Source organism: Rhinatrema bivittatum, chromosome 1, assembly GCF_901001135.1.
Source record: "Rhinatrema bivittatum chromosome 1, aRhiBiv1.1, whole genome shotgun sequence".
Classification (NCBI taxonomy): domain Eukaryota; kingdom Metazoa; phylum Chordata; class Amphibia; order Gymnophiona; family Rhinatrematidae; genus Rhinatrema; species Rhinatrema bivittatum.
Window position 1 is genome coordinate 482,626,638 of NC_042615.1, and position 72,089 is coordinate 482,698,726.

Consider the following 72,089-nt stretch of genomic DNA (forward strand, 5'->3'; position numbering starts at 1 on the left):
GCCATCAATCCCAGGACCTGCGGGTAAGACCACATTATTTGGCAAATAGTCTATCTGAAGGCCTGAAATTGAGTAACTAACTTCTGAATGCGACTCTCCGGCAGAAACACTCTGACCTGCTATGTATTGAATTGCACACCGAGATACTCTAGCATCTGAGATGGCTACAAACTGCTCCTGGCCAAGTTCACCACCCAGCCTAGCTCCTGAAGCAAGGAGACCACCTTGCAAGATACCAAGCGACTTTATTCTGCACTTTTGGCCTGAATCAATCCGCCATCATTGGGGCCTTGTTTTGCGGCCTAATGCCACTCCTGTGCGAGCCTCTTTGCGGCGTGGATGCTGCCTTCGCTGTCCGAGGTCCTGCCCCTTCCTAGGTACCTCTTCTCTTTATTTAAAGGGCCTGCGCTGGGCAGGGCTCTGAGACTCCTCTTGATGACATTCCTAAGCAACTCTTTCCTCAGCCCTATAAAGAGAGCCTCCCTTCAGTCTCTCGTCGCCTTTGCAAGGAGTTGGTTAACTCCTGGAGTTCCCTTGGTTCCAGCTCTTCGTTCGAGGAGTCTTCTCTGCCTCACCTTGCTTCTTCAAGGCACTCCATTCTTCATGGGAATTCCCTTGTCTTCATCTCTGGTTCCTGATCCTTTGTCTTCACTTTGTTCCATGCCCTGGTCTCTCGTCGGATCCCGTGTCTTCGTTCGTCTCGTCTTCAAGATGTTCCTGTCTTCAGATGCTCCTCCCTCCGAATACGATGCTCCTGCTCTAGAGGTACCTGAGGATCCTTGCTCCTTGTCGCAGACATCCCAGATGCCCTTTTCTCCAGAGGTCCCCGTCGTCTAGTGGTTCCGATGTCCTGATGATTCAGTGTACCAGAAGTCCTTCATTGCTGTCCTGATCCTGATGTTTCCTTCGTCAGCTCTTCACCCAGCTTCCAGGTTCCTTTCGTCCCCTCTTCACCGTGCAGCGCAACTCTCCGATGGACCCTTGCTTTTAATGTTCCTGAATCCAAGCTCCGAGTCTAGTATCCTGTCCCCTGTCATCGGAGTCCTTGTCTGCTTCCGTCCATGCCTAGACTCTGCCAGAACCTGGTCCGCTTCAGCGTGGTCCACGAACAGCCATGGGCGGCTATGTAGGGCGCACTTCAGTGCAGGCCTCTCCTGAATCTTCATCATGTCCTGACTTCAACTTCCACTTCTTCGCCTGGAGTCTGCTTTGCATTCAACGTGGTCCGCGACCAGCTGTGGCGGCTGTGTAGGGCGCGCTGCGATGAAGCTCTCATCCAGTACTTTCGCCCAAGTCCTGAATCCTTGCCTGAAACCTTCATGTAACCTGAATCCTTGTCCGTGTCTTCTGAGTAACCAGAGTCTTCGTCTGAGTCCTTTAAGTAACCTGTATGCCTATCTGAGCATCCTGCATCTCCATCCTCATCTGAATATCCAGCATCCTTGTCCACATCTGAGCATCCTGTATCTCCATCCATGTTTGAGTATCCTGAACCTTCGTCCATGTCTGAATCCTTGCCCGAGTTCCAAGTTTCCTCATCTCGTCCCAGTCTCCAAGCTCCTTGTCTTGTTCCTGTTCCAGTACCATCATTTGTCGTCGACCTCTGTCCATCCCATCGCATCTGCCGTTCCCTAGCGGCAGGTTCGAAAGGGCTATTGAGTGGCCGGAGGGCTACCCCAGAGACCAGCATTGCATTGTTGGGTCTCTTCTGGTGCAATGGGTTCGGCAGGGGTCAGGCTCCCTGGTCTTCTGCCTGTCCGCCCATGCTTGAACATGTCTTGCCGCTGTGCTTCCCTGGAGTCCTCTGGGGTCGTGCCGTGGTCTAGGCACACTAAATCTCCTCGGAATCGGGATCGCTTCCCAGCGCTCCCCCAACACCCCCAGGGTGGGTCCACTCGCCCTTCCTCTCCTTCACATTACAGTAATTTTGAAATGCAAAAACAGGAAGGTATTTGCACATCTAAAGGCTTAAATATTAACATTTTCTAAACACAGGGACTTCAGCCACCATTTTTAGTTCCTACTTTTGCAGTATAAAATCTGCTTTCTCTGAAATGTGCTTCTCTTCCTTTTCTGAGAGAAAGTGAATATTTGAATCAGGTGGTGACTTACTGCAAACCTAATTTCAGGCTTTGTACGTTCTTTACCCATTATAAGGTATGTGCAGAGATTTCGAAATGAGAACCCCAAGTGTTCTTTACCTTCCCCGTTCCTTCAACTATGAATAAAATTGTGCACATTGTGCAACAGAGTGTGTACTTTTACCTTTCCTGTCCCTGTTCACTATGGATAAAAGTGTGCACATTGTGAGAGTGTGTACTTTACCTTCCCTGTTCCTTTCACTCAGGCCAATTTAATAAACTCCGTGGGCGAGGCGAGTGCCCGCTCTCTCGACGCGCACCCAGGCACCTCTCCTGGGCGCATGATTCTTTATTTAAATTAGGAACCGCGCTAATAAGGAGGCGCTAGGTCTGACAGCCGATGCTTAATTTTGCCGGCGTCGGTTGTCGAACCCACTGACAGCCACGGGTTCGGAAAACGGACGCTGGCAAAATTGAGTGTCTGTTTTCCAACCCGTGGGCAGATTTTTTTTTTTTTTTAAAGAAGTATTTTAATTTAAATTTTTGGGGCCTCCGACTTAATATCGCTATGATAGTAAGTCGGAGGGTGTACAGAAAAGCAGTTTTTTCTGCTTTTCTGTACACTTGCCCGGTGCCGGCCAAAATTAACTCCTGCCTTTGGCAGACGTTAATTTCTAAGAGTAAAATGTGTGGCTTGGCCGCACATTTTACTTTCTGTATTTCGGGTGACTAACTAATAGGTTCATCAACATGCATTTACATGTGATGAGCGCTATTAGTTTCGGGGGGGGGGGGGGGGGTTGGCCAGCGTGTTTTCCACATGCTATTTCCCCTTACAGTATTACGGGTAATAATAGCGCGTCAAAAACGTGCGGTCCAACAGGAGCTAAACGGTACGCTCAGCCGAGCACACCGTTCTGTATCGGGCTGACTGTGAATAAAAGTGTGAACATTGTGAAAAAGAGTGTACTTTACCTTTCCTGTCCCTGTTCACTATGGATAAAAGTGTGCACAGTGTGAAAAAGAGTGTGTACTTTACCTTCCCTGCCCATTTTCACTATGGATAAAAATGTGCTCTTCTATTGGTCAGAAGCTGTGGGAGGGAGCAGAGGCAGCTGAGAGAGCACTTCTGTCACACTACTTATTTTCAAAGTACACAGTGCTGTACAGATATGTATTTTTATTCATTTAAAACATTTCTATACCACCAGCCCACTCATTACAAAACATTCAAGGCAGTGTAACAAAGATTAAAATAATAACTGCTAGCAGTGTTGTACAATACACCTATAAGAGACAGCCCCTGCTCCATGGAGCTTACATTCTAGTCAAGACAAGCAGATATGAAAAACAAGAGTCTATGGGAAGTGGATTTATTGTAGAGAATTGCTTAGGATTTAAAAACAGCTTCTAACAGAGGAGTTTTTAGACTCCATTGAATATGAACAGAGAGGGAACTGAGGCAGCGACGTCAGGAAGTCTAGTCCAGATGTAGTGGGCAGCCAGATGGAGAGCATGGAGTCGGACGTTAGTGATGGAGGAGAAGGTGATAGATAAGAGCAGAGGCATACTAAGGCGGGGGGAGGGGGAAGAGGGGCAGTCCACCCCAGGTGGCAACAGGGCGAGGGGTGCCATTGCTGCCAGCAGGAAGGTCCTGCGGCAGCACAAAACAGTGACGTGGCGGGGGAAGACCCCCACCAGCAAAAGCAAGGACTTGCAGTGGCAGAGGCCAGCGGCGCTGCCAGCATTTCCTGGAGCTGGTGCGATGGCAAAGAACAGGTCCAGCATTGCCGCCAGCAGCTCCGGGAGCCAGCGGCAGAAGAAGGGAGAGCCTGGCCCTGTGAGAGTAAGTGCCAGTTTATAAGGGGGCGGGGGGTATGGGGCTGTGTGTGTATGAGGGTGTATGTGTATAAGGGTGTGTGATTGTGGTGTGAGTGTTTAAGGGTGTGTGTGTGTATAAGGGTGTGTGATTTTGGTGTGTGTGGGTATGAGGGTGTGAGGGTGTGGCGGTGGGCGGGTGGTGTATAAGGGTGTGTGTGTTTGTGCAAGAGAAGGTATGTGTGTGTATGAGAGGATGCCTGTGTATGACAGTGAGTATATAGAAGAGTGAATGTGTGTATGCCTGTGGGTGCATATGTGTGAGATGGTGCCTGTGTGCAGGGGTGGGGGTGAGAGAGAGAGGAAGCATGTGTGTGTGTGCATGGGTGAGACAGGAAGCGTGTATGTGAGAGAGAAATGGAAGAAACGTGTGTGTCTGTGTCTCTTTCACACACACACACACACTCAAGCTCCCTCTGTCTCTCACCAAGCATGTATGTGTGTGAGACAGAGGGAACATATTTTGTTTGTGTCTCTGTGTGTATGTGTGTTTCCCTGGTTCACACACACACACACACACACACACACATATAGGTTTGGAGAGTGGGAGATTTTAATTATTGGGTGTTATTTGATGTGTCTGATGTTTTGAAATATTTTATTGATGTTTAGGAAATTTTAAAATGATATATTAGGGGGATGCCAAAGAAGTATCCACCCAGGTGCCAAATACTCTAGGTACGCCTCTAGATAAGAACGACTTTTTCCAAGGAATGGAGTTCAGAAGGAAGAGTGGAGGGGGAGAGAAGAGAAGCTGGTTGTCAAGCTGGTGGCCACTGCAGTGCAAACACACTGGTATTGGTGTTTCAGTATAGGTTTATTACTAACAGGTCGATACAGTAAAGTGTGCTCCGTCGGAGCGCACTGTCAGCCTGCTCTGGACGCGTGTTTTCCCTTACCCCTTATTCAGTAAGGGGAGGAAAACACGCGGCCCACCCACGGCACCTAATAGCGCCCTCAACATGCAAATGCATGTTGATGGCTCTATTAGGTATGCGCGCGGGATCCAGTAAGTAAAATGTGCAGCCAAGCCGCACATTTTACTCTAAGAAATTAGCGCCGACCCAAAGGTCGGCGCTAATTTCTTCCGGCGCCAGGAAAGTGCACAGAAGAGCAGTAAAAACTGCTTTCCGACTTAATATCATGGCGATATTAAGTCGGAGGTCCCCAAAAGTAAAAAAAAGTAAAAAAAAAAAAAAAAAAAATTTGAATTCAGCCCGCGGCTGTCGGGCCGAAAACCGGACGCTCAATTTTGCAGGCGTCCGGTTTCCGAGCCCGTGGCTGTCAGCGGGCTCTAGAACCGACGCCGGCAAAATTGAGCGTCGGCTGTCAAACCCGCTGACAGCCGCCGCTCCAGGCCAAAAGGAGGCGCTAGGGATGCGCTAGTGTCCCTAGCGCCTCCTTTTCCTCGTTTGCACCGCGTCGCCTCATTTAAATACTGGATCGCTCGCACCGGCGAAGGGCCGGTGCGTGCGCCGGGAGAGCGGGCGTTCGTCCGCTCTCCCGCGGTTTTACAGTATCGATCCGTAACAAGGGTAATGACAGAACATCATTTCCTGTCTTATGCACTGCAGGTATCTCATCGTTTGGGGTAAAGCTTATATCTAGTACATGATTTCGGTCCCTTGTCATTTCACAGCAGTTTCTATTCATAGGCTGCACGGACACAGTTGAAGACAAGCCTTCTACTCGGAAACCTAACAGACATCACAGTATATACCACAAATGCGGAGTAAACACCACACACATACAGATAAATATCAAACCAAAGAAATGTGCGGCACATAAGTATCACCGTTCAATACATATATCTACAGCTTTATTAGTTTTTAGGCCAGCAGGAGAGATATTTGTTTTGCAATGTACACTTATTATTATAAAGAGCCCCTTCTTATAATAATAATAATAAAAATAATAATAATAATGCTGTAGATATATGTAGTGAACGGTCATACTTATGTGCCACACATTTCTTTGGTTTGATAGACAGCCCCGTATAACATTAATGCACATCAGGGGAAGAGCTCATGGATCTTTCTCTGGGATCCCAAGCCTTCTTTTTTGGCCTCCTAAATACTGGGAACCTCATCCCTTTTGAATCTCCCAAGGACCCTCAGGGGGTGGGCCTTTCTGTGCTTTGAGGCTAACTTTCTCTGAGCCAGTCCATGATTAACACCCTGGCCCTGGACCGTTCCAGGCCAGCCAAAACACTTTTTATCCTGACAGAAGAGTGAGTGCATTAATAGGCGAGAAGGAGAAAGCCTGAACTGTCCGCAGAATCCACCACATACCCGGGGCATCGCGGTCGGTCATTCTTAGGGAGGACTGCTTTGAAAGCCTGTCTGAGAGCTGCCTCCCTTCGCACAGATAAAAAAAATCATGGCCGGTTCCATCACTCACACACTTTTCTTACCCGGATTGTGAGGTGCTGTTGCCAGGAGTACATCTGTATCTGAAGAAGAAAAACACTACACATAGATTTGATTTTAGAAATGAGGCAGGTTGTTTTATCCCCATTTTACGGCCCTCAGAAGAAGCAGGCGCCAATGTACCCAAGCACCTTGTGGACAATTTCCAAAAGGGAAACCACATCTGGAGTTTCCCTTTATAAACTACCCATACAGCATGAGGGTTAAAAGTTCTCACGGACATCTACAGCGATGAGGCCTCCCCACAAATATTTAACCAGATCTGAAAAATCTCCTCCCAGGCTCTCCATGTAACAGCCCTGGACCCCCGTGCTCTCACTCCCAGCTTGGAACTGGGCGGATCCTCAGAGCCGCTTTAGGAAGATAAGGAGAGAAGAAAGGCCTCAGGATGTCGGCGAAGGCTTGGGTGAAGGTGTACAGGTGAGATTTATTATCTGCATTGTAAAATGAAACTTCTCCTGCCTCACAGTCCAGGAGAATCCCCACTGCCCGGGGGCTCTCGTTCAGGGGGAGCTCGGTCGGCGGGGAGGTGAGGGCCCAGTATCCACTTCCATACCACAGACACACTGCCCAGTATCCCTCCTCAGGGTGACAGTGAGATCCCCCCCTTCCTCCTCACAGAGTCTCTGCACACCCCCAACTCCCAAAAAAACCCATCCCCCACTTCCACCTCCACCTCCCAGTAATGTCTCCCCGAGATGAAGCCCTCACACCCCAGCACACAGTGGTAAGAATCAAATCTCCAGGGGCTGAAGGGCAGGAGCTGTGTTTTGTAGAAAGTGCCGAGCACCTCCGTGAAGGTGAGGGTGTCTTCCGGCCTGACACTTTTCCGATCCTCAGACAGGAGGAGCAGGGGATGAGCAGTTTCAGGATCCAGAGTCACGTCCACTGCAGGGAGGAGATACATTAATGAACATCAAATAGCGCCTCACCCACCCATTCCTAATCCTCATTGGCTGGTTCCTGAGTCACATACTTAAACGTATGAGAGGTGCGCTGTTATTGGCTGTCAGTCGCTGTAAAGGCTCAGCTATACCAGCGACCCTATTTGCCAGCTGGTCTTCAGTGCTTCCCATTGGACGATTCCATTCACACCATTACCGAATAAGCTATTGAAAGTTTCTAATTGGTTAATTCACTCCCAGGCTTCCCAAAACACACGACCCTATTGGCCCCGTGCCTTCACTAATATTCTGGTTTCAGCTTTGCAGGGACCATTTTCCATCCAGAGGGTGGAAGGACATGTTTGTATGAGGAGAATCTTTTAACATATTCAACTGTTCACATTTATATTTCCTTTCCACTGAAACCCCCAGCTACACAATACGAATAAAGAAAGTTCCATATTAATCAAATAATTCCCAGATGGACCTGAGTTTCATCCACAGCTCACAGCTACTGCATTTACTTACTGCATAGTGACCATAGAATAGAAAGCTCAGGATGTGTTCCTCGTTCTAGTACTTGTGTAATCACGCAATCAATAGCTATCATTAAACTTCAGTCTCTTGCTCTGAGACAGCTGCAATAGGAAGAACAAATCTTGCAATACGACACCAATAAAGGCAGGTCCAATAGTTACTGTAACAGGCCAGTTCTGTGTGTCAGGCATTACATGTGCCCCTGTGGCAGGAAGTGCAGAAACTGGGCTGGACAGCAGGATGGAGCAGTGCCGGTGCTAGGTGTCTGGGCTGAGAAGCTGCACCGGCCACGCAGGCGGGAAGGAGGTGCAGACAGTAGGAAGCAGTGGTGACAGTGAAAGAGCAAGTGACAGCGGAGCATTGAAGGCTATGGGGACAGCGGTTTCCTGGCTGGAAGGGAAAAAGATTGGGAATACCAGAGAGGGGAGGGGGCCTGGAATTGGGGAGGGGAAAGAGGAGGAGAGGGGTTTAGGGCAGTGATAGAAATGTAGGGAATGGCTAAAGGCTGTAGGGGAAGCAGATTCAAAACTGGAATGGGGAACGAGAGAGTGCTGGGGATGCAGAGGGGAAGCGGGGAGGAGAGGGTTTCAGATGGGAGAGGGCTGAGGATGCAGTGAAGTAGGGGAGGAGAGGGTTAACCTGGAAAGAGGGAATGGAACATCTCTTTATATTGGTGTAATATGCAGACCTCCATCACAGACAGAGGAGATGGAATAGATTTAATGGAGAATACTCACAAGATTGCTATGAAAGGGAAGGTGCTGCTGCTAGGAGATTTTAATCTTCTGATTGTTGATTGGGACACCCCAACTGCAGTATCTTCTAGAAACAGGGAGATCCTGGATCCTCTGCAAGGAAAACTGTTCTGAAAACTGGTAGGGGAACCCACACGGGAGAGGACGATACTGGACCTGATGCTTACCAACAGGGACAGTATCTCTGATGTTGTAGTGGATGATCACCTGGCAACCAGTGACCGCTGGATGGGGCGGTTCAATATTAGGATGCAAGAGATGAAGGTTCATTCACAGGCGAGGGTCCTAGACTTCAGGAAAACTAACTTTTTCAAAATGGGGGGGAGTACTTCGAGGAGTCGTTAGCTGGATGGGAAAATCTATGGGAAGTAGAAGGACAGTGGGCAAAACTAAAAGGAGACATAATAAGGGCGAAATAATCTTTTTGTGAGGAACGTAAATAAAGGGAAGAAGAAAAAGCATTATGGTTTTCTAAAGAATAGTTGAAAGGGTAATGGAAAAAAGGTTAGCATTCATAAACTGTAATAGATGGCAGAAGAAGACAGGCGACAATTTCTGGAAAAATTAAGAGAAGCTGGGAAAGCAGTCAGGAATGAGAAAATTCAAATAAAAGAAAAATTAGCAAATAACATAAAACGGGGGGGGGGGGGGGGGGGGACAAGACTTTTTTTTAGATATGTTAGTGATAGAAAGAAGTGCAAAAATGGCCTTGTGAGACTCAGAGGTGAAGTGGAGGAATATGTAGAGGCTGATGAGGAAAAAGCAAAATTGCTTAACAAATATTTCTGTTCAGTGTTCACTGTGGAAGGGCCTGGAGCAGGACCACATAAAACAAACACAAATTAGTTTGGAAGCGAGGTAACCCTCAATCGATTTTCAGAACAGTGTGTTCGTGAGGAGCTAACTAAACTTAAAGTAGATAAGGCAATGGGGCCAGATGGGGTACATCCGCGGATACTAGGGGACCTTAGAGATGTCCTGGCAGCTCCGCTGGCTGACCTTTTCAATGCTTCTTTAGAGTCTGGAGTAGCTCCGGTGGACTGGAAAAGGGCGGATGTTGTTCCTATTCATAAAAGGGGAAGGAGGAGGCTGGGAACTACAGGCCAGTTAGTCTGACCTCTGTGGTGAGTAAACTAAAGGAATCGCTGCTAAAACAGAGGATAGTGCAATTTTTGGAATCCAATGGATTGCAAGATGCAAGGAAGAATAGTTTTACCAGAGATAAATCTTGTCAGACGAGTCTGATCAATTTCTTTGATTGGGTGACCAGAGAGTTGGATCCAGGGAGAGTGCGAGACGTAGTGTACTTGGATTTCAGCAAGGCCTTTGGCACAGGGTTCCACACAGAAGTCTTATAAATAAATTGTGCTCCCTTGGTATGGATCCTAGAGTGACTGACTGGGTTAGAAACGGCTGAGTGGGAGGCAACAAAGGGTAGTAGTAAATGGAGTTTTCTCTGAGGAGGGGGGTGTTATTAGCAGTGTGCCTAAGGGATCAGTCCTTGGACTGGTTCTTTTCAACATGTTTGTGAGCTACATAAATAACAGAAAGGTTGTCTGGAAAGGTTTGATTTTTTTTGCCAATGATACCAAAATCCGTAACAGGCTGGACAGTCAGGAAGGAGTGGAAAACATAAGGAAGGATCTAGCAAAAGCTCGAGGACTGGTCTAAGGTCTTGCAGCTAAGCTTTAATGCTAAAAATGACAGAGTAATGCATTTAGGATACAAAATCCAAGGGAAAGGTACAGTATTGGAGATGAAATTCTTCTAAGCACAAAGGAAGAGTGGGATCTGGGGGTAATTGTATCTGTTGATCTTAAGGTGGCCAAACAGGTGGATAAAGCAAAGATTAAAGCCAGAAAAATGCTTGGTTGCATAGGGAGAGGATTAGTCAGCAGAAAAAGGGAGGTGATATTGCACCAATATCGGTCACAGGTGAGATCTCACTTGGAAAACTGTGTACACTTCTGGAGGCCTCACTATCAAAAGGATGTAAATAGGATGGAGTCAGTCCAGAGGGTGGCTACTAAAATGGTCAATGTTCTAAAGCTAAACATGAAAGATGAGATAGGAGAGATATGATAGAGACATTCAAATATGTCAAAGGTTCCCATGCACAGGAGGGGAGCCTTCTTCAATGGAAAGAAGGCTCTAGAATGAGAGGTCATCAGATGAGGGTGAAAGGGGGTAGATTCAGGAGTAATCTTAGGAAATATAGCTTTACAGACAGGGTGGTGGATGAGTGGCACAGCCTCCCAGTAGAAGTGGTGGATTCAAGAAAGCATGGGATAAATACAGGGAATCTCTAAGGAACTGATGAGAATTGTAATGCTAAATTAATTGGACAGATGGGCAGATTGGATGGGCCATGTGGTCTTTTTTTGCCATCATGTTTCCATGGGGAAGGGGTGAGGGAAAGGGAATGGAGGGGTGCTGACAGCAACAGCAATGGAGAAAGTGCCAGTGGCGTGCTGATGGTTGTAGAGTTAGCAGCTTCACAGCTGAGAAGAGAAAGGAAGATGGCTGGGGAAAGAGTAGAAAAGATACTGCTGAGATTGGGAGGGGAAGAGAAGGAGAAGGGTTAGGCCTGGGGGGGGAGTGGGAGAAAGAGGATAAGGATACTGCTGGCTTTTAAGGGAGGAAAATCCTGGGGTTACTTATGGCCAAAAGGGGCAGCTGCCCTGACCCTACATAGCAGGGGACTCATTGCATGGGCACATGCAGGACTCTGCTCCGTGACTCTATTGGCCAGTGCCCTGAATCTCAGGAAAAGAGAACAGCCCCCTGCTTCCTCTTCCAGCCCCTATACTCCCAGGAAGCTTGCAGGGAACAGGAAGAGAAGAGTGAGACTGGAGGAGACACTGCAGAGAAAAGAAGAGCCACTCTGCTCCCTAATCCAGCACATCCCTTCATTTAGGGACAGGAAAGCAAAGTGATCCTGGAGCAGACAATGCAAAGCAATGAAGGTGGCCAACATTTCCATGCACTATAACTGGACACCTTACTAAACTTGGGACTTTAGGACCGGTGGGGGGTGGAGTGGGGACAGACTACTGTCAGTTGTCTATCCACTCATCACTTGCTTTCAAGCACTCTCTCTATATATACTTTGTTTTATAAAATATTATTATTTCAACAATCATCATAAACACATCAAACACAGCCTCGCTCATGTAGTTTTGCTCTCCATCACAACTAAAGCCTCTCTAATGCATTTACACATCCAGCTCCATACTCCCCAATAAAAACACAACCTCCTCTTTCATACAGGTTGACACACTCCCAAAGGCACAACCTCTTCTCATTCACCCACACACTCCCAAACACACAGCTTCTTCTCTCAGACACATGCACGCTCCCAACACACAGCCATCTCTCTCAGACAGATACACCCACACTCTCAAATACACAGCTTCCTCTTTCATACACACTCCCAATCACACAGCCATTTCTCTCAGACAGATACACCCACACTTTCAAATACTCAGTCTCCTCTCTCATACACACATACACACTCCCAAACACACAGCCTCCTCTCTCAGACAGACACATGCACTCTCCCAAACACACAGCCATCTTTTTCAGTCATACATGCACTCCTAAACACTGTAGGCCCAATATTCAAAGCTGGCCGTGTAAGTAACTTAACTGGTTAGAACTTATCCGGCAAAGTTACGATGTATATTCAGCAGCAAGGCGAAGCCGCTGAATATACGCATATATGTGCGCACTTCGCGAGATGTCTTCTCAGCTAAGTTTAGACTTGCTCTTTGGGAGCATCTAAATTATGACATACACATATATATACAACTCTGAATATCAGTAGTTAGGCGTATAAATTGTACATCTAACTCGCTCTGTCCCCAATCCGCCAATACATGCCCACTTTTTTTGTGCATATATTTTAGGCATATAAAGGACTTGTATGGCTAAGTGGCGGCCGCTGAACATGGGCGTATATTAAGTGGCTGTTACCCGCATAAGGTCCACTTATTCGGCTAAATAGTGTTAAATGCACTTTGAATAGTGGACCCAGTGTCTCCTCTCTCAGACACACACTCATCCCTTATAAACATAGGGGCGGATTTTAAAAGCCCTGCTCGCGTAAATCCGCCTGGATTTATGCGAGCAGGGCCTTGCGCGCCGGCGCGCCTATTTTCCATAGGCCTGCCGGCGCGCGCAGTTCCTGGTGTCTGCTTCCATCCATGCCTAAGACTTTACCGGAGTTCGCTTCACCATCAGCGTGGTCTGCGACCAGCCACAAGTGGCTGTGTAGGGCACGCGGCGATGCAGCACTCACTCAGTACTTTCTCCATAATCCTGAACCTTGCCTGAAACCTCCAAGCAACCGAATTCTTGTCTGAGTTCCAAGCATCCTTGTCTCGTCTGAAGTTGCAAGTTCCAGTACCATCGCCTGTCCATCCTGTCGCATCTGCCATTCCCAAGCGGCAGTTCCGAAAGGACTATCGAGTGGCCGGAGAGCTACCCCAGAGACCAACATTGCGTTGTTGGGTCTCTTTGATGCATTCAGGTTCGGCAGAGGTCAGGGCTCCTGGTGTTCAGCCTGTCCGCCCGTGCTTCTACACTTCTCGCCTGCCTCGGCGCTTCCTGGAGCCCCTCTGTGGTCGCGCTGTGGTCCAAGGGCACACTAAGCTCCCCGGAATTGGGACCGCTCCCCAGCGCTCCAGTAACAAAGAGGAAGCATCCTTGTTCTTCCCAGCCAGGCAGTTCAGAGATTACATTCAACTAGTGCAGTATGGATTTCTTTTAATTTATATATTTAGGAATTTCTCAATTCTTTTGGTGCCATTTGCCCTGGAAAATCAGAGGTGACACATTCATCAGATATGATTTCTGAAACGTGTGTGTGTGTGTGTGTATATGTTTGTGTATACTGAAGCACACACATATATGTGATGGAGCAAAGGTAGGAACTCAGTGCTGGGCCCAGAGCCATATGGGGCACTGCTGACCCCTCCTGGACCTTCTAAGATGTTTTGGTAAAGACCAGCAGGGGTTGAAGAGGTTGTGCAGGATGGGGCAAGCTTTGGTGAAGGCAGGACCAGTGGAAGCAGTAGGTGGACTTGTGTTGTGGCCTAGAGTGCCTCGGGCATGGGGGCGGCAGCAGCATGGCCTCTCCTTTTTCCTGCTTCCGCTGCCTGGATGAAGGCGAGGTTATGCTGCTGCTGTCATAATCAGGAGGGGAAAACAGCATGGGCCAGATGCTGGCAGAAGCAGAAGCAGCAGTGGCCCTGGGCCCGCATGGCACTCAGGAGCAAGAAGAGGAGCAGCGAGGTCGTGTGGAGGGAAGAAACGGGAGAAGCAGTAGTGGCCCCCCAGACCCTGGAAGAAACAGGAGAAGCAGAGGTACTGGCCTCTGATCCGCTCACGCACAGGAACAACAAGAGGAGCAGTGGGGCAATGTGGATGACAGGAAGAGAAGTAATGTCAGCCATGGGCTTCAGGAGCAGGAGGCAGAGCAGCATCAGCTCCTGTGGCCCAAAGGATGAGGAAGAGCAGCAGAGGACTGAAGGAAGAGGCTGCTGCCTCCACTTGTGCTTTGACGGGGAGAGGTACAACTGACCGAGAGTGTGTGTGTGTGTGTGTGTGAGAGAGAGAGAGAGCGAGAATGCCAGCCTGTATGTGCATGTGCGGGAGCTACATGTCTAAGAGCCTCCCTCCTCTCCCCCAGTGAATCCATGACAATCTCAGGGCATCTGGAAATCAAACGTTCCCAGGTATGGAGAACAGGGGATTTTTAAATCCTTTTTAGTTTTAATTATTGGAGGGTATTTGATATGTCTGCTGTTTTGAAATGTTTTTTTTAATTATTTGGATGTTAAACTATTCATCAGCTGCTTTTGAAATACTTATTCCTTTTATGAATATGGTTTTACTACTATTGATTTACATTTCTCGATTTTATTGTTTGTTATTTTATGAGGAATGGTAATGTTTTTTCCATTGTCGCACTGCATACAGAGTCTGGCCTGTTACCGTTACCAGCGCCTTACAGTTTGAGCATCTCTCTTCTAAGCTACAGTCTTTGCATTGGTTGCCAATCAATTGATAGTTCCAATTTAATATTGTCAGTTTAGTCTTCAAGATCTAACCTGGTGAAGGCCCAAATCATTTACATTCTACCCTCAGCATTCTACCCTTGGAAAGTCTTTGCTTAGTGTATCCTCCATCAAGATGTTCCACCTGGCTGAGACACGGGCAAGAGCCTTTGCTGTTTTGTGACTGTGTAGTAATAACCTAGTACAAGTTTTTGGATCAGCGGACTATAAATTCTTGTTAAATAAATATGTAAATAATTAAATGGCTGATCAGCAAGTCTCATTAATAGACTGGATTATTTTGTATAATTAGTTATATTAGAGTCAGTTACCTGCATATCTACCACGATCCATCCACCAAGCTGTATTAATACAAAGACAAATATTGATCATATGTCAAAGAAAAGAAATAAATACAGTACTATGAAGAAATATGTTTATCAAATTGTGAATAAAACTTACCAAATCCTGCAGGAAGGGATTTTTTTTTATAGAGAAGAAAACGTAACAAATATAAAAATGTTAGAGATTCCAGTTTATAAAATGTTCATTGGAGAACTCAAGACATTTCCTGTATTATAAAGTAAGAACTTGGTATTTTTAATTAGCTAGAACAGAATCATAAATAGATATTTACAAATATTATAATTCTCTGTTTTTATGTTCAAAAGAAAATATGCAAGCTGTACCTCAATGTATATCACAAGCAATAATACCACAGGTGCAAAAGATAGGACTATGTAACATCAAACTAAATTATGTCATTAAATTATTGTGATGCTCTTATTTGGTCAGCTAAGAGTAATGGTATCAAAACAATACAGGTGGCAATAATTTTAATCTACAATCTCTTGTCTGCAATGGGCTCCAGAAAGTATTATACAGGAGCACCCCAAATTTTTAACATTTACCACTTCTCCATGTTGCTTTTTCCAAAACATTTTGTATGTAAATCATAATGTAAACCACACAGTGCTTCATGAAAAAATAAATGAGTACTTAGCACCATCATTCAACATTAAAAAAATATATATATCATTGTTTTCATCTCTAAAAAGATGAAAAGATGCTCTGCTGAACTATCCCAACATAGGCCGGTGTTTTGGCATGTACTGCCTTCACCAGGGGAAACATTTGCATAATAATTCTGTTGCCTGGACCCTCCTTCTCAAAAAATGGCAGAGCACCTGTGGCCTTGCTGTTTTTATGTTCATCAGGCATATTAAAAAAAAACCCAAAAAAAACCCAAACAGACAAATTCAGGTTGTCTTCTTATCATTATTTGTCAGATAATTCAGACTTGTCAGTGATCCTTCTTTGGGTTTTTACTATTTCCTGTAACCTGAGGTTATATTTTGTTGCCTTTTCTAAGGCTGATGCTGATGATGCAATCAGGATAAAATTGGTGGGATCTTGGAGGACAATTATGAAAATGATTTCCAAGGGTAAAAAGCATTAATTGTGCCCCATCAATGAGGCTGAAGGTGCAAGTGCTGAGTGGAGAGGTTGCCAGAGGATGTTACAGGTGCAGCAAGTGGAAGTAACTCCTAAGGGCAGGGTGGGGAGAGTTAAAGATTGAATGGAGGTAGGCCTGGGGGGAGGTGTTACAGGTGCACACAGCAAGTGGAGGCATTCCCGGGAGAGGTTAAAGGTGCACACGGTGAATGGAGCATTCCTGGGGCAGGGGAGGAAAAGTACACAGGTAGAAGTATTTCCAAATATTCACACACATTTTTCCAGCACAATCTCCCCACATTTGAAGCAGGTGTTAGTGACCATGCAATCTTTCACTTTCAGTACTGGTGCAAAGCTGGTAGGTAAAAAGTGCATGTGGGCATTAGATCAATGTGGGCAGTTTCATTATTGCCCCTTAAGTGTAAGAATCGCTCCCGCAGCTCCCTTGGGATATTTTCTACAACTCTCTACATTTCTATATTTTCTTTGTTTATTTATAATTAAAAGCAAATCCCTTCATTTTATATATTACAAAGAGTGGAACACTTTACATGACATTTATTATTTCCATAAGAATATAAGAAGTGCCCTACTGGATCAGACCAAAGTCCTTCGAACCCAGCATCCTGTCTCCGACAGTGGTCAGTCCAGGTCACAAGTACTTGTCAGATCCCCAATAGTTGCTCCATTTCTTGTATCTCAGTCCCAGGGATAAGTGCTGGCTTTCCCAAGTCTACCTGGCTAATAACTGTTTATGGACTTTTCCTTCAGGAACTCATCCAATCCTCTTTTGAACCCCACTGTGTTAGTAGTGTCATGGAGGGTCCCTTGATCCTAGTGTTTCTTGAAAAAGTAAATAACCATTCTCTGTCTGCCCACTGCAGCCCCCCCTGATTTTATAAATCTCAATCATATCCCCTGCAGTCGTTTTGTTCTGCCAGAAGTTTGTCTATAGAATATACTGAGAAAACTCAGAGATTTAGGATTTGAATGTTTTGCATGGCAAGTTTTGCAATTTGAAATTTAGGAAAATGTAAGAAAAAGTGACAGATTAACAAATAAGAGACCAGGGAAGAAGGGAGAGTAGGAAGTCATGAGCACAAATAGAAGAAGAGAGGAGAAATCTCTCATCTATGCATGGAGACTGTAGATTTGTATCTGATAAGCTTCATATTCTGACTGCTTAAGATTTACTACAAACAGATAAACCGAAAGTAAAAGAGAAAGATTCTTCTTTACCTCCAAAGCTTGTGATCAGTTTCTTCAATTGCTGAGGGTATCTCAGTGGGAAACCCATTTTCAGGTCAGTAGAAACAGCCTCTGGTTCTGGAAACTTCAATTTCTGACACCTACAGGTAAGAGAGTCACTGGGATATTCTGGGACGTGTTAAACCCCATGAGGACAGAGATCAGACAGGTGGAGGGAATGAGATATACCAAAGGCTTTGGTTTCTCTTCATTATGCAACTGCAGCAAGGCCTGTAAATTCTGGTCATTATCACCGAATTTGCCAGTCCCTGCAGAATCACTGGAAACCAGTTGTGCATTCTGACCCTCCTCAGATCTCGTGCTCTTTACATCTGGTATCCCCATCATCATCGCCCCTCCTCTCCCCCGCCCCGTGTAGGGAGGTGCCAGGGCCTGTCTTGGTCCAGCAGTGGCTGCTGTGGAAGGATGCACTAATTGCAGGCACTGAGCCGGCCGACCTGCATTCCTGCGAAGTCTCCGGCTTTGACCCAGGGCCCCCACGGGATTCTAAATGAATTGCTGGGCCTCTGGACAAACAGCGGAAACCTCCAGGTCTTGCAGCTGGAGTGGCCCGTGCACCCCAGAAAAGAAGGTTCCGTAGCATGGAAGAATGGGACTGAGTCGTTGCCCCCCCCTGGCACTTCCAGCGAGACCCGAGAAGGAGCAGTAGGCGCGCTGGCATGCAAATCAGGAAGAAAGAGGGTGGAGTCCCATCTGCTACATGGGACTGGAGGAGGAGGAGGCAGCTGCTGCTGCTGGTGGAGTCAGGCCTGGTGGGGAGAGCATGAGTGAGTGTGTTAGAGAGAGAGAGAATCAGGTTGTGAGAGAATGAGGAGAGTGAGGATGAATGTGTGTGAGAGAATGTGCACGAGTGAGCACGGGAGCGTCTGTATATCCACAGCTATCTCTAAAGTGATCAGAGGACCTGCCTGCGTGGAGGCCAGGGGAGGGAGTGGGGTGCGCGAGCGCACATCAGCCAGCAACGCCCCCACAATTACCGCAGGCTGCTAGTGCCAGACCAGAGAGCAGCCCCCACACCTCTCCCTGAACTGGGCTAGGGAAGGGTGGAAAGGGATCCATAGGGTGGAGATTGGTGGGGGTGCAGGGGGGGGGGATGATTTACAGAGGAGCAGAGAGGAAGCTGGGGGGGGGGTGGAGAGATGAAGTCTGGTGGGGGAGAGGGGTTTGTGCTGGTGGGAGAGAAGTTCTGCCATGGCAGACAGTAAAAAAAGAGAGGGCCAAGACGGGGAAGGAAGAAAAGGGGTTGTGGTTCTCTTTCCCTCCCCTTCCTCTACTCCCCTCCATTTGTCAGTGCTTCTTCCCATTCTTAATCCCACTCTTCTCAATCATTCCCCACCTCCCTCTCCCCACAATTCCCCAATTCCTCCCTTTCACCAATCAATAAGATCCTTTCTTCCCCGTTCCCTACCACCACCACCACCACCATCGCCAAAAATAAATATCCAGCCTCAAAGAAATTATGAGGAAACTAACGTTTACCTTCTCGGGGCGTCCTTGTCATCCTAGAGGAGAAAAGAGACAGAGATTATTTCTAGTTCCATCCTACAGATTACGAGCAGCTGTTGTACACTTTAGGATATTCCACTCACAGCTCTGCACAATCACACAATAGCCTGCTAAGTAGCGCCGTCAGCACTTAAAAATAGATGAAGTAAGAGGGCCAGTGGCCCGATCCCTTTCCTCCTCCCTCCCCCCTCCCCCAAAAAAAACGTCTCAATTGACCCTGTCGGGCCGTGATTCCCGCACCACCCCAAACCTCTCACACTAGTAGAAGACCCCCCCCCTGGTTTGTAGGTGGGTTCCCCTATATTGCCAAGTATTAACATTGGGTGCCCCACGTCCTCCCACCCACCCGCAGTACTGAAATGTTGCACTGGCACACCCCCTCCCCATTCCCCACCCCACCCCACCCCAAATACCTGCAATTTCTCTGCAGGGAGCGAGGGACCCACTCCCCTGCTCCTGGCACCTCCAGCGCTGCTCTGACAGAAGCAGCACCGGAAACGTCCACACTTACGCTGCCAGCGCTGCCTCTGCCAGAGCATCGCCGTGATGACACCACGTAGAAGGAACCACAGAAAGGCAGCGTTTTGTTTTCAAACACAGCTTCTGAAGCGCAGCAAGACTTTATGCCCGCTCTGGGGCGTGCGTAAAATTTGAAGGTTAAAATGAGATTTTTTTTTTTTTTCGCATCTTAGGGTAATAGCTAATAGCCTCACCTGCATGTTTTGCTGATGTTTAATGCAGTCGCCCACTGTACTGTTTGTTCAAGGTGGGGAAAACTACAAGTCTCAGAGGGAAATGGGATAACTCGGGAAGTGTGCCAATATAGCTTTCAATTATTTACTAAGCACAGTAAATTATGGCTATGCAGTGGGAGCTGACATGTTTGGAGTTGAGGTTATGTGTAGCTCCTTTGCCTGTACATTGTACTATTGTGCTAAGCTCAGGGCCACCCAAGCTGCTTTTCTTCCTTAATCCTGGTGACTGATGGCAGCCCTGTTGTAAGGTGAACTTCTTCATTTACAGCTGAAACAGGGGATGGGGCTGGTGGGGGGGAGGGGGGTTGAAAGCAGAGTGATAATCACCGATCTGAGACCCCAGGAACGGATGGGGATTGGGATAGGAGAAAAATTGGCAGGGGGGGAGGGAGAATGTGGGGGGGTGGGAGGGAGAGGGGAGGAGGGTGCAAGTACCATATTTGGATATTCGAGATTTCATCGATGGGAGTAGCAGACGCATGGGCCCCAATACTCCATGGCGGCCTCTGCTGGGAGGGTCTCTACCTGGATCTTTGTGTATTTTCTGCAGGTACAGTCTCTGAATTTTTGGGACCTCTAGTATGGAGACTCGTATAATATCCTGGAACATGTGAAGGATTCATTCTCCGATAAAGCGTTCTAAGATACTGAGCATATTAAAGCGGAAGTCTGCTGATATTGCTTTGCAGGAAACTCACCTATCTGATCCAGAGCATGTCAAACTGTGTAAAACTTGGGTGGGAAGTATACATTATGCATCTGCCACCACTCAGTCGGCTAGGGTGGCTATTCTGCTCAATAAACATCTACCCATCAGAGTCCAGAAGAGATCAAAGACCCAGAGGGCCGCTTTATTATTTTGATGGCAGAGCTGTATAACAAAAGTGTGGTTCTATGTAATCTCTATACCCCTAATCTCTATCACTCCGGGTTTTTCCAGGTCTTCTATCAACATTTGCTCCCATACATGGCCGAGACAATCATAGTGGGGGGAGACTTTAATACTATCCGGGATCCTCAGCTAGATGCTTCCCAACACCGTCGTAACGAGGTCGGGATGGGTAGAGGTCCAACTTTCCTAGAAAGCACTCTCCATCTGGTGGATGCGTGGTGCACACTATGCCCCGGGGAGAGGGAATTCACTCATCTCTCCCAGGCCCATGGTACTTACTCCCACCTAGACTATGTTCTCACTAGCAGTCATGCATTCTCAAGTGTGCTCGCGGCTAGTATTGACGACATTATTGTCTCTGATCATGCACCGGTCTGGATAGACCTGCAATTAGTGCAATCTCCTAGTTCAGTCAGGATTTGGAAGTTCCCCTTCTAGCTGAGGACAAGCAATTTCAGCAATATCTAGAGGAGAGGTGGTCTGACTTTGCTACCCTAAACCAAGAGTATCGGGAACAACCTACTTTGTTTTGGTATACCGCCAAGGTGGTCCTTCGCAGGGATATAATCGTGTAAACAGCTCATCAGTGGAAGATTTTGAATCAGTGTATCTTACAGCTGAGCACTCAACTGCGCAAAGCTAAGATCCAACTGATTCAGTCTAACATGAAGAGCGCACAAGAAAATTACCTTTCCATACAATGTACATTGAATACCCTACTCCATCAGTGGGCTAAGAAAAGCCTGTTATATTATCAATTTAAATTATATCAATATAGTAACAAGGCTGGCAAGCTGATGTCCCACATGATTAAATCCTCCCGTGCTCCTCATTATATTTCAGGGTTACGGAATCAGACTGGTCAGATGGAGACTAACACTCAGTTCATATTACTCCTTTTCAGGGAATACTACGCTAAGCTTTATATGACGGAGGGGTGGACGGAGGAGGCGTGTGCCCAATTTTGCACCCCCTTAAATATTCCTCGCCTCACAGATGCTCAAAAGGAGGCTCTCAACTCTCCCTTCTCGGCCGAGGAAATCAAACTAGCTATTTATTACTCTAAACAACTTAAAGCCCCCAGACCGGATGGGTTCTCTGTCGAATTCTATAAATGTCTTATGGACAAAGTGGCCACCCCATTGTCTGTTATTCTCGGAACTCACTGTCACCAGAAGTTACCCTCCAGATATGAATCTGGCCCACATATACCTTATTCCTAAAGCGGGTAAAGATCATTCATTACCTGAATCATATCGCCCGATTTCACTGCTCAACTTTGACCAAAAACTGTTAGCAAAGATTATGGCCGATCGCTTGGCAAAATTTCTTCCATCCTTGATAGGTAGTAATCAAGTTGGTTTTGTGCAGCAGCGCTACACCCTCTCTTATATTAGATGAGTACTAGTGGCCATGGAAATGTGCCAACACATGAAGACCCCTTATCTGGCTATCAGCTTTGATGCTGAAAAAGCCTTTGATCAAGTAGAATGGAACTACTTGTTTTACATCCTGCAGCAGATGGGCTTTGATGGTTTTTTTTATCAAGCGATACAGTTGATGTATCATGACCCCCAGGCAATTATTATTGCAAATTGGGAGCAGTCTAAATCTTTCAACATTAAAAGGGGACCGTGGCAGGGATGCCCATTATCCCCCTTACTTTTCATATTACAGATGGAACCCTTGCTATTAGCCATACAGGCGAATCGGGCAATTAGGGGCATACGCTTCCAATCTGAGGTCTTTAAGTGTGCTGCATTTATGTACGACCTCCTAGTATTTCTCACAGACCCCTACACCTCTCTCTCTCCCCTTTTGCATTTATTTTGGACTTTTGGAGGTTTATTTATTTTTTTATTTATTTAAAACTTTTATATACCGACATTCGATCGAGATATCACATCGGTTTACATGAAACAAGAAACCAATAAGGCAGGGACTGCTTTAAGGCAGGGACTGCTTATTTTACATTGTAACAAGATAACTTACATAGTAACATAGTAACTTACATAATGGTTAAAGCGGAGAATATGTTAACTGATTAATATTGAAAAAAGCATAACATTTAAAACTTGAAAGGATACGGGGGCTATAGAGAATAATGTTTAGAAAGGAGATTGGGAGGAAGCGTTGTAGTTAGTAACCTGTTAGGGATCCCTGAATAGGGATGTGGGGGAGGGAGGGTGGTGGGGAGAGGGGAGGTAGATATATAAATAATTAGGGGGATGGTTAGATCAGGGGGGAGCAGTGGAGGGGGGGTCTATTTGGAGGCAGGTTGGATCCCAGTGCAGGAGGTTGGATCCCATTGCAGGGGTTATGTATCAGGGGGGAAGGTTTTTCTGAAGAGCCAAGTTTTGAGTTGTTTTTTGAATACTTGAGTGGAGGGTTCGTTCCTAAGAAGGGGTGGGAGGGAATTCCAGAGGGTGGGGCCGGCCACTGACAAGGCTCGTCTTCTGGTGGAGGAGAGGTGCGCAGGATTTCAGTTGAACTAAGGTAAATCCTCAGCGCTGGCCTTTCCCGATGCTTTTAGAGAACAATGGTCAGACCCCTTTCCACTGCAATGGGAGGATGATTCTTTTTGTTATCTGGGGGTCCACATACCTAAAGATCCCAGTTTGATACATCAATTCAACATCCCACACTTGCTAAAGTATACGTGGATACTCTTACTACTTGGAAAAATCTGCCCTTGTCATTTTGTGGTTGAGTGAATTTAAACAAAATGATTATCCTCCTCAAATGGCTGCACTTTCTCCAAAACTTATCTCTCCAGCTTAAGGTGAAAGACTTGTCCTCAGTATATTGTTACCTGCGGACATTTTTATGGAGAGGTGGAAAGGCTCGCCTACCTCTCTCTTGGCTGCAGGAAAGGTGGGGAACTGGAGGATTGGGAGTTCCGGATTTAGCGGTGTATAATTTGGCCAGTAATTTGCAAATAGCTAGAGATTGGTTATTGGGCAAATCCCTCTATACTAATTTAACGACTGACAGCGCCTTGACTGCTCCGATAGACGTTAAGTATATCCTCCAGGTGGAGGTGACTAAGCTCCCGTCCTTTTTAATTCACTCTATAGTTACACAGCCGATCAGACAAGCATGGGTCAAGCTCACTAAACACCTGCAATTACCCAGGGTATACGCTTATCTATTGCCTATTGCTGGTAATGTGGACTTTTCTCGGGGCTCACAGTCTTCTGCCTTTAAGGTATGGGCGGATAAGGGGATTACCCAATTGGGGCAATTAATCACTATGGAGGGGAAACTGTTATCATTCTCGGAACTCCGAGAATATTATGGCCTGGGGCTGTCGTATGCCTTTTCATATCTACAGATCACTCACTACCTCCATGTCCGAGGCGTTCTTACAACAATTCACCTTTCAGAAGCTGGACAAGATACTGGAATTAACCAGAGAAAAGACTCCCTCACTATCTACCTATTATAAAGGCCTGAAGGTGGTTGGGCGGGTGGAAGTATACTCTATATTAGCCGATCGTTGGACTAGCGAAGGGGATTTTGTTGTCACTCCCTCGGTTCTTCGTGCTTGTTATAGTAGAGTGGCCAGGATCTCGTCTAACATGTATTACCGTGAATTACAATTCAAGTTTTTGGGGAGGGCATATGTTTCGTCACAGATAGCACATCTCCCACTGCATCGTGTGGGAGATGTAAGATGCGTTGGTCACATTGGCGCATGCCTTTTAGTCCTGTCCTGCTGTAAAACATTTTTGGAACCGTGTGGCTGGATATCTGGCGACCATTTTGCATGCCTCCATTCCAGTAGCCCCACTGTGGCTCCTGTTTGGTTGTATCCCCCCCCCCCCCCTGCGAATTCGAGATCCTGGTACACATTTATTGATCCAGAAAGCCTGTCTTTCAGGGAAGCGGGTAATACTATTAGGTTGGCGAAGTGAAGACCCACCGTCTTTCTGGACTTGGCGGAACTATTTTCATTCAATGATGAACATGGATCATTTACTTTCGAATAGCTCACCTCTGCATCGGAGATGATTCTTATCAACATGGGACTTGTACATACAGGCTCTTCCACACCCTGCCAGAAGTCGCATTCTCAATGGTTAAAGTTCATATGACTGTATCATACCATGGGGTTCAAACTGTTATGATTGATGCTATGACTTGTTGATTCTTCGAAATAAAAGAATGGTACTTGCAGGGGGGGAGGTGGGAGATAAGCAGGGGAAGGGGAGTGGAGTGTTGGGAGATAAAGCTTACAGGGGATCGCTTCACCCCCCTCCCCCCCCAGCCTAATCCACACTCCACTCAGCCACCAAAGAGCGAGCCTTCTCGACAGCGGCACCTACCATTTGGAATGCTATGCCCCCTGACCTCAGACAAGAATCCTGTCAATTGACATTCAGAAAAAAACTGAAAACTTGGCTATTTCAACAAGCCTTCCCTTAATCTGGGACCTCCACAGCTACAGGCACACTCCAAGGCCCTCTAATCATCGCACCCCCTTTACCGCTATTGTAAATAATGTTAATATGGTTAATGAAAATACAGTATTGATATTGTTTAGTTCCGAGTTTCCTCTGCCACTGGCTCCTCTTTTTCCCAGTTTAACTACCCCTGTTTTATTGTAATTTTCGCTATCTTCTTGGTTATGTTAACATTATTTCCCCTTGTTCCATGTAAACCGATATGATCTGATCTGTATCATGAATGTCGGTATAGAAAAGCACTAAATAAATAAATAAAATAAATAAATAAATAATCCTGTAGTTTTGTGGGGGAGTGTATCAGACTACAGCACTCCCTCGTTGTTATGTACTTTGTTTGGACAAATGCAATAAAAACGTTTATACATAACTCCCGATGCATTAGCAGAACATTAGCTTACTGCATCGGGAATTTAAAAAATAAAGGAGCTTGTGCATTTGGAAACTGTGTGCTGAATTTCAACTGAATTTCAATGCTCCACTTTCTGCATCGGCCTTAGAGAAAGGGGCTAGCAGTTGCAGGTCCGTGTGATAAACTATTCCAGACTCAGTTTTCACGATGAGAGTTTTTCCTTTGAAAACTGATGTAAAGTCTGTTGGTAAAAAGTCCTGGCAGAGTTCACACTTGGAACATTTCCCTGGATAGGACTAAATCCACAAGTGGAACTTACTGCAGGGTAAAATGGAACATAAGTGATAGGGGAAGTTTCAGACTGACGCGCACCCTGCACGCTCATATTCACAGGGAAAGCCCCCCGAGGAGTTTCTCTTTGGGAATTTGGTCGGGCAGGGGAAAGCGGGAGCCTTGTACCCGTGCAGCCTGCAGCTGTTGTGAAGCAAAGTCCCCACCAGAAAGTCTGCAGAGGGATTTCCCTTCCCTGATCTAACCCCCACCCTTTGCTTACCACCAGTAAAACTACCCGAACTGTGACCAGTGTGTGTGTGTGGGGGGGGGGGGGGGATGACTTTTAAATTCACGGGGTGAGGGGGGGAAATTCCCAGCGGCTCTCTAAAAGTTTTGAATGTTACCATAGGTACCAGCTCTGTGGATACAATGGGTGCTTCAGCGTCTCCAGTACTGAGTAAAATCCTTTACTGTGTCCAGGGAGGGGTAATTTGTGCTGTGTTTTGCACCTTCAATCATTTTGAAAAGTTGGCTCCTATGAAAGTGACCCTTCCCATGACTAAATGCCACTTCATTTATCTGCACAACTTCTGAAGCTTCAAGTTACGAACATAAATCCAAAACCTGCCCCTGCAAAGACACCCCCCCCCCCCCCCCCGAGCATCGTTTTTATGCAGGTTAGGAATATCGCTGTGTATTTTTAACAGGTTGAAATTCCTCTTAAGTGAATTCAGCCAGGTTTTACATCTAATTCATGATTTTATGCAATTTCAAGTTCAAGCAAGCCTGAAAATATTCGTGTGCACATCTATGTATATAATTTTTCCTATTACAGAATTCCACTTTTTTCTTATATGTTTTAGCATGCCTTATGTATCACTAAAGCTGAAATTCAAAATTTAAATTATTATTTTAAGTGAATTCTCTCTGCCCTCATGACAGATCTGTAACTTCCTTATAAATATTTCTGTAGCTGTCACCTTCAGTAACTCAGTGGCTGGCTGCTGACTCTTCTCCTCTATCTCTGAGATCAGTTGCTTGATGGAGGCACTTTGCTCTTCCAGCCAGATCACATTTTCCCCAATTCTCTGCAGAATCATCTTCTCTTCCTCCTCCAGTGTAGAGAGAAGGATGCGCTTTTCCTCAGTCAGAAACCGCTGCAACTCTTCAAACTCGGACTCAATCTTCTGCCTCTTGATCGCTGTCTCGCTCTGAATTGAACAAAGTGATGGAAATCTTCAGTAACACTGTCCTGGTTTTGTTGCACAGAGCTCTGGATACAGGTCCTGCAATGAACAAGCAGGCTGATGCAATACTGAGCGCCGGCCACAGTTGCATGGCTCAATGTGCAACTGGACTTGTGTTTGGGACGCACGTCCATAACCCCCAATGCAAAACAGGAGTTAGCACGTCCAAAACACACTTCCAGTCGCGCGCGTAGGTAATAGTGCTCATCACATGTAAATGCATATTGATGAGGCTATTATCTATTCCTCCGATGCAACAAAAAAAAAAAATATGCACCCAATGCCTACAGTTTTACTTGCCAAAACTAACTCCTGCTCTGAGCAGGCGTTAATTTTGGAGAAGCCCAAAAAATGTACAGAAAAGCAGAAAATACTGCTTTTCTGTACTTCCATCGACTTAATATTGTGGTGACGTAATATCGAGGTGATTTAATCAGTTGGAGGAACTAAAAAATTAGAAATGTCCCTAAAATAAATTTTAAAAAAAGGAGTGCCGGCAGTCAGGTTAGAAAAAGGGTCGCTCAATTAACGAGCAAAATTTCCCCTAGCGCCTCCTTTTTACCCTGGCACCTGATTTAAATATTAAATCGGGCGCCCAGGAGAGGTGGCTCGGCACTCATTAAGGGAGCGGGCGCTCCTGCCTGAGCGCCCGTTTAAACGTGTGACAATATTGCATCGGCCTCAAGGAATCTCTGCTGTTCCCAGAGTCCTACTGAGCTTTGTGTAACCAGAGCGTCCACAGTCAGAAACTATATCATGGAGTTCACAGGAGTCAGTCAAAAGCTACAAACAACAAATGATTACATTAGATGAAAATTATCTTTCATGTCACAGAGTTTAAGATGTAAATTTACATCCTGCAATTAATTTTTTTTTAAATGCATCAGGAAAAATGTATCCCTGACCTCTAAGGGCGTGAGGAGAAATGTTCTGATTCACAGGCTGCCTATTTCCAGCCCATAAGGAACCAAGAAATACTTCCCAGGCCCTCTGACAGAAGGCAGGTTAAATCCTGTAATTCTGTGATTGATCAGGTTCAGGGGACTGATGCAGTGAGAGGAACAAGGTCCCTACAGAGACCTGCTCAGAAGGAGACACAGACACAGACACCCACCCTCAGCTCCTCAGCTTTCTGCTCCTCATTGGATTTAAACGTCAGAAGATCTTCCAGCTGATTTCTCAGAGGTTCCAAGCACATTTGACATTTTATCTGTGAACAATAAACATCTTTGGCTTGAATTTCAATATTATATTTAAAAAGTTAGTTATTAGTTATTTATTTTTATATACTGACATTCAATCTGAGATATCATATCAGTTTACATTCAGGTACTGTAGGTATTTTCCCTGTCCCCAGAGGGCTTACAATCTAAGTTTGTATCTGAGGCAATGGAGGGTAAAGTGACTTGCCCAAGGTCACAAGGAACGAGAGCGGTCTCCTGGTTCATAAGCCCTCTGCTCTAACCACTAGGCTATTCCTCCTCACTAGTTTAGATACTTTTTTAAAAGCTGATGGATTATGGATGAATTTGAAATGCACACCAGTGGACAGGAACCAGGGTTGCAGCCTGGACAATAGGTGCTACTGCTCCTTTTGTGAGATTTTAGAGGTAAAATTGTCAGTAATGGGTGAAAATTCAAAGGTCTGTGTGTAACTTCAACTATGCATAAGACAACCTGATTTCCAGACACAAGAAGTGTGCATCACGTGAGTCTGAATATCAGGTTATGTGACTAAATGCATGTACATGCACCATGACAATGAAGATACTGATACACACCTTACATTCCTGCACTGCCTTCTCTACGTGGGTCACGGTGACCCAGGGATGCACTGTTGGACCGATGCAGTAAGACGGGCGCTCAAAGCAGGCGCCCGTATCGAGCGTCTCTTGTCTTAATCGGGTGCATCCCATGCACCCGATGCAGTATTTCAATGAGAGGGAAATCTAGCAGCATAAAAAGGGCACTCTAAGGGGGAGCTGTGCGTCTGTAGCCCTCAGAGGAGTATATTGCAACGGGCGCTCAATACGAGTGTCCATTTTGATCGGACTTCTTTTTGATTATTTTGCTGAGGTGCTGAAGTTTATTATATTTATTTATTTTTATTTCATTCATTTATACATTTTTTATATACCGTGGCACGTTGAAAACGTCATCTCGGTTTACAATAAACAATAATTCAGCAACTAGCTTTACATTCTAATGACCATAGAACAAAACAAGTACAAGTAATTCAATGAATGATAGAAACATGTAATACAAGTTAAACAAGCCTAAAATGGGTAATAATATAGGAGGTAAGTATAAATATCTAGGTATATTCAAACAATAGTAGTTAGGAGAATATATCAGGCGCCCTTTGCTATGGACGTCTAAATTGCGTGTGGCCATCAGAAAAATGCGCTTCTTTCTGATTGAATCAAGATACATATATTTTCTCCACCGCAAGCAGTAAATTTATGAGTCAGGATGATACTGAGGAGGACACATTCATTGCCACACAGAGGAGCATATTTTGTAATGTTTCTCGTGAGCCCTTGACTCCAAGTTTACTTTACTCCACCCCCCCCCCCCCCCCCCGGAGCTGGAGTTAAATTCCCTGTGTTAAAAAATGTGCGTCAGTCGCCCGGTCTTTGGGTGCACTTTCTTGCATCGGATGATAATACTTAATATGTTCATCTACAATGGATTTCCGTGCGTGGGGGCGCGCTATCAGGCACGCATTTGTTGGAACACGTGTTTTGGATGTGCTGATCTCTTTACTGCATCAGATGCTATTCTGATGCAGTAAACCCGCGAGTAAACCCGTGCGCTAGGCTGAGCGCGCCTTATCGCATCGGCCCCTGTGATAATAAAAGATACTGACACACACCTTGTATTGCTGCACAGCCTCCTCTATGGGGATCACAGGGTGAGATCTGTGATCCTGGGACTCTCTACAAACAACACAGATTGGTCTCTGATCCTCTTCACAGAACAGCTTCAGTTTCTCTTCGTGCACCTCACACAGATTCTCCTCTTTTGGTTTCACTGAACACCGAGAAAGCTTTATTGCTATTTCGGTCATATTTGCCAGTTGCCTGTTAGGCCTGAGCTTCCTCCTTCGAAACCTTTTCCTGCACTGGGGGCAGGTGAAGTTTGCATCTATCCCCTCCCAGGTCTGAGTGATACAGGAGCAACAGAAGTTGTGTCCACAGTCTAAGGTTACCGGATCTGTAAAATAATCCAAACAGATGGAACAAGAAGCTTCATCTTGCAAACTCTCAGAGGGGTTTGCAGAAGCCATGATTTTTACAAGAAGTAAGAGCAAGATTTAGTTTCGGTTTCATGTGCTGACTAGTGATTAGTTGGAAATTGAGGGGCGTGGATGGGATCTTTGCCAGCTCTGGAGCAGACAGTGCAGTGAGGGAGGGTCCTGGGCTGTCGGCTCTCCGTGCTTTCTCTCAAATCCTCCACAGCTTCCCAGCCACAGGGAGCCCAGAGTCTGGGAGCAGCAACCTCGTCCCCTTAAGCTCCTTTCAACCTCTGCTGTGCTGTCCCCCATCTTACTTCAGATGAAATAAATTGTGTACTTTTTATATTTTACACTATGTCTGTTGCCCCTACGAAGATGAAACAATCCTCTTAATAGGAACCCACAGGGTTTCTCTACAAAAAAGAATGTGCTTTTTTGTACATCCCCACAGCAGGAGCCTCCCCCATAGCCCCATCTTTCAACCTTTCACTCTTCTAATGTCCGGACAGGCTGGCGATGGCGGCGCATCCCGCGGAGGCTTCAGATGGCAGCGCAGCGGGTTTGGGGTCAGGTTAAGCAAGGTAGCGAAGGGGTACAAGGAGTACAGGAACAAGGGCGGAGAAAGCAGAGAGCTAGATCTACTTCTTCTTCAAGTTCGTCCTCCTCATCTAGTTCCAGGGAGTCAGGTCCTATTCAACGTGCGGTATTAGAGGAGGGGCCTAGGCAAGAAATGGGGCATCCGGCGTTGGCATCGCTAACCGAGTTGTGGGAGGAGGTGCCAAAGCGACTAGTGCGGCGTACACGTAAAAGAAAGTATGTGGATATATTTAAATTAGAAGAGAGACGAGGGGGTAGGAAGGATAAGAAGGAGGCAAAGAAAAAAGGGAAAGGAGGGAGGACGGGGCCGAAAGTATCAAAAAATGTGGTTAATTAGATGCAGGGATTTTTGAGATTGGCCAGTGTAGTTGGGAACTTTGACCCGAGTCAGTATGGCCCGCTGCTGTCCTATGCGGACAGCATTCTAGGGGCATTCAAGGATTATGAAGGTTGGGCTTGGCTCAACTATGTTGAGAAATTTCGGGACAAGATGGCAGGGAATAGATTTATGGCGTGGGGCACACAGGACATACATCTGTGGTTAACCCAGATGACTTACAAAGTGGTTAACACGGGTAGAAGTGCAGGGGTAGGGGGAGGTAGAAGTGGTAATGCCAAGGGGTCCGGGGCGGGCGGTGGGAAAGGTAATTCCTTTCAAGGTCAAGGGGGTGTTAGGAAGTCGGAGAAAGGGGGCAAGTTTTCTTCAGGGGGATCAGACGTTTGCTGGCGATACAATAAACTTACCTGTCTGTTTCCAGCGTGCAAATTTCGACATGCGTGCGCAGCCTGTGGTGGAGCGCATCCGGCCACAAAGTGCTCAGGGTCAGGGTACCACCAATCCGAAGGGAGGAAAGCCTTGAGGTGTTGCGATGCAAGGCGGATTTGCCGATTGTGCTTTCGGTGCTACAGAATTGGTTGCGGGTTATCCAGATGTTGAGGGGGTTAAGTTTTTGAGTATTGGTTTTAGTTTAGGTTTTCGTATTCCTTACGACGGTCCCGGTTATGGGGGTTGAGCGCGCAATGCTAGGTCGGCGTCGCGAATGGCGGAGGTGGCACGAGCTAAGCTGGAATCTGAACTCCAGTTAGGTCGGGTCGCAGGGCCATTTGCGAAGTGGCTATTTGAATGCATGCATTTGTCTCCACTGGCAGTCATACCAAAGAAAGCATCGGGTAAGTTCCGGTTAATTTTGAATTTATCATATCCGCCAGGGGAGTCGGTCAATGATTTTATTCCAAGACATGCGTGTTCGGTTCACTATGCGTCATTCGATGCGGTGGTGGCGTTAGTGAGGGGCGCCGGGAAAGGGGCTTTGCTGGCCAAGGCAGACATTGAGTCTGCATTTAGATTAACGATACATCCTGAGAGCTTTCCGTTTTTAGGTTTTGTATTTGACGGGGGTTATTATGTGGATTGTTGTTTGCCTATGGGTTGCGCGATCTCCTGCGCTTTCTTTGAAGCTTTCATCACTTTCATACAGTGGGTTACGGGTACAGGGCAATGTTGCATTATTTAGATGATTTCTTGTTTGTGGGACCTAGGCAATCCAGTGTTTGTAAGAATCAGCTGGCGGGTTTTTTGGAAATAAGCCGCACTTTAGGAGTCCCTATAGCGCAGGACAAAATGGAAGGGCTGACAACAAAGCTTACTTTTTTAGGTATTGAATTGGATTCGGTAGAAATGGTGTCCCCTTTGTCTGTGGACAAAGTGTTCAAGCTGAGGGAGATGGTGAGGTGGTATGCAGCTCAAAAGTGATTTTAAAGCAGATGCAGTCATTGATTGGTTCGCTCAATTTTGCTTGCCATGTGATCCCGATGGGTAGGGCGTTTATTTGGAGGCTGTCGGCGATGACTATAGGTATGCGGGCAGGGCATCATTTTATCAGAGTGAAGCATAGTGTGAAGGAAGAGTTAGGGGTATGGGAGGGTTTCTTAGCGCCTTTTAACGGAGTTTGCATCATGCAAGAAGGTGAGGTGTCGAAAAGGGAGTTGGAACTGTACTCGGATGCAGCGGGTGCGTTTGGTTTTGGTGTTTATTTTAAAGGGAATTGGTGCACGGAACAATGGCCAGTGGAATGGGGTAGAGAGGGGCTTACGAAGAACATTACATTCTTGGAGTTGTTTCCCATAGTAGTGGCAATGATAATTTGGGGACATAGACTCAAGAATAAAAGAATTGTCTTTTGGTGTGACAACTTAGGGGTGGTGCAGGTCATTAAGCGGCAGTCAGCCAGGTGTTTACGGGTGTCAAGGTTGTTGAGTGAGTTGGTCCTATTGTGTTTGCAATGGAATGTGATGATAACAGCCAGACACGTGCCAGGTACCCAGAATGTGATTGTCGATGCTTTTTCTTGTTTCCAGTGGGATGTCTTTCGGGGGTTGGCGCCACAAGCGAGTCAGACGGGAGAGGGATTCCCGGAGCATCTATGGCAGTCGGGCTGGCAGAAACATGGAGATTAATCCAGCAATCTATGGCACCGACTACTTGGAAGTCGTATGCGGTGGGCAGGGGAGCAGTGTCTCGTTTTTTGCAGACATTAGGATGGAGAGGTGGGCCGGTTGGCGAATTCGATACAGTGCAGTTCATACTGTGGGCATGGTGGAATGAATATTCACTGGCATCTGTGTAATCTCAGCGAGATTTTCATTCTTTCAGAAATTGGGAGGGTGGAGCAAACCGGTTACGGGTTTCCTGGTGAAAAGAGTGCTAGGTGGATGGGGAAGAGATGGGGATAGAGTCCGCGATAAAAGGTGACCAATTTGGTACGCTGAACTAGTGATGATAGCGAGACACTTGGAGAAGGTTTGCTCTTTCGGGCGGCATTCGCACTCGCCTTTTTTGGGGCCATGAGGGTGAGTGAGCTAGTGGCACGCTCCAAGGTGAATATTAGTGACGGTCTTTTGGCACAGCACGTATGGGTGAATGAGAGGGTGGTTACCTTGTGTATCCACAAATCAAAGGTGGATCAAAGGGATAGAGGTCAGTGGATTTCGTTAGTCCCGGCAAGGGACGCGCTGGTATGCCTAGTGCGAACCACTCAGGATTTCATATGGGTGTGGCCGAAAGTGCAAGAACTGTTTTTGGTGCATGCGGATGGCTCGCCATTGACCATATTTCAGTTTTCCAAGGTGCAGAAAGAGGTAGTCAGGAGTTTGGGATGGGAGTGCGAATATTTTACATCACATTCCTTCTGTATAGGTGCGGCAACGACTGCTGCCGAGTTAGGGATGCCAATAAGGCGGATTCAATCAATAGGGCGTTGGCGATCAAACGCATACCGGTCCTATGTTAGGCGGTGAAGGGAAGGGTGTTTTGGGGGCAGGGGAAGAGGGGAAGCTAATGTCATCTTTTCTTTTGCAGAATCACAGAGGGTGTCCGTTGATCAGGAATATGCTTGGGTCATGGGCCATTCCTTCGTGTGTTGGGTGGAGCAGCGCCCTTATGGAAAGAATCTGGCTTTGGACGACTTGAAGTGGACAGTTCGATGGTTCTTCAAAGGGGGCATGAAATGGGGGGAGCTGGTAACTTTCCTGCAAAGGCTGGTTAGGAGTTCGGGGTGTCCGCAGCTGCTTATTATACATTTAGGGGGTAATGATATCGGGAACTGTTCCTGTCGGGATTTGGTAGCGATAATGAGGAAGGACTTGGCGTGGATATTGAATGCGATGCCGAGTACTAGGGTGGGCTGGTCGGACATTATTGTGAGGATCCAACACCATACTTCACTATTGTGGAAGAATGGGGTGAAAAAAATAAATAGATTGGTAAGTGGCTACAAAGGCAGGGGGGGTTTTGGGTGCGGCACGATTGGTCATGGGAGGTTTTAGGAGGTCTATTCTGTCAGGATGGGGTTCATTTATCTGATGTTGGCATTAACTTATTTAATAATGCTTTGCAGGAGGATTTGGAGCAGCAAATAAAAAGGATTTATGGGGCTGCAGTGGGGGAACAAAGACAACTATGTTGTTTTTGTTGTGGCGGAAACCCAAGCCCTAAGTTATAAGTGTTTGCATTGGATCTTAAAGGACATTGGGGGGGGGGGGGAGAATATCGTGTAGTTTGGGGTTGCTACACGGGATGGCCGATGAGCAAGGGGGGGGGGGGCCGATGCTCAGGCCATGAGCTTACCTTCGCCAGGGCTGCAGCGGGGTAAGAGAAGGGGGAGTGACAACGTAGTCTTAGCATTGGGGTTTGGTGGTAAGTGAAAAGAACAAGGAGGAGGAGGGGGAAAAAGGGGCTGGGTTTTTTTTTTTAACATTGTTGTATAATAAGTTAAGGGTTCGGGTTAGGTTATGTAATAAACTGCGGCCTTGGGTTTTAAAGCCATACCTGTGTATTGTGTTTTTGTACAAGGGGGTGGGGGAGATGACAGCGATCGGCATGTCTTGCCTCCCTATGTTAACTAACAATGGAACCACAAATATCCAGAATAACCAGGAGTATATTTTTTCATCTACATATGATTGGATCATTGAGGCATGTTTTAGATCAAGCATATTTAGCCATCTTGATTCAGGCTTTCATTATACTGAGACTTGACTAATTATGACTGCCACATAGATCTCTCTGTAAGTTACAGCTCATTCTAAACATGGCAACTCATCTTCTTTCTGGGATAAAATATGGTGAGCACATCATTCCTTTGCTAAGCCACTTGCAATGCCTCCCAATATATTACAAGGTGGTGTTGGAAACAATGAATTTTACATTTAAATCTCTTCAAAATTAGGGACCAAGTTATTTTCAGAAATGCTTGATAAGATACACTCCTGGTCATACTCTTAGATCCACTGAGGGTGCTCTTTTGCTAATGTCAATGAAATAAAACTAGGCTGCCCTATACTAGGCAGAAAGCCTTTTCCTGTATGGCATCCTTTGTTTGGAATAGGTTGCAAAAGAAATACATAATTTGATTGATTATATGATTTTCTGGTGTTCATTGAAAAATGGCTCTTTGTTCTAGCCTTTAGAGACCATTGATAGAGATTATGTTATTCTTTTCCTAATTAAGGGTGATGTCTGAATGTTGATGATTTTGATTTGCTGCTAATCAGGAATGTTTTCGTGATGTTATGTTTTTCAAGGTTTTAGATTATTTATTAGGTTTATCTGTCAGTTGTAGTTGTGTCTGTATTGTTTTGGGCTTGCCTTCTGTGTTAACTCGTATGTGCATGATTCTACTGTCATTTATTTTATTTATGTAATTGGATTTGTTGGTGTAAGGATGTCTGTAATTCTGTTATGATGTAATGCTTTGGGTGTTATTGGAGTTGGGCTCTGCACCCATTTAATACGGAAATAATTAAGGTCCAAAATGAGCTCTGAAACCATAAGTGCCCGCCTGAATAAGTCCTTCGACCAGTGCACAATATTTATTTGGCTACATTGTAAAGTTGCAAGGGAGTTCTGGGTCCCTTTTGGACCGGGTCGAATGACCCTCGCGCGGGACTCCCAAATTGATGTCGCTGCTTCTGCTGGTTCCCCCCACCCCATATCGGGGTTTATTTTTAAATCTCGCCCTTTTCTTCTCGTTATTTTTAACTTTTAAAATTGTCTCGATTCCGCTACACACTGGAAGGGACCTGTGGTTCACTTCCGGGTAGACAGCCCACATGTTTTCAGCACTGGGGACTTTCCTCCTGGTCCCCGACACCTGATTCTGGCTGCTGCTGCTACTGCTTAAATAATTTTCACCAGAGCGTTCTTGCAGTCCTTGTCTTCAGCAGCGATCATCACGGCCATAGTCCCTCTCTTCTGTCACTCAGTTTACCGCAACCCGGGACCAAACACTGCCGGCTTCACTCCTCTTACAATCGCGGATCTGTAAGAGGAAAGGGACTCCCGACGTGACAGTAGATTCAGACAATATGTCCGGAGGAATCTCTTTGGGGTATAGAGCCCAACTCCATCCTTTTAGGCCCCAATATTTTGTTCCAGGCTGCCTCTATAAATGACAGGAATACAGGGGGGGGGGGGGGGGGGGGGGAGGCTACTGAAAATGGTTGCCTATTGGCAGTCACACACACATTTTTTTTCATTCGAGGCAGTCCATAGGTAGGCATTACCCACTTGTAAGGACAGCCATTCTGCTTGTCCTCTGAGAAAACAAAAGTTGCTTATATGTAACAGGTATTCTCTGTGGACAGCAGGATGTTAGGTCCTCACAAAATCCCCCTGCCTCTCCTTGCAGTTTGCTTCTCCAAGTATAAGCTAAAGAATTAGATTGAAGGAGCCCCTGCATGGTAGTGAGGCTTGGGATTTTGGAAAATTTGAGATGGAAGTTCCACTCCTGATATCATCCACTTGTGAGGCTTGCCATCCTGCTTGTCCTTGGCAAATACTTGTTAAGATAAGCTACTCTGCTTTCTATAGTGCTACGCAGTGCTAGACATCAGGTAACAAGAAATCACTATAGTTTCTGTGAATTCCCCAAATTAAGTTAATCTTTTTATTTACCCTCAATTTAATGGGGAATGTTGGGCTTTGGTTTAGCATATGACTTTAATTAGATGACTGAAGGGAAATTAGTGGATGGATGTGCACTGGAAACAAGATGACCAATCCAATTTTGCCCCCTACCTACTAGTGTCATCTGATACGTCAAGAACTAGGTGGATCTGAAAGGACATCTCCTCACCCATTGTCGATTTTCTGGAACTGAGTTTAATCACATTCATGTGACCAGTTGCACCAAGGTCTGCTTAGGTTATGCTATCCTTAACGGAAGGCACGGAGAGTAATGTGCATGAGTCGCAGCTGCACTCAACAGCTGTTTACTGCCTTTTGCCGTTTCCCCAGACCTTGCTGCTCTCTCTTCAGCTGCCGCACGGCATCAGGGCACCCCCGACTCGCCTCCTTAACAGCATGGGCCATGACAGCTCCCACACCGAATCCACAAGCAGGTGCTATGACGGCCCTAGAACCAGCAGCCAGATCAACACATTTTCGGCTGTCCCTCTGTCAGATATTTTAACTCTAGGGGTTACAGCAGGGTCCCTATCGGTCAACCACGATGGGTTTTGGGGGTGACAACAGTTCCTTCTTCCCAGCTCGCTCTGTGGCTCTTTGTAACGGAGGCAGCGATCCATCGGGGCTAGTGCTGGCCTCCGCTGATAAACAGCACGTCAATCAGAGACACACTCGTCCCCCGCCCCGCTTCCTGCAGAGTGACTCAGAATCCTCCTGACAGCAGTGACAGCCTGAGGTGCCACCTTGTCACGTGGAGGCAGACTCTGATAGTACAAGTTCAGGCATGCACACAGCATTCCTGAGACGACAATAAAAAGCCCCCAAACGCACGTCCCTCCCCTCCTGCTCCTGGCTCCGCCCTCTAGCAAGCGCTGGGCCGCCAGCCTGTGATTGGCGTACGCGTCCTGACGTCATTCACCCCGGCTTTCCGGGACTCCTCCCGCCGTGTTCGTCACACCGCTTGGGGGGCGGAGTCAGGGCACCTGCTCCTTCGGAGCCTGCCCCGCTGTGTCAGAAAGTTGGGGATGCAGTCAACTTCTCCTCCTCTCCGCACACCTGCTCCCAGGTAAGTTGTGTCAGAGAGGGAGACCCCGGGGGGGGAAGGCGCCTGTCTCCCAGGAATCATAATTTCTTCTTCGCTATTTCCCAGAAGCAGGAGATAATTTTCTCTGAGAAGGTCCCGTTTGAGGCAGCAAGGAAGGGGAATGCAGAGGGGCTGCTTCATTTATCTGTATACACTGCTCTCCTCTCTTTTTCCGGAGCTTGCCTTGAATTTCTCTGCGCTGAACACGCACACAGCCACCTTTGGGGTGATTTCCGTGACAGAGCTGGTATTAGCACTGAGGCACAGGGTGCGTCGTCTATTAAGAAGCGGTCACAAAAGTGACTCTGCGACAGGCGACATCTAGTTATCTCAACCCTGCAATGGTGGACATTAATGTACATTCCCTGTTGCTGTGGAGTTACAGAAGCATAACGGAATTTAAAACCTTAATAAGGTGACAGTTCCTTGCTTCTGTTTAACCCACCCAGACTCCACATAATCAAATGCCTCCGGGTGGATGCTGGTGGCTAAATCCTTGTTAATGACCACTATAGGTCATCTGGCAACTGGTTTTCTATACTGTGAGCACATTACCAAGGATTCTTTAAGTTTGCAATATCCAACTCCAGGCTTTTCAACTATAAGATTATAAAGCAGCAAAGACTAAAAGGGTGACTCAGCTGTCACTATTTCTTCCTGAATCCACCCTTGAATGGCAGCTCCAGGAGTCACCAGTACTGGAAGTTTAAGCTATACCTGTCTATAGCTTTTGGTAGTGTTGGATTGATAATAGGACAGTAATAGCTGGGATTATGCATACTTTTGTTCTTCTTTTTCTTTTTGTAGTGCCATTACAATGCCACAGGACTTCCAAACCTATGTTTTCCTTGATTTGGAGGCCACTGGCCTGAGCCTTGACCATCCCAGGATAACAGAGATTTGCCTGATAGCTGTGCACCTGTACTCACTGCAGAACACAGAGACGGATGAGACTGGGGCCCTGCGTCTACCTCGTGTCCTGGACAAGATCTGCCTATGTGTAGATCCGGGGAAACCATTGACGCCAACGGCTGCCGAAATTACAGGGCTGAGCAACGAGAACCTGAGTGGTAACCAGAAGCAGGGCTTCTGCCAAGATCTGGTAACACTACTGCGGGGCTTCCTGGAGCGGCAGGTCCAGCCCGTCTGCCTGGTGGCTCACAACGGGTTCTTCTACGACTTCCCGCTGCTGAAGACTGAGCTGCAGCGTGTGCAGGGGGACCTCGGCGGCTCCTATGCATGCCTGGACTCCTGCCAGGCTCTGAGAGGCATGGATGAGGCACAGGGCTTTATTTTCAAGAAGAAGGGTTATTACACTCTTCCAGAGGTGTACAAGCGATTTTTCAGCAAGGAACCTCAGCAGTCGCACTATGCTGAGGGCGACGTCCTGACCTTGCTCCTGATCTTCCTGCACAGGGCCCCGGACTTCCTGCGCTGGTCCAGTGACAACTCTCGATGCTGGGAGGAAATCCAGCCAATGTACATTACCCAGATCTAAGGGGAAGGGAGGGATCTCCCTGCATGCACTGGGACTGCAACACATTTTAAAAACATAGTAATGACGGTAGAAAAAGACCAAAATGGTCCATCTAGTCTGTGCAGCAAGCTACCCAAGGTAGTAACTGCCGCTCTGTGTAGGTTACCCCCATGTTTCTCTTAAGGGTAGTAACTGCCGCTCCGTGCCGGTTTAGCTTTTTTTATTTATTCCCATCCTCTAGCCTTTTAGGGATCCACAGTGTTTATCCCATGCCCCTTTGAAATCCTTCACAATTTTAGTCTTCATCACTTCCTCCAGAAGGGCATTCTAGGCATCCACCACCTTCTCAGTGAAGAAATATTTCCTGACATTGGTTCTAAGTCTTCCTCCCTGGAATTTCAAATCGTGACCCCCCTAGTTCTACTAAATTGTTTGCAATGGAAAAGGTTTGTTGACAACCATGGATCATTAAAACCTTTAATAAAGAGAGAGGAAGAATGTAAAAACCCATCCTTGATTGAAATATACAGTAGTGCAGTTGCCTAGTTAGCCCACTTGAATGTATGGACATAAAGATCAAGAAACAAAATAATATATAAGGTGATATCTCTATAATGGACTAGCCTAATGCTTTTCTTGAGTGGCTTCTAGGAACTGCGCCCCCTTCATCCAATCAAAACTGAGGACAGGAGGGTTGCCAGTGGTGTACCACAGAGATCAGTCCTGAGTTATTTTGTTCATTATTTACATTAAGCGGTATTGCAGAGGGCTGTTGTGGAAAAATGTGTCCTTTTGCAGGCGATACTAAAATTGGCAACAGGATGGACCCCCTAAAAGGCATAGAAAACATGAGCAATTTAAGGAAGCTAGGAGAATGGCTTCCAATTTGACAACTAAGGTTTAATGCTAAAATATGCAACGTCAGCAAGCCTCCCAAGGAACAATACAGAATAGGGAAGTAAAGTTCTGATATGCACTGAATGAGAGGGATCTGGGAGTTATCACATGGGGGACAGTCTAAACGTGGCCAAACAGTCTGACAAGGCAGCCACAAAAGCTAGAAGGATGCTAGGGTGCCTAAGGAGAGGAGTAACCAGCAGGAAAAAAAAAAAGAGGTGATAATTCCTCTGGCTAGATCTCTGGAGCAACTTCATATACCTCTGAAGAATTAGTACACAGAACTGATTCAAAGGAAGGGAGGTTTGAGAATGAGGGGGCCACAGGATGAGGGTGAAACTGGAAAGACTTAGAAATCTGAGGAAATATTTCTTCAAGGAAAGAGTGGTGGATCCATGGAACTGTCTCCCTTTGGAGGTGGTAGAGACAAAGTGTGAGACTCTAAGAAGGTGCGGGACAAGCACAGGGAAGTGGGGGAAAAAGACGGAAATGCCAAGGATAGAATAGGGTCTGTGGTGACTGGGGTGGAAGAGAGAAACGGGCAGACAGGATGGACTAATTGTCTTTATCTGCTAAGGGCATCATTTTATATATCTTTCTTGGTTGACTTTTACTTCTGTTGATGGAAAAAATAGAAAGATGGAAGATGGCAACAAATAAGGAGAGTTTTGTCTACTCTAGTCTTGTTACCACCTGCTTCCTGTGCTGCTGCAGACCCGAGCTGCTCTCTGCTCACCCCTCCCTTGCCCTCCTGGTACGTCCCAGACACGCTTCAGCTCTGTCCCCGTTTTGACTCTTTAGCACCTTCCCTGGATGAGCACATCACATCAGGGTCAGCCACAGCAAATAAGTGCACTGGAGTTAACCAAGCTGAAAGAGCTGGATAAGGTGTGCCCGACCATCTGCAGAGAGACCTGGCAATTTATTGTAATAAAAATAAAAGAATAGATTAGAAGAACAAAATGGCTTTGGAAAACATTCTCAACAAGTGATTGTAAAAAATAACAAAACACTAGGCTGCTCTAGAATGTCTGCCTGGAGTTCTCTTAGATTTGTAAATTCTTTGGGGAAAGGAATCTTCTGCACTGCACTTTGTCTTTCTGCAACTTTGTACATTTTTACAAAAACTACAAAAAAATTAAATTAAATCTTGTTCTTGATTTTCACCAAACCTTCAAGATACAATTTGATCGCTTTTATTCATATACAAGACCATGTTATCTTATTGTCAGAGGTATGTTTAAATTAGCATACAGATTGCAAGCGTGAACTAATAAATTATTATCAAAATGTGATTACCTTGTTGCAATATCTTACATAATACAATCCTCAATCCTCCAGAGCAAAGCACCTTCCCCCTCCCCCTGCAGATTAAAGGTAGATTTTGCCTCAAAGTTAGCAAATTCTGCAGCAGATGTTTTCCAAGATTCTGCAACAAATTTGTATGTGCTTGTATCATTCAGTATGCACAAAAGACGTTTTTATTTTGGTCCTGCAATTGCCTCCTGCTCCAATGAACTTCTGACCTCTTTTGGGCTACAGTGCCAAAAGCCTTCAATCACAACTGCCCAGGGATTTTTCCCCTGTTATCTATCCCCTCTATCCACCTCCTTGAACTCAACGAAGTCATTGAAGTGACCACATCATCAGCAGACCAACCTGCTAATGTGGACCCTGAGTCCAGTCCCTAGAAGTCATTGTAGCACAATCACCGAGACTCCCTTATCCCAGGGGGCAGTGAGTGCCGCCTTCACAATATTCCATATCTGACTGGTAAAACTACCATTAAAATTATTCAGTAGCATCATTGAACAAATTCTGTATAGTATTGGGTTTACAGGATGGGACAGAACCCACAATATAAACCAGGCACCTTGAGTTCTATAAACCTACCCTGCATCCACAGAAACTGAAACAATGGGTGCAGAGAAGAATTAGGATGTTTTCCCTTACAACTCTCCATACAAAAAAGAAAAAAATTCAAATTCTGATATTATCTTAGCAACACAGACTCCCTCCACTACCTGAAACTTTGTGAAGTAACACAAAAAACTGAGTGGCTAGTTAAGTTAGCCAGATATAGCTATCTTATAGTTAGCTGGATAAGTATATCTGTTCAACTTTAGGACAACCCTACGAAGTGACCAGAGTTAGCTGCATAAGTTAAGTGGCTAACTCCGAATATCAGCTAACTCTCAGGCCGATACAGTAAAAATCACGGGAGAGCGGGCGAGCACCCGCTCTCCTATGCGCGCGATTCAGTAAATTAATTTATTTAAATTAGGGCCCGCAGTAAAAAGAGGCGCTAGGGACACTAGCGCGTCCCTAGGGCCTCTTTTTTGACAGGAGCGGCGGCTGTCAGCGGGTTTGACAGCCAACGCTTAATTTTGCTGGCGTCGGCTCTCAAACCCACTGACAGCCACGGGTTCGGATACCGGACGCCGGCAAAATTGAGCGTCCAGTTTTCAAGCCGCGGGCTGATTTCAAATTTTTTATTTTTTTTTAACTTTCAGGACCTCCGACTTAATATCGCCATGATATTAAGTCAGAGGGTGCACAGAAAAGCAGTTTTTACTGCTTTTCTGTGCACTTTCCCGGTGCTGGCAGAAATTAGCGCCTACCCAAAGGTAGGCGCTAATTTCTGAAAGTAAAATGTGCGGCTTGGCTGCACATTTTACTTTCTGAATCGTGCGGGCATAACTAATAGGGCCATCAACATGCATTTGCATGTTGCGGGCGCTATTAGTTTCAGGGGGGTTGGACGTGCATTTTCGGCACGCTATTACCCCTTACTGAATAAGGGGTAAAGCTAGCGCGTTGAAAATGCATGTTGAAATACTGTATCGGCCCGTTTGCTCTGCCCGTAAATGTCTCCCACCTGCCCCTGAAACCCCCCCGACTTATGTGGCTAGAATTTAGCTGCATACGGCTTTGAGTATAGCCAGGTAGCCATTTAGATGGATAACTTTTCAGTTATCCGTCTAAATGTCTTTTGAATATCGTCGACTTCTGTGAAAAAAGGCATTTGGCACCTATATAGCAAACCTGTCATGCCAAAACAGCACTAACTCCCAGCACTCAATAAAAATCCTACTTATGAAAAGGCAGCATTTAATACAATGGGCCCTAGAACACCAATGCACCTCCTTTTAGGAGATGCAGATTGGAAAACAAAACATGCTGAACTGCTATAGGTCACTATACAGAAACTACATAGTAACAAGGTAAATAATGACTGGAAAAAAAACCCCAAGTGGCCAATCCATTCTGCCCAGCAAGTTCTTTAGGGTAGTAACTGCCGCTCTGTGCAGGTTACTACCTTGCTAGCAGAATTTCTCACCTCGGTCATATATGCAAAATAGAGATAAACACTCATCAAAGGGATAAGGAACCATAAACTGTTGCGTGTGCTGGCCGCGGCAGGCCCTCTTACCCCCATTTGCTTGCTCCAGCACCTGGTTCTGCCTCTCTTGTGGCCGTGGGCCGTCGCCTCCGACTCTGAGCCACTCCCCATGCTCTCAGCTCCACAGCGGATGTCTCAGTTCCACGCAGGCTTCCCCACGTGGTCCACGGGGAGATGCCGCCGTCTCGCACCATGCCCCTCCCTAGGTGCGCGCGCATCAGTTCTCCTTTTAAAAGGGCCGCAGCAGGAATCCAACCCACAGCTCCGGATGATGATGTCACTGGGTCCCGGTACTTAAGGCCAGGCCCAGCCAGTACTTCCTTGCCTTGGCAACAGGTCTCCATGCTAGTCGTGTGCTTAGTTGCTTGTACCTGCGTTTCCTCCGTGTTCCTGGTTCCTGATTCATCCTCGTTCCTGTTCCTGATCCTGGTACCCGTTCCTGCTCCTGTGTTCAGTGTCTACCCTGCTTGTTGCTACTGATTGTCTCCTGGCTTTGACCACTGCTTCGTCTGACCACGCTACTGATTGTCTCCTGGCTTTGACCTCTGCTTCGTCTGACTACGATCCTGCTCGCCTCCTTGTTTGACCTTTGCCTTGCCTGATAATTCTCTAGCTGACTTCTGGTATTGACCCACGCTTGTCTTGCCACTCTTCCTTGCCTGCCACCTGCCCTGACGTTAGCCTGCTCTACGACGCTCCTCTTGTCTTCACTCTGGACTTGGCCTCAGGCTTCGGCCTGTTCTTACTCGGGTGCCCTCTGTCTGCCTCCTGTTCTCATTGGTGCCCGGGTCTCCGGGACTCCGCCTCATCAAGATCAGACCACCTACTCCTACTACTGCCGCTGGCCCCTGGCTGACCTTCTCATCGTCCCTGAGAAGACCTGGGATGGAGGCCCACCTAAGTCCAGCCGGCCCTGGTACTCAAGGGCTCAACCTGCGGGGAACGAGGGCTGGTATTGGCGAAGCTCCAGCCGGCCTCCGTCAGTCAGCCAGCTCCGCCTGCCGACAGTGGGGACCCATAGGGCTTGCCCTGTGGGTTGCGTCAACCCCAACTCGGCCCAAGGGTCCACCTTCTGCGCAATATAAATTAGAAGCATACAGACAAAAACAGAAATGGAAACCCCCAAGAAGTAACAATGGAAGAACAGAAATGCATATCCTCCCCTACTGTTCAGAATGCAAAAGTAAGAAATGCATATTTCTCAGAGCTAACATATTTCATTACTAAAGTGAAAATAAAATGCTTTTTTCTACTTTTGTTTTCTGGAATTTTATTTTTCTAATTGTGTTGGTCATTTTCCTGCTTTCCTCTAAGTGAGTGTGTGTGTGTGTGTGCATGCGCAGGTGGGTGTGTGCATGTGAGGGAGAGAGCCACTGAGTGTGAGGAAGATGGCAGGGATAAACCAAATTCCTGCTCAAGCCGATGCTGCACTGAACTGCCACTTCCTTACCCCCGCAGCCGCAGCAGGAGTCATATATAAGTGAATGTCATCTCCTGCTGTTCTTGGGCCCGATGTCACAGTTTATTGCAAGATCAGTCCCATGGCAGTAGGCGTTCATTTTGCTTCAATCTCCTTTGTCTCCATTGTCTCTCAAAGCTTGATTTTTTCACCCTCCAGTTTTTAACCTTCCATTTCCAATCTTTCATTTTCCCAACCTTTCTCCCTGTTGCCTCCTCTCAGCCCTCCATCTTACCCTCACTGGATGCTCCCCCCACCAACCTCTAGCTATGTGACTACCTAGCAACCACCTCCTTTCTGCTTCTCTCACCTTTCCACATTATCCTCACACTGATTTTTCTATCCAACCATGCCCTCTCACTTCTAACCATTCCCGTCAACTCTTACCCCCTTCCAATGATTTCCTTTCAAGCTCTCCCATCATCTCTGGTCATTGCCTTTCATGCTGTCCCATTCTCCGACCCCATCACCATCTCTTTACTGCCCCCTCCTTGCCGTCTTTCTACATCTTTCATTCTCTTGCACCCTCCCTTACGCCTCCCCATCTTTGACATTATTCTTCCATCTCCTCTATGCCACCTCTCTGTTTCAACCCCCCCCCCCCCCCCCCCCCCCCCACTTGTCCTTCCCATGCCTCAATCTCTGCCTACCAGTTTTCCATCTCCTATTTTCAACCTTTCCTCAACCCTCCCATTCTCTCCTCTCTCTTCACCGGTCTTGTGTTTCCCCCTTTGGACTTTCATCCACTCTGGAGTCCCCAGTAGCATGCGCTCAGGGCCTTCAAGGGATTCGGTGAATCCCCAACCCCGACCAATTTCCTTTAAATTGTTTTTCTGTGTTTTTTTTTCAAGTCAGGCATGACATCACCCCCTGCAGCGCATCTTTAGAGATGTGGTCCTCCTCCCGGCGCATCTAAGATGCAATCCTCTCCCAAGGTGCATCTTTAGCGACACAGCGCCCCTGAGGCACATCTTTCCTGAAGCAGGCTCCTCCTCCCCTACAGTGCATCTTTACTGACACGCCCCCCCCCCCCCCCCGCCCGCTGGTGAATCTTTACTGATGTGGCCCCTCTCCAGCAAATCTTTACTGACGTAGCCCTCTCCCCAGTGGAGACCTTGAGTATGTGTGTGTGTGTGTGTGTGTGTGTGTGTGTGTGTGTGTGTGCGTGTATGAGAGAGAAAGAGAGAGCTTGTGTGAGAGAGAGCCTGTGTGCTTGTGAGAGAAAGATCAAGCCACTGAGTGTGAAAGAGTGCCTGTGTGTATGAGGGAGAGATAGTCACTGAGCATGAGAGGATGTCTGTGTGTATTTATGTGAAAGGGAGAAAGGCACTCTCTCACACTCAGTGGCTCTATGTGTGTATGGGTAGGTGAAAGAGAGAGAGAGAGATCGCCACTGAGTTTGGAGAGTACCTGTGTGTATATGTGTGTGTGGAAGAGAGAGTCAGTGAGCAAGCAAGAATGAATGTGTGTGTGTGTGTGCATGCTCAGGTGGGTGTGTGAATGTGAGGGAGAGAGCCACTGAGTGTGAGGAAAATGGCAGGGATAAACCAAATTCCTGCTCAAGCCGATGCTGCACTGAACTGTCACTTCCTTAACCCCACAGCTGCAGCAGGAGTCATATATAAGTGAATGTCATCTCCTGCTGTTCTTGGGGCCGATGTCACAGTTTATTGCGAGATCAGTCCCATAGCAGTAGGCGTTCATGTTGCTTCAGTGTAACTTCTATGGTCCATGTGATCTGGCAGGCCACCATGGAGACTATCTGCTGGACAAAAAAGACAGGAGACCCTCACAACCCGGCAGCTGCCAGGGAACCCATCCCATTGGTGGCTGAAGATGAGTCCTATCAGGCTGAATAAGAGAGCACCTACAACCTGGTAACATGGTGACGAGAGGGGGAGGTGCTGAACCTGTGTGAGTGAGTGAGAGAGAGTGTGTGTCTGAGAGACTCTCTTCACAACCCCCAGGCCCTTTCCACTGTCTTTCTTTTATTAGTATCTGTTTTGATATATTGCCTAATCTCAGCCATTCCTAGCCCACCAGGTCCTTTCCACCATCTCTTGACCTCTCCCTTCCCTTCATCCCCCATCTCTTACCTCCATTTCACATCCCCAGCTCTGTCTCCAATTCTGCTCATATTCCTCTACCCAAGTCCCCACTCTCCTCTTTTCCCCAAAGTCCCTGTTGTCCCGCGTCCTTACCCAGTCTCTGAGTCCTTCATCTCCACACATCCTGAATCCCTAACTTCCCTAAATTCTCACCCAGTCTGTGTTTCCGCTGTCCCCCCTCCCCCCTATCCTTCAGTTCTTTCTCTCTTAAATCCCCACCCTTCCCTCCCCTCCTGGAGCTTTAAAACAGCTCCTACCTCCTGGGCGCTCTCTTTCTCTCTTTTATCTTCCTCACATCTCATAGAAAAGTAGTGTTACATCTTTTCCTGTGCATAAAAGGCCTGCCTCCAAGGGTGGTGATAGGGTGTCATATGAATATCCGTAAAAATAAATTTGAGATTAACAGGCTGTGTGTGTGTATGTTAAAGTAAGCAGATGGGAGAGAGATACAATGAGCCTTACAGAAGCCTGAGCCCTCGACAAGCAACATCGAGGAGATTTTGTGCAGGTTCTCCTGCAAGAGGGTGATAAATAGACAAAAAAAATTGTTTTGGTTCTCCTCCTCTTTTATCCCAGGCAGCTCACCTTGGGCTTGATTGACCTCCGGAGGTTTCCAGCCTCCACTTGACGAACGGGGCCCGATATTGGAGTTTTGATAAATATCAACTGCTGGAAAATAATTTATTCAAAGGAAAGTCAGGTCTGACAAAAGCCGTATTTGGAATGGCCAGAAACTATATAGCTAGGGAATTTAGAAGACAGTGCCCCCATAGACGCTGCATTAACTCCCTCTGCCTCTAATTCACAGAGTTCTTGGCGATTCAGCCATCGTTTCAGGGCAAAAAAAAAAAAATCTGCACATTTTTGAGAGAAAGATGGGCAATATATTATGGAAATGATTTCTCTTCGGCAATAAGTTCCATGGTTTTTTTGGGAAAAGAGATATTAAAATAGCAGCTGCAGTGACAGCAAAACAACAGGCCCTAACAGCCACACAAACTCAAAGAACTGTCAACACTTTTTATCACCTTCAGGCTGATACAATACAGCGTGCTCAGCTGAGCGCATTGTTTAACCCGCGGTTGGACGCGCGTTTTGGACGTGAGTCCACAACCCATTATACCATAAGGGGAATAGAATGTCCAAAACGTGCATCCAACCCCCCCTCCCCCCGAAACTAATAGCGCTCATCACATGCAAATGCATGTTGATGAGGTTATTAGCTATTCACCCCAGATACTAAAAAAAAAAAAATGTGCGCCCCCCATCTGTACATTTTTACACTCATATAGTAGCGCCAACTCAGAGCAGGCGTTAATTTCTAAGCAGCCTAAGAAAGTGTACAGAAAAGCAGAAAATACTGCTTTTCTGTACATCCTCCGACTTAATGTTGTGGCGATATTAAGTCGGAGGAACCAAAAGGTTAAAAAGAAAAAAAAAAGTGTGCTGGCGGTCAGGTTAGGGAAAGGGACGCTCAGTTAACGAGCGTCCATTTTTGTAACCCATGGCTGTGCACAGGTTAGAAGAACGGACGCTCGTAAAAACCCGCTTGACAGCCACCTCTCCTGGGCGCCCGCCGCCAAGGAGGCGCTAGGACCGCGCAATTGTCCCTTGCATCCCTTTTTTTAGCGCGGCCCCCCTCATTTAAATATTATATCACATGCCCAGGAGAAGTGGCTGGGCGCGTGTTAGGAAAGCGGGTGCTCAAGACTGAGAGCCCATTTCCCGCGCGACTTTACTGTATCGGCCTGTAAGTCTTTACAGGTATTATGTGGACAAATAAGCAGCCGCAGCAAGAACTTCTTTGCACCATGGATTTCTTTTTATGTTTTAGGATTTATTTTTTCTTGGCCTCTGACAGGATCCTCAGTTAGTAGCTTTCTGTTCTGTACTGTAATCAGGGGCTTAGAGAGCGAGATTTACTTCCTCCTAAGAAATGGAAGCAAAGACGTTATAACTGCTAATTCATCATTGACTTCCTTTTTCACTTTCCTCTGCCAGCCACAGTTAGCGAAGAAGGAAGTGTTTAACAGACTAAAGTGCTTCTCCTATTAAGTTTCTCCATTCTGCTTTAACACCCGCACAGCTTGTTCTTTGCTCTGTTCCCAAACTGCAGCAACCTCAGAGGCTTCCCAGGAAAATTGGTGCATTGTAAAAGAGCTACAATAGGGCTTGTTGCTGCTGAAAAACTTGGCAACCCTGGAGGAAGAGGGAAAGAGTGGAGGGGCGGGGGAGAGCATTGGGAAAGGAGTGGGAAGGACAGGCGGGATATGAGGAGGGAGGAGCCATGACGGAGGGAGGGAGGAGAGGACAAAGAGAACCATATGGGAGAGGGGTAGAGAGGGCTACAGGAGAAAGGAGAAAGGGGGCATGAAGAATGGAGGAAGAGGAACCACAATGAACAGCGGAGAGTCAAAAGATAGAGATAGATGGGAGGAGCAGAGGGGAGGCCTGAGGAAGAGATGGGAGAGGAGCAGGGAGAGCCAAAGGTAAAGGGGGAAAGAGGATAAGGTGTTAAGCGCCACACCATTTCTTATGACGCTTATGACCAGAGAGACAAGAATACTTAGATTTTTGTTGAAAGCATAATTTTTTATTATTCAGTATAAGTATTCTTGGGAGATGCTGATGCCATGTCTCTGACACACTGACTACCAGCAGCTCATCGTCTACAGGAAGAGATCCTTCTTTTATAGATAACATTCAATATTGAACACAGGTAGAAGGTTCTAGAGATTTGCATGACTGCTCAAAGGATCATTTACATAGGTTGTCATGGCAACAGCATGATGTGACTAACTCTGAATTGCCCTGATTACTTCCCCCCAGGTATGGCTCATTTACCATCACTCTCGAGATAGTCCTTTGTTCTGTTAAAATCTTACTGGTCAAGATAATTAACACATGGCTGTGTTTATAGAAACTCCTGAGAATAGTGCCTGAAGCTCCCGCCGTTGGTTTCTTCTTTGTGACCCTATGAATTGGCCTCACCTTTCTGGCACCAGCTTGCCTGCCTGTCCAGCTGAATTTTGCAAGTCATTCTCAGCAAGTCACTTAGAGTTCATTCATCCAAAGCAGGCTAAGAAAACCCGAGGATTCTGGGGTTTTTTCTTTCTCCATGTTGGTTTTCTGTTCAGGCATACTTCTCAGAGGGCACAAAAGGAATGAGAGACAGAATTACATAAGGAACATGGGAGTGGAGAGAGGCGCAGGAGAGTGAGGGGGAGAGAATGATCAATGGGACATAAAAAGGGGGAGGGAGTCTGAGGGGACATGAGCTCGACAAGACGGGCTGGAGGAGAATGATAGTGGCGGCTCCAGAAATGTTTGTATTTGGTGGGGCATAGAGGGAGCACAGTGAATTTCTGAGTGGTCAAGTGCCTTTGCCTCCAACCAATTAAAGTGGTTTACCTAGCCTGGGGGGGGTAGAAGCTCCTTGTCTAGGGGGCCCTTGTGCACCCTCCCCCCCCCCCCCCCCGTGAGATGCCCCTGCAGGGTAGAAGAGGTAGAAGTCAGAGACAGGAGGGGAAAGGCTGGGAAGGCGTGATGGTGGAAATAAGATGAGAGATAGAAGGAAGTACTTCCGGTGATGACATCACCCTGAGAGGTCGCTTACATCCTGTTCTCTCCCTAGGAACCAGTGATAATCTCAGTAATCCTGCTGAGAATCAAGGCTCTAATAATCAATACCGATGGTACAAATTAGAAGCATTAATGGACAATTTCGTCATTAAAAAATAGAGCAAAATGACCAGGAGATCGAAGAAAATGGGACCAGACAAACCAATGTCTGCAGAGGGCAAAATGGCACCGGAAGTAAGCCAGGCTGCTGAGGGGATCTCAGATGTGACCATCCGAGAGCTTACCTGGGCGGTAACTGCAGCGGTCATGAACCAGCTACAAAAACTCCAGTCCTCTGCAGATGAGCTGAAAGATAAGATGGAGAATTACAATGCAGCATTCATGGGACTGAGCCAGAGAGTCTCTGCTCATGAGGATTGCCTTGATAGTGTAGATGTGACGCTGCTGGAGCTGCTGGGTAAAAAACAAGTCTCTAGAAGAAAAATTAGATGACCTAGACCACTGTAACTGGTGCAATAATTTGTGCATCTTGGGTGTCCCTGAGTCACAGCAGGGTGAAGCAATACTTGAATTTTGTGAGAACTGGCTGCCAGAAATGCTGGGAGTGAGCATAGCAGAACTGGTGATACCGGCTTATCGAGTGGCCTCACTTGGTCAACAATCTGAGTGACCACGGCTGATCGTAGTTAAGTACCTTAATAACATGAATAAAATGAAGCTCTTCACAGCTTGCCGGAAGATCAAAGAATTCAAAGACGAGAAGAGCAAGCAGTCAATCTTCCCATAATTTTCAGCCAAAGTTATGGCCTCACGCAGGGAAATGTCACCTTACCGCACACAACTTTATCAAAAGGGGGATAAAGTTCTCCCTTCAATTTCCAGCACGCTTGCGGGTCTTCTATAAAGGGGAGGAGACCAGAGTGCGCAATACCAGCAAGGAAGCACAAGCATTTGAGAAGCAGCTCCCCTCTTGACTTCACCACTGAGCTGATCCAAGTAAGCGATAGTCTACTGATTTGTTGAAGTTTATTGATTCTTCCTGTTTCTGCCGCTTCCTTGGATTAAAAGATTTCTGGCATAGAGCAATCATGTAGTATGGAACAGTGCAAAGCCCAAGTTAGCACATTTTGTTCGCCCAGTTTTCTGCTTGACCTCAGTGTTTTCTTGTTGCTGCAATTATTGTGAACAGGTTAAAAAAACATTATTACCTCAAAGTTACCTGTGCTGCAGAAAGCAGTGCTGGGCAGGGATAGCGTGCTGCTCTTTTGTTTTGATACTGTCTTTCCACCAAAACAGCTGAGAGATCAAACAGAGCTGCAAGAATGATGTAATAGCCTGAATTCTTAAAGGGGCAAGTTATATTAGCATCGCAGGGGCAGGCACAAAATTAAAATAAAAGAAATCAAAGTAAAACAAAACTAAAACAGAGTAAAATAAAGGCAAGAAGGGGGAAAGGACAAGCAGCAGAGAGCACTTACCAAGTTCCTGCAGCAATAACAAGCTACCACAGCCCCTCTGTGACAAGCTACTGCAGCCCCTCTCCCTGGGAATGACAGAGGCACATCGGAGCACAGCAGGGCAGCAGCAAAGGATGCTAGGATAGCCACTGCTTCTAAGGCTGTAGGAGGGAGGTTTCTGGAGAGAAAGATGAATCCCGGTAAGCCCATGTAGCTCCCGGGAAAAAATAGTTTAAAAATAAATGTTTGGACCAGATTGAGTGTTGGGTTGACCAGTGCTAGCCCCCATCACTTGTGCAAGGTTGGTTTGGTGTGTTTATGTGGTCAGGGAAAGCCCCTGTGCTGGGACTCGAGTCTAAGCAGAAATCCAGTCCATGTTTTCCTGCAGGCACAGGGCTGGTGCAAGGGTATTAGGTGCCCTAGGCGAGCCTTCTTCCTAGCACTGTGCCTGCCCCCCACACACCACCATCAAGGTCAAGGCCCCCCCCCCCCCCATTCCGGTCCTGACCTCATTCACTCAGACAGGCCACCTTCTCTTACACACACTTAGGTTTCTTGTCTCATTCACACAACACCCCTTACACAGGCTCCCTCTCTCTCTCTAACACCATTGCTGTCTCACACACACACAATCCTTCTCACACACACACACAGAAACAGAGGTGCTGCTCGAGGCCCGCCGAGTCTCTGCTTCTCTCTGCCGTGAGTGGGGTGGGCTCCACTCGCTGCCCCACATGGCTGCTCTTTGCCACTCCCTAATGGCTAGCACCCTAGGTGACCACCTAGTTCACCTATTGGGACACACTGGCCCTATGTATATGTATCGTAAAACTCAAAAGCACAGGGGCCAGCCTTGTGGCTTTTGTCAGTAATTTGCCTAGTGTAGGAGCACAAAAAAGTAAGGTGACTATTCCCTAGAACCTTGTTTTGGGACAATGCAGCTATTTTTAAAATTAAGGAAAATTAAAAAGAAGTGGCTGACACTGGCAATTTCAAGGCTGAGAGTGACAGTTCCAAGGAAAGTTAAGATTTCTAAAAGTGGCACTACTATGGAGTGACATCAGTGGAGCAAGGATTTCCTCTGAGAGAAAGAGATTTTCCACGTGAGGACAGGACTGCTAGTAGTCAGCTCTGCCAAACCCAAAAAGTATTTGTAGTGAAGCTAGCCTGCACCCTAAGGGGAACATCCAGAAACCAGTAACCCTGCTGTTACTCAGTTTCTGGGACCCTGGGAGATTTTAAAGAAAGAAAGAAAAAGAAGATCTGATTCCAGATAAGAACATAAGAACATGCCATACTGGGTCAGACCAAGGGTCCATCAAGCCCAGCATCCTGTTTCCAAAAGTGGCCAATCCAGGTCATAAGAACCCGGCAAGTACTCAAAAACTAAGTCTATTCCATGTTACCGTTGCTAGTAATAGCAGTGGCTAATTTCTAAGTCAACTTAATTAATAGCAGGTAATGGACTTCTCCTCCAAGAACTTATCCAATCCTTTTTTTAAACACAGCTACACTAACAAATTCCAGAGTTTAATTGTGCGTTGAGTGAAAAAGAACTTTCTCCGATTAGTTTTAAATGTGCCACATGCTAACTTCATGGAGTGCCCCCTAGTCTTTCTATTATCCGAAAGCGGAAATAACCAATTCACATCTACCTGTTCTAGACCTCTCATGATTTTAAATACCTCTATCATATCCCCCCTCAGCCGTCTCTTTTCCAAGCTTTTCCTAACCTCTTTAGTCTTTCCTCATAGGGGAGCTGTTCCATTCCCCTTATCATTTTGGTAGCCCTTCTCAGTACCTTCTCCGTTTTATTCACCATTCCCTTTCTAATAATTCCCAACATTCTGTTGGCTTTTTTGACTGCCACAGCACACTGAACTGACAATCTCAATGTGTTATCCACTATGACGCCTAGATCTCTTTCTTTGGTAGTAGCACCTAATATGGGAACCTAACATTGTGTAACTATGGCATGGGTTATTTTTCCCTATGTGCATCACCTTGCACTTATTCACATTAAATTTCATCTGCCATTTTGATGCCCAATTTTCCAGTCTCACAAGGTCTTCCTGCAATTTATCACAATCTGCTTGTGATTTAACTACTCTGAACAATTTTGCATCATCTGCAAATTTGATTACCTCACTCGTCGTATTTCTTTCCAGATCATTTATAAATATATTGAAAAGTAAAGGTCCCAATACAGATCCCTGAGGCACTCCACTGCCCACTCCCTTCCACTGAGAAAAATGTCCATTTAATCCTACTCTCTGTTTCCTGTCTTTTAGCCAGTTTGTAATCCACGAAAGGGCATCGCCACCTATCCCATGACTTTTTACTTTTCCTAGAAGCCTCTCATGAGGAACTTTGTCAAATGCCTTCTGAAAATCCAAGTACACTACATCTCCCGGTTCACCTTTATCCACATGTTTATTAACTCCTTCAAAAAAGTGAAGCAGATTTGTGAGGCAAGACTTGCCTTGGGTTAAAGCTATATTGACTTTGTTCCATTAAACCATGTCTTTCTATATGTTCTGTGATTTTGATGTTTATAACACTTTCCACTATTTTTCCTGGCACTGAAGTCAGGTTAACCAGTCTGTAGTTTCCCGGATTGCCCCTGGAGCCCTTTTTAAATATTGGGGTTACATTAGATATCCTCCAGTCTTCAGGTACAATGGATGATTTTAATGATAGGTTACAAATTTTTACTAATAGGTCTGAAATTTCATTTTTTTAGTTCCTTCAGAACTCTGGGGTGTATACCATCCAGTCCAGGTGATTTACTACTCTTCAGTTTGTCAATCAGGTCTACCACATCTTCTAGGTTCACCGTGATTTGGTTCAGTCCATCTGAATCATTACCCATGAAAACCTTCTCCAGTACGGGTACCTCCCCAACATCCTCTTCAGTAAACACCGAAGCAAAGAAATCATTTAATCTTTCCGCGATGGCCTTATCTTCTCTAAGTGCCCCTTTAACCCCTCGATCATCTAACGGTCCAACTGACTTCCTCACAGGCTTTCTGCTTTGGATATATTTTAAAAAGTTTTTACTGTGAGTTTTTGCCTCTATGGCCAACTTCTTTTCAAATTCTCTCTTAGCCTGTCTTATCAATGTCTTACATTTAACTTGCCAATGTTTATGCATTACCTATTTTCTTCTGTTGGATCCTTCTTCCAATTTTTGAATGAAGATCTTTTGGCTAAAATAGCTTCTTTCACCTCCCCTTTTAACCATGCTGGTAATCGTTTTGCCTTCTTTCCACCTTTCTTAATGTGTGGAATACATATAGACTGTGCTTCTAGGATGGTATTTTTTAACAATGACCACGCCCCTTGCACACTTTTTACCTTTGTGGCTGCTCCTTTCAGTTTTTTTCTATTTTTCTCATTTTATCAAAGTTTCCCTTTTGAAAGTTTAGCACGAGAGCCGTGGATTTGCTTACTGTCCCCCTTCCAGTCATTAATTCAAATTTAATCATATTATGATCACTATTGCCAAGCGGCCCCACCACCGTTACTTCTCTCACCAAATCCTGTGCTCCACTGAGAATTAGATCTAAAATTGCTCCCTCTCTCTTCGGTTCCTGAACCAATTGCTCCATAAAGCTATAATTTATTTCACCCAGGAACTGTATCTCTCTAGAGTGTCCCGATGATACATTTGCCCATTCAATATTGGGGTAATTGAAGTCTCCCATTATTACCGCACTAATTTCTCTTAGCATTTCACTGTCAGTCTCACCATCTTGACCAGGTGGATGGTAGTATACTCCTATCACTATAGTCTTTCCCGACACACAAGGGATTTCTACCCATAAAGATTCAATTGTGCATTTAGTCTCATGCAGGATGTTTATCCTGTTGGATTCTATGCCATCCTGGACATAGAGTGCCACACCTCCTCCCGGGTGCTCCTCTCTGTCATTGCGATATAATTTGTACCCCGGTATAGCACTGTCCCATTGGTTGTCCTCCTTCCACCATGTCTCTGAGATGCCAATTAAGTCTATGTCATCATTCACTGCTATACATTCTAATTCTCCCATCTTACTTCTTAGATGTCTGGCATTAGCATACAAACATTTCAAAGTTTGTTTTTTGTTTGTATTTTCATTCTGCTTTTTAATTGATAGGGATAAGTTAAAATGTTTTAGCTCAGGTGAATTTTTAGTTACAGGTACTTGGACTACTTTTCTTATTATTGGAACCTCACTGTCAGGATGCCCTAATTCTAATGCATCATTAGTATCCTTTGAAGATACCTCTCTCTGAACCATGCGCTGCTGAGCGACTGTCGGCTTTCCCCTTTGTTCTAGTTTAAAAGCTGCTCTATCTCCTTTTTGAAGGTTAGCACCAGCAGTCTGGTTCCACCCTGGTTAAGGTGGAGCCCATCCCTTCGGAAGAGACTCCCCCTTCCCCAAAAGGTTCCCCAATTTCTAACAAAACTGAATCCCTCTTCCTTGCACCATCGTCTCATCCACGCATTGAGACTCCGGAGCACTGCCTGCCTCTGGTGACCTGCGTGTGGAACAGGGAGCATTTCAGAGAATGCTACCCTGGAGGTTCTGGATTTTAGCTTTCTACCTAAGAGCCTAAATTTGGCTTCCAGAACCTCCCTCCCACATTTTCCTATGTCATTGATGCCCACATGTACCACGAAAGCCGGCTCCTCCCCTGCACTGTCTAAAATCCTATCTAGGTGATGCGTGAGGTCTGCCACCTTCGCACCAGGTAGGCATGTTACCAGGCGATCCTCATGCCCACCAGCCACCCAGCTATCTACATTCCTAATAATCGAATCACCAACTATGACGGCCGACCTAACCCCTCCCTCTTGGGCAGTAGGCCTTGGAGACACATCCTCGGTACGAAAGGACAATGCACCACCTGGAGAGCAGGTCCTTGCTACAGGATTCTTTTCTGCTGCACCTGGTTGGTGCTCTCCAAACATGAGACCTTCTTCCTCCAAGGCAGCACCAGGGCTGCCAGTCTGAAGTTGAGACTTGGCTACTATGTCCCTGAAGGTCTCATCTATATACCTCTCTGTCTGCCTAAGCTCCTTCAGGTCTGCCACTCTAGCCTCCAGAGATCGGACTCGTTCTCTGAGAGCCAGGAGCTCTTTGCATCGCATGCACATGTACAACTTCTCACCGGTGGGTAAAAAATCATACATGTGACACTCTATGCAAAAGACTGGGAAGCCACCCTCTTACTGCTGGACTGCTGCCTTCACCTCAATTTTGTTCAGTTCCTAGTTAAGTTTTAGGTTGCTATGGGAGTAGGAATATGTCTAATTATTGTCCTTTAAATGTATTAGATCCCAGAGAGATTCCTGTGCTCTGAAGGTAAATAAAAGAAGGGACAGAGTAGTTAATAGTAAAGCAGTTGAACAGGAATGTGGTAATTATTTTTGCCTTTTCTAATTAGAGGGAATTAGGATTTTATTTGGTGTGTACAATAAATGCTGTTCCCCTGAAATTAAAGACAGGGACTTCCTGATTATCATTTATTTTCATTACCTAGATAAAACAGTTTCACCAAGCCATTGGACACTCGCAGCAGAAAGACTTTTAGCTTGTGGAAGATAACTTGTACCAGGTAGGTAGTCTTTCTTTTTGATTTGGTATAGTTAGGTAGTAGGTATACCGATGGAAGACCAGACACCAGCGACCTCAGGACAGTTCCTGTGCTAGAGACCATCGGACCAGAGATTGCATCACAATGGACTGAGCTTGGATCCCAGAAAGGAGTGTGCATACACCTACAAAAGGAAATCACACCTTAGGCCTAGCCAGACTAGCAAATTAGCATAATCTAATTGAAGGTAACACAAATGGACAAAAAACCAAAAACATACCATAAGAGGGGCACTTGGTTTTTTAGAAGAGCCTGGAAAAAAAGAAAAAAATACCAACAAAGCCTTCATTGCTTATTATGATACAGATCTGAAGGTTAAACAAAGTAAAGTGAAGACCAGCACACAAAGAATAAAAGTAATACTTATCTGACTTGGAGTTGAATCCAGCAGAAGGTTCTTGGAAAAAAAGAGAACAGAATTGTTAATATTGTTAATAAAAAAATTATGTTAAAAAATTAATATTGTTTTGCACTGATACCAGAAAAGAAAAAATTGGAAAGTATTTACAATTTCTAATTGTTGTTTACTTGTCTTTGGTTGACAAAAGGTTTTTTGAAGTATTATTACCGAGATACATGCTTCAGAACTTGACTACTTGTATTGTTTACTACAAGATTGCTTCTAACCATTTTCTTTTTGGTAAAAATAAACTTGTCAGACTTGATTATCAGCAATTGTTTATTTCCAAGGTACTTCAGGTAACCTCCTTCCTCAGGACAGTTACCCTGAATTTCTCCCTGCTTCCCCTCCTTGCCCCTGGGAGACTTTGCTGGATCCCATTCCTGTACAGGAGACCCAGTAAGGAAGAGGGCATAGAACAGCCCACCCTGTGAGGTTCCATCTAGAGGCCTTGCAACTCAGCAACATTTAGCACCCCTCCAGCCTCAGCCACGACAGCGGGAGAAGGTCTCTGCTACAGGGGGGCGCTGTTTAGATTATCAACGAGCCTAACAGATGTATAAATTGCCTTGGTTTGAGTTTAACAGCGGCGTACAGGAGAGCATCTGCAGGAACGTTTGTCTACTAAGATTTTGTTTTATCATTTCAAGAAGAGTATTTGCAATATAGAGCATGGTTGTTAGTAACTGCTAGTTTGCTGCATACTCTTCGTTGGCTCCAGGAGACCCTGGGATCTGCGCTTAGAAAGGACCTTTGCCATGGAGGACAGAGAACACCTCTGAGGGGATATCTTCATTTCCTCCTGATCAGATTCAAGGAATTGGAGACAGACTGTAACTGAAACTGGGACTGAGCTTCTCTTTGCTGGGGGTGGGGGGGTGGGGGTTTGAATGGGTAAGGATGATGTGTGATGTTTGGGTAATTGGGTTGTTTGTAGGTATGACTGACTTTCTGACTTTCATCCAGTGGTCATTGTTTAAACCCTGGCACACCTATCCCGTAGCTGTGCTGGGGAACTTTGGCTGGGGAGTCCCTCCATGCATTTGTATGTAACTTAATTTTTTCCTATATTGCTTCTTTTTCTGGAATGGTCCAGGTTAACAAATGTTCCCTTAATGTAAATGGGTTGGATTCGCCCATAAAATGGAGCTACGCCGGAAAAAAGCTAGTGTGGCCTTCCTCCATGAAACCCACCTTACTGAGATCGAGCATGCCAAGTTTAAGAGAGAGTGGGTAGTAGGCCAATGTTTTTTACTTGTCTTTTTCCACTAGGCAGAGGGGAGTAGCTATACTAGTACATAAAAATGTTCCCTTTGAATTGGTGTGTAAGCTGATTGATCCAGGAGGCCAATATATATATATTTTTTTTTTTTGGGACAGTTCATGGGGTAAAATTGATATTAGTTAATTTATATGTGCCTAATTTGTATTTGCATATATTTTCCACTTCTTTAGTGGCTAGGCTGGTTTCTCAGGAAGGCTACATCTGCGTAATGGGGGGCCGTCTTTAATATCACTGACAACCCTATTATAGATTGTAAGCTTCCACAAGCCCCCAAGACAAATCAGTCTGAAATTGGAATAGGTTTTGTATTGCAGGAGCTACATCTTGTCGATGCCTGGCGTCTCTCCCATATGAAAGATCAGGAATTCACATACTATTCTTATGTCCATAATGTATATTCTTGTTTAGATTATCTTCTTCTTTCAGAGGTTTAGTTTGACATAATTATATCCTATGAAATAACTGATGTCCCTTTTTCAGATCATGCTATGATATTTCTCCAGTTGGAATTTGTAGTGAATGAGCGTAGAGCTTCGCAATGGAGGATGTCACCATTACTATATCAGATCAAAGAGTTTGCCAGATATCTAAGGGATAAATGTAAGGAATATGGCAGCACAATGATTGGCAAGAGACTAATGCTGGACAATTCTGAAGCGCAGTTAAAACTGTCCTACAAGGGCATATCTTATCATCTTGGGTAGGCAAGAGAAGAGAACAAACTAAAAAAACACAAGAATTTTCACAGACTTTGTAGCGCTTGAAATGAGTACATATACGTACTCTCTCCCTAGAGGATAAAAAAAATTAGATAGACATAAAAAAGGAATTAGATGTTTTATTAGACCAAAAGGCTAAGCAAAATTTATTATATTACCAATATAAATTGTTTCAGTGGGGCACTAAGTCGGGAAAATTGTTAGCTAATCTGCTGAGAATTTCAAAACCGAAATCCCTAATTACCCGTTTACATTATATTTATGTTATCCAAACACATACCCCAGAGATCTTGACTGCATTTGAAGATTTTTTTTTACTGGTCTTTATTCAGCAGAAGGGTCAGATATAGATAACAAAACTTTTTCAAGTTATAGCTCTTCCCCGGTTGAAGCTCATAAGTCAGTACTGGATACTCCCATACAGGAAAATGAAGTCCGTTCAGTTATTAGACAGCTGAAATTGGGGAAGTCCCAGAGTTGGGCCAGAGTTTTACAAAATATTAGGGGATGACATCCTTGTAGATATGTTTAAGGGGTCTCGGGAGAAGGGGCAATTTGAGCTTGGATACAACTTAGCCATGGTAGTGTTGATCCCTAAGCCAGGTAAGGATCTTTTATATCCGGAATCAAATAGACTTATGTCCTTCTTGAACCAGGACATAAAAATATTATCAACTATCCTAGCTAATAGATTAAATGAGATTATTTGCTCTTCTGATCAAATGGGATTCATCAAGAGGCGTCACTCCTCCACTAATTTGCTGAAAGTGTTGGCCATCTAGTTGCCTGCAGGGAAGACTAAAGATGGGATGTTGGCCAATCTGGATGCAGAAAAGGCCTTTGACAGGTTTGAATGGTCTTATATGTGGCGGGTACTGAGGCGAATTGGATTTGGTGATCAGTTCATACAATAGGTACAGCTATTGTACACTGATCCCAAAGGTCATATTTTGGGCAATGGAGCCTTGTTTAATAAGTTCGCACTTGGTAGAGGTACAACACAGGGATGTCCCCTGTCCCATTTGTTGTATGTCCTTGCTCTGGAGCCATTGGCTATTAAACTTTGGGCAATGACTATCTTTCAAGGTATATCACTTGGACAGAACATATCAAGTTGAGTTTATTTGTAGATGATATAGTGCTCTTTATAAGAAACCATGAGGAGTGACTCGAGGAAATAATACAAGAGATTCAAGGTTTTGGTTTATTCTCAGGTTAAAAATCAATTATGGCAAATCAGAAGCATTTCCTCTTGACCTTAGCTGAACTAATGAAGTTGGCAACAAGAATTGATCGCTGACTTCGCAACAAGGTTCAAGAGGCCAAGAGTCCCAGAAGACCACTTCTGGGAGAGTCTCAAGTTAAGTCTACGCCCAGGCCTACTCCCTCTGTTCCAGTTGCTGGTGAAGAAGAACCAATCTAATTAGGCCGCAATCATTTGACTTCAAAAGAAAGAAGAACGCGAAAGAGGTTGGGATTATGCATGTATTGTGGACAAGCTGGTCATGCTGTACAATCATGTCCTATATGTCCGGGAAACTGGCAGACCTAAGTCCTGTGGGAGGACTCTTCTTAGGCTAACTGCACCCTCTCCTCCACTCTCTCTCCCTGTCTCCTTAATCTGCGGACCTCTAGAATACCAGACCCTTGCCCTAGTGGACTTTGGGGCAGGAGGAAATTTCATATTGAAACGTCTAATGGAACATTTGCGGATCCCCACCACTACCATGACGTCTCCACTACTCCTATCTTCTATCCATGGGGAGCCCTTACTGGGTGAAGTAACCCTACTCACCGACCCAGTGAGCTTACGTACCGGAGCTCTTCATACAGAAACTATTTCCTTCTTTGTGCTAGAGAAGTCCATGCACCCTTTAGTACTGGGGCTACCGTGGCTGCAGAAACATATGCCGCAATTCAACTGGGTCACATTGGAGCTTTCACGTTGGGGACCAGATTGTATGGTAAATGTCTGATGGAAGTCTCTCCAATACCCTGCATGTCAACTACCCTGTTGTTGCCAGGGCTGCCACCTCAATATGCATCCTTTCAAGATGTATTTTCCAAAGAAGCCGCAGACGTACTGCCTCCACACAGATCATACGACTGTGCCATCTATTTGAAGCCTAATACAGAAACACCCAAAGGAAGGGTTTACCCCCTCTCCATAGTAGAAAATAAAGCTATGTCTGAGTACATACAGGAGAATCTTCAGAAAGGCTTCATAAGGCCCTCCAAGTCGCCTGCCAGCGCAGGCTTCTTCTTTGTGGGGAAGAAGGACAGAACATTGCGTCCCTGCATTGACTACAGAGGTCTAAATGAGATCACTGTAAAGGACCGCTATCCCTTACCACTCATCTCGGAGCTGTTCGATAGACTACAGGGAGCCAAGATATTCTCCCAGCTTGATCTCAAAGGAGCCTATAACCTCGTTCGCATCCGGTCTGGCGATGAATGGAAGACGGCTTATAATACCCGGGATGGGCACTTTGAATACCTGGTGATGCCCTTCAGCCTGTGCAATGCCCTGGCTGTCTTCCAAAACATGATGAACGACATTCTGCGTGCTCTACTCTACCAATGTGTCATTGTGTACTTGGACGACATCTTGATGTTTTCCCAGGACCTGAATACACACCAGGAAGATGTCAAAAGAGTGCTGCAGAGACTTTGTGAGAATCGCTTATATGCCAAGCTGTCCAAATGTGAATTCCACAAGGAATCAGTACCCTTCTTAGGGTACATTGTTTCTAACCAAGGCTTCCAGATGGATCCTCAGAAGCTTGAGAGCATTCAAACATGGACACAGCCCACCAGTTTAAAGACTCTTAGATGATTTCTGGGATTTACCAACTACTGCAGAACATTCATCAAGAATTACTCTTCACTAACTGTTCCACTAACAGCAATGACTAAGAAAGGTACCAACGTGGCCAATTGGTCTACGGAAGCTGTGACAGCATTTCAGAAGCTGAAATATGCCTTCTCGAGTAAGCCATGCCTCCACCATCTTGACCCAACATGGCCTTTTATTGTGGAAGTTGATGCCTCAGATGTAGGTGTAGAGGCCATGCTAAGTCAGATCAGTGACTCTAAGATCTTGCATCCATGTTCCTTTTTCTCCCAATGCTTCTCACCTGCGGAGAAGAACTACGGCATTGGGGATAAAGAACTATAGGCAATAAAGATGGCATTCAAAGAGTGGCGACCCTGGCTAAAAGGTGCACAACATCAGATCACTGTTTTCACTAATCACAAAAATCTGGAGTACGTCCATCACGCTCAGCACCTAAACCATAGGCAGGCGAGATGGCCCTGTTTTTCAACAGATTTGCCTTTGTGCTGAAATATCACCCTGGAGATAAGAACATCAGAGCAAATGCCCTATCTTGCTCATTCCTCTCTGAAGACATACCTGATGAACTCCAGCATATCATCGACCCAAAGAGAGTTATCCTGTCAGCTACACATCCTGTACCTCTGGGTAGGACCATTGTACCCTACAACCTAAGAAAGAAATTGTTAGCATGGGCTCACGATTCAAAACTGGCTGGACATCCTGGTCAAAGAAGAACTCTGGCTAAATTACAGAAGTACTACTGGTGGCCCTCCATGAAGGAAGACATGTTCGCCTATGTTGCTTCTTGTGCAAATTGTGCCAGACAGAAACCTCCGCCTGGATGTCCTTGGGGTCTGCTTCATCCCTTACCAGTACCAGATGAGCCCTGGACTCACATTGCTACAGACTTTGTAGTAGACTCACCACTTTCTGGAGGCAACAATAGCATCTGGGTTACAGTGGATCGTTTCTCGAAGATGGCTCACTTCGTGGCTCTCCCTGTCTTGCCTTCAGCCATGGAGCTTGCTAAACGTTTCATCACCCACATCTTTCGCCTACACGGCATGCCAAAACACATTGTCACTGACAGAGGAGTGCAATTTACAGCAAAGTTCTGGAAGGTTTTGTGCAAGAAGTTTGACATCACTCTCGACTTCACCTCTGCATACCATCCTCAGTCGAATGGCCAAACTGAGAGAATGAATAGGTCACTCAAGCAGTTCCTTCGAGCCTATGTTGGTTCACATCAGAATGACTGGGCTAAACTGTTGCCCTGGGCTGAATTCGCCATCAACTCTCATCCAGCAACATCTACTGGATCAACACCATTTGAAGTGGTCTACGGATGACTACCCTTACCACCTTTGCCACTTCCACTTTCAGTGTCATCCTCGGCAGCTCATCTACTGCCAATGACATTCAATCACTCTGGAGAAAGACTAAAGAGATGCTCCAAAAAGCAGGACAACAAGCAAAGAAAGGCTACGATGCTCACCACTGCAAGGCTCCTGAATTTCAGCCTGGTGACAAGGTCTGGCTGTCTACCAAACATCTAAGACTTAAGCTACCATCAGTTCGATTTGCTCCACACTTTGTTGAACCCTTTCTCATCCTCCGATGACTGGGGACACTCACGTATAGTCTGAAACTTCCTCCAGCAATAAAGAGGCAGAGCTTGGGAATACCTCCTGTCATGGGAGGGTTATGGACCTGAAGAAAACTCGTGGGAACCTTTGGCTAATATCATGGACAAAGAGGTGCTTCGTCAATTCCACCGAATACATCCTCGAAAACCAAGACCAGGTAGGGGGTCTGGAGGGGGCCCTTTGAAGGGGGTACTGTTGCGTCCATCGGTCTCAAATGGCTTTGACCTCTGTGCCTCACCTTTCTCTCTGCTCTCCCCGTTAGCCTCAGGAAGATGGCCACCGCCGCGTCTCCATGCTGCTCTCTCTGGCGTCCCTGGAACGGCAATGGCTAGGCAATCTGCCATGTTCCTCCTGATGGCCTCCTAGGGTGCACACACCACCCAAGTCTTTATCCATGTCATGGCGGGAACCTCGGGGGCAGCCCCCTCGAGTGACGTCACACCATCCGGGTATTTAGCCTGCCCTTCGTTTGCTAACAAATCGAGTTAGCAAGGATTGGACTTGTCCGGTCTAAGCTACTCTGCCGCTTCCCTGCTGCTGCTGGAAGCTCTCTCTACCCTTCGGGGTAATTCTCTAACCTGGGTACCCACTCCTCGGGGGCCCTTTGCTTTCTTTCAGGTGCCTTTCAGGGATCAGGTACTCATTCCTCGAGGGCCTGCTCTCCCTGCCTCGGTGCCTGTATTCAACTACTTCTGCCTGCTGGGTTCTCCATCTATACAGCTACCAACTTAGTGAGTAATCTAACATTGTCAGTCTGTCTCATCTACAGATCAGCACTGGGAACCTGCATCCTGCACTCCCTATACTATCATTGCGAGACAGGTCTCCTCTGCCGAGAGCGCCTGGATTGCTACCTCTGGATCACCTCACTACTGCCACCTCTGGTGGTAATACTCTGCTGTATAATAAAAGACAAATCTCTGTGTTTGCGTGTCTCGAGTCTAGCCTAGTACTGTGGTTCCTCATGGGGCTCCTCCCTGTGGGCAGTACCATCACCACAGTACCCAAGAATCCACTCCAACACCTCAAAACAATAAGGACCTGTGAAGGTGCAGTTCCAGCTTGGATTCCAAAACAATAAGGACCTGTGAAGGTGCAGTTCCAGCTTGGATTCCACCCATCTGAGATGTATTTATTTATTTATTTATCGGGTTTTATGTACCGTCATTTGGGTTCGCCATCATAACGGTTTTACAATTTCAATACATGTAAAATAACACTTAATAAATAAGGGTAGCAAATAATAGAAATAAAAATCATGTAAAAGTTTCAATAAAATATCAATAAAATTATCTAATAAGTAAGATAAATATTAAAAAAGTAATAGATTATTTCTGCTGGTTGGGGCTCTGGATACCAAGAGAGCAAAGGTCCTAAAGAAGCTAAAAGAAATAAAACTTAGAAAGGTCTAGTAGTATAAGAGTGTGGGAGTGGAGAGATGGGGTTGTAAGAGCGTTGTTATGAATCTTGATAAGCTTTAGTGACAACCAGGTTTTGAGTTCTTTCTTAAATGTTTTCAGGTTTGATTGCAGTCTTAATTCAGTCGGGAGAGTGTTCCAGAGTTTAGGGCTGGCGAGTGAAATTGCGCTTTTCCGGACTGAGATGAGTTGAGCGGAACAGAGGGAATTGTTAAGAGGCCTTTGTTGGCTGAGCATAAATTATGATGTGGTACATGAAGTCTGATTGCTGCATTTAACCAGTCTGTTTGATCTTCGTATATTAATTTATGTAAAATGGTGAGTATTTTGTAATCAATTCAAGATTTTATTGGGAGCCAGTGTAAGGATGTTAGGATTGGAGTAATGTGTTTGTATTTTTTTGTGCCTGTTAAAATTCGAGCTTTGTTTTGTAAGATTTGGAGGGGACGAATGGTAGAAAGTGGTAGTCCAAAAAGAAGGGAATTGCAATAATCCAGATTAGAGAAAATAAGCAATTGCAAAACTGTTCTAAAAATCTTCTGGAGTTAAAAATGGTTTTAAACGTCTCAGATCTCCTAAGAAATATAAAAACCCAGAAGATGAACTAACTGTGAGTAAGGAGGACTTTTAGATCATCAGGGACAGCCATCTGGAGCCTTCACCCGCTGGGGAGAGAGAGATTTGAGCTCTCTGTGCAGAGGCAGTAACTTTATATTTCTGAAGGGGCTTCCTGCTCATCTAAGAGGTATCCTGCCCACCTGGGGACTCTATTTTTACAAGCCCTGGAGGATAGAAGTTTCCCTGGTTCTGGTGCCAGAGATTCCTGCACAGACTGAAGAGAGGGATTGTAAAAAGAAAAGACTCTGTGGTGCTGTGGATTAAGCTGTTGTTTCATCAAACTGTACCAGTAAATACTTTCTTTTTGGACACTAACTCCAGTGGTTTTATTTGGCATATTCAGCACACATTGGGATGTAGAATGTCCCAGGAACGAGAATAACAACATCAAGGGTCACCCTTAACACTCAGGGCCTTGGAAGTAATCCCCCCCCCCCCCAACCTGAAAAAAATTCCAGGACCTGGAAGTAAGATACTGTGTTCAAGCTAGCCTGGAAAGGTTCCAGCCCCAAAGAGTCGAACAAATATTTTATGGCCCCCACCCATGCTGGACAAGCACGGGGGGGGGGGGTGTTTACATTAGGAAGAGGGAAATATGGTGGTACGGAAGGAGGGGGGAAGTGAATGTGTGCCCCTCCCCCACTCCGAACAGTGAGGCACAGCCGAGAACCTCTCCTGGGCACGCAATGCAATATTTAAATGAGGGGGTCACGCTAAAATGGAGGCGCTAGGGATAATTGTGGGTCCCTAGCTCCTCCTTGGTATTGGGCGCACAGGAGAAGTGGTTGTCAGTGTGGGTTGGGAAAACGGATGCTCAATAGGAGAGTCCGTTTTCTCCCTCTGCCGGCACAATATACATGGCCTGGACCGTGTATCTTGTGTGTTTATATTGGGCGCTCACAATTTTTTTTTTTTTACCCAAAACTTTTTTTTTTACCAGAATCTGCTTTCTGTGGTGCCTCCTACTTAAAATCACGACGATACTAATAGGAGGAATCACAGAAAGCAGGATTTTTTTTTTGTTTTTATCAATGAGCCCATGAGCGCGGCATATCTTTACGCCAGCTCCGGGATGGCGTAAACTTTTCTGTTGGCCGTTGGAATTTCCATGTGATGAGCGCTACTAGCTACGCGGCATTTTGGACGCATTAATCCCCATATTGCATCGGGGATTATGGATGCAAGTCAAAAATGCACGTCTAATCGCCTGTTAAGCTGTGCGCTAGCTGCAGTGCACGGTTATTGCATCAGCCCCTTTGTGATGTGGGTTCTTCAAGAATGGTTATGCAGACGGTGAAGTGGACCTTAATTAGAGAAAGATTTTTTTAAATGCATAAATATTGTTAACAGGCGAAGGCCATGTTTTTTGCAGAGGCATGTTAAAGAGCTTAATGATTTTTAATTTTGTGTTTCCTATCTGTTTTGTTAGTTTTAACCATTATAAGCCTCCTGCTGTCATTATGACCTCACTGGCTGGTGGGAGAGTCCATTTGAGGCTGATGGAGGCAGAGGAGGAGACTGATGGAGGCAGTAGAGGGACTTATTTTCAAGACCCAGGAAGGGGGCAGGGAAGGGGCCACAGGTTCCCCTGTGACCTAAACCCACTCTTCACCACTTACCTGCAGGTAGTCCAACTTGGTTCTGTTGCTTGAGTTCCATTCTAGAATCTTCAGGTCCTTCAGTCTTCTGAGAGCCAGAGCCAGCAGAGATGCTCCTTGCTTGCTGCCCTCCTGTGAAATGCCACTGAGCCCAGGCAGCTCTGCATTTTATAAGCCTCCTGCTGTCATTATGACCTCACTGGCTGGTGGGAGAGACCATTTGAGGCTGATGGAGGCAGAGGAGGAGACTGATGGAGGGAGGAGGGACTTATTTTCAAGTCCCAGGAAGGGGGCAGGGCAGCCAAAGGCTGCGCCACCTCCCTAAAGGAAAAGAGAACAAAAAGGGATTTTCTTTCCCCCCGGCAAACTCTAGCGGGGACACTAAAAGAAAGAGGCCACAGGTTCCCCTGTGACCTAAACCCACTCTTCACCACTTACCTGCAGGTAGTCCACCTTGGTTCTGTTGCTTGAGTTCCATTCTAGAATCTTCAGGTCCTTCCGTCTCCTGATAGCCAGAGCCAGCAGAGATGCTCCCTGCTTGCTGCCCTCCTGTGAAATGCCACTGACCTCAGCCAGCTTTTCCTTTTATAAGCCTCCTGCTGTCATTATGACCTCACTGGTAGGTGGGAGAGACCATTTGAGGCTGATGGAGGCAGAGGAGGAGACTGATGGAGGGAGGAGGGACTTATTTTCAAGACCAGGAAGGGCGTGGCTGCCCCACCTCCCTAAAGGAAAAGAGAACAAAAAGGGATTTTCTTTCCTCCCGGCACACTCTAGTGGGGGCACTAAAAGAAAGAGGCCACAGGTTCCCCTGTGACCTAAACCCACTCTTCACCACTTACCTGCAGGTAGTCCACCTTGGTTCTGTTGCTTGAGTTCCATTCTAGAAGCTTCAGGTCCTTCTGTCTCCTGATAGCCAGAGCCAGCAGAGATGCTCCCTGCTTGCTGCCCTCCTGTGAAATGCCACTGACCTCAGCCAGCTTTTCCTTTTATAAGCCTCCTGCTGTTATTATGACCTCACTGGTAGGTGGGAGAGACCATTTGAGGCTGAGGAGGGACTTATTTTCAAGACCCAGGAAGGGGTCTTGAAAATATAACAAAAAGGGATTTTCTTTCCCCTCTGCACACTCTTTTAAGTATAAGATTGTGGTTGTTCATGTGTATCCTGCACTGAACAAGTTGTGGAAGATGCAGGTTATGAGATTTTTTTTTAAAGTAAATAAAACAAGTTTACTCTGTTTTCCATTTACTGTTAGGGTAGGGAGGAAATCCCCGCACTCCTTTCTTTCCATGAATATCTGACTCCATCTGTAAGAATAGGCCGGCAAAATAATGGACACTGACACATTGTAGCCAAATTTCGACAATAACTTTATTTTTCTGGAATATCCAGCCAGCCAACAACCATTTACATGGATGAGATTTCTCTACATATAGAATTACTAATCCAGCCAGAAAGTCAGGGAGCTTCCATAACAGTTAAACCACTAATAACAAGTTAGCAATTTAAGGACATAGGTGATACATCCTGAATATTGCCGTCGCTGCTGCTGACCAGAAGAGTCAGCAGGGTTCTCCGTTCCACTGACTTTTCTTTTCCCTCAGTCCTGGGGGGTGGGGGAGGGAGAGTGTCTGGGTTTTCTCACAACTTACCCCTAACAAAACTCTCATCCAATTGGAACCAAATCCCATAATCCCATTTCAAAGAGCGTTGCTCACACCTCCTATGGTCATGGACCTTTCCCCTTCAGTTTCCTCATTACCGTCCCCACAGTGCAGGGCTCCTCGGGTAAACCTCACATCAAGGACAACTTGGGGCAATTCCCTTACATCAGACTCACCCCATTCGTTCACTCCTGCTCTTCTCCTCTCTAGGCAGCTCCTTGGGAGGAGGATTAAAACACCCCCACTCTCCAGCCTCTCCATTCCACCACTCCGGTCCCAAACACTCTCCATGGCCTTGGACTTCCCCCCTTGAGGGAGAGAGAAGCCCCTGCCAGGGTCCCCCATTCCTCTCGGAGGGTCCCTGGGCCACCCCAGGCCACAAGCTGAGTACTCCGGTCAATCACATACCTGGAGGACCCTATACCCAACCCTATACTGGCAAGGGCAGGGAAGGAAAAGGGTAAAACCCCACCAGAGCCTCCCCCCTTTTATACTTTCTGCTTCTCTTTAACATCCAATCACAGAACCCAAACATTTAAGGTTACCGGTTAGCCGGCGGATTACGTTCGAAAATTTGATGATGGTTTGTGAAGTCTTAATGGCCTTGTGCCCGCCAGTTTTAATGAGTCTCTTAAATGTTATCGACCATGTAGGCCCCATAGGATCTGCTGTACAAAGTTTATTGGATGTTCCCTCACATAGAGTAGTCAGATGGGATGAATCTCGTGAATGGTTATTTTACATATGAGGACCTGAATTGTGGTACTCCTCGCCTTGCCTTTAAAAGAGGAGAATTCACTTTTAAAATGTAGGAAGACTGTTTAGGACTTTTATGGTTCCAATAAGCTTTAACTAATCATTTTTTATGGGCATAAGGTAGCTGTAAATTTTAAATCATGCAGTTTGATGATTTGGACTTTATGACTTGGCAGATGAGTTTTCTCTGCACATTCAGGTTTTAAACTTATGTTTAAAAACTGGATGTGCAGAGACTTTGTGATTTTATTTTATAATATGTGTTTATCTGTTTTAATGATTGTATTCATTTTAAAGTTTGATATGTATGTTTGTCGTCGTTTTAATGATTTCATGTTTTATGTTTCTATCACTGATTTTATGAATGTGAATTTGGAAATTGCCTAGAAATGCTGATAAGTAGAGTTGCCAACTAGCTCCAGATTTTCAGGACAGGTTGATCCAGGCCTGGTTTTACTCCCTTGCATGCAGGTACTTATTATCTTGCTTTTCTTAGGGAATGCAATAGGGAAATAAAAATAATTCCCAGCATGCAATCTGTTCTGAAAATCTGGGGCCAGTTGGCAACCCTACAGATCAAATAAATAAGGGGAGATATTCCATTTTCGACCTTCACATCATCTATTAAATATACTGTTCATTCATATAAACACCATCCAGTGATTGTTTTCGAATACCACACTACAAATGTAAAGAACATGTTATCAACATGGTTAGCAGTAAACATAGGGTGGTTTCCCCCACCCAAAAACTCTTGTATGGGTACCAAGTTCAGAGTGCACCAAAACTGGGGGATCTCCCTGCACGAGCCACCTGGTTTTCATTTGACTCCTATGACCCAACTCCCAGCCATCTGGAAGTCAATTCACCTATTTAGAAGCTGAGAAGGTGGT

The 72,089-nt window shown here is 45.8% G+C and overlaps 1 protein-coding gene and 1 pseudogene across 1 annotated transcript; one reads left to right on the forward strand and one right to left on the reverse strand.

Moving 5' to 3' along the window:
- Nucleotides 1–5,366: 5,366 nt before the first annotated feature.
- LOC115094328 lies at nt 5,367–30,152 on the reverse strand (annotated as a pseudogene).
- Nucleotides 30,153–38,060: 7,908 nt separating this feature from the next.
- On the forward strand, nt 38,061–39,842 carry LOC115081174 (three prime repair exonuclease 2-like). The gene is made up of 2 exons (XM_029585694.1): nt 38,061–38,205; nt 39,031–39,842. The coding sequence occupies exons 1-2, from the start codon at nt 38,165–38,167 to the stop codon at nt 39,719–39,721; spliced, it is 732 nt and encodes a 243-aa protein (XP_029441554.1). The 5' UTR covers nt 38,061–38,164; the 3' UTR covers nt 39,722–39,842.
- The last annotated feature ends 32,247 nt before the right edge of the window (nt 39,843–72,089 follow it).

Excerpts from the sequence above, each read along its gene's own strand:
- LOC115081174 (XM_029585694.1), top strand. The coding sequence starts at position 38,165 with ATGCAGTCAACTTCTCCTCCTCTCCGCACACCTGCTCCCAG. Across the intron at positions 38,206-39,030 it reads CTCCGCACACCTGCTCCCAG|TGCCATTACAATGCCACAGG; the intron begins GTAAGTTGTGTC and ends TTCTTTTTGTAG.